Raw genomic sequence first — 72089 nt, forward strand, 5'->3', positions numbered from 1 at the left:
AGTATAGAGAGGCGTCCTTTTAGAATTGAGACGAGGAGGAATTTCTCTAGCCAGAGAGTGGTGAATCTGTGGAATTATTTGCCACAGGTGGTTGTAGAGGCCATGTCTTTATGTATATTTAAGGCAGAGGTTGATAGATTATTGATTGGTCATGGCATGATGGAATATGGGGGGAAGGCAGGAGATTGGGGCTGAGAGGAAAATTGGATTAGCCATGATGAAATGGTGGAGCAGACTGGATGGGTCAAATCACCTAATTCTGCTCCTTTATCTTATGGTCTTAGAGTTGCATAGGGGAAACTGTAACACTATTACAGCACCAGCAACCTGGGTTCAATTGCCTGCAAGGAGTTTGTACATTTATCCAATGAACGCATGGAATTCTTCCGGGTGATCTGGTTTCCTCCCACAGTCCAAAGATGTACGGGTTAAGTGATCACATTGAAGTAACCAGGTGCTGCAGGGTTGTAAGCCAAAACTGTCTGTTATAGTGCTGTTTCTTTAAATAAAAATAAAAATTAAAAACTATTTTTATTGCCGTTTTTTTTTGCTCCTTGATGTCCAAGGATTTCGTGCACCCTCCGTTAAGCTGAAGCCTTGAAATAATGGTACAATTGTTAGTTCTGGCAAATCATTTGCTGTATATCCAGGAACTGAGAAGTTCCACAAATACAAATCAGCATCCCCTTGCAATGAAACAGCATCAAAACCTGAGGATAAGGGGTGTTTTTACATGTTGAAGGTAGATACTTCTGCTTGCAAATACTGAGTCCTGCATGTAAGTTAAACACATGTCTTTGCCACATTATTGAAGCCCAGCACTGGCAGGATTGAGACAAAATAGTTTGGATTTTCATGCTTATTTTTGAAAACACTACATCACACCACAGATTTCTTTAACTTTAATAATAGGATGGTTTGTCATTGACACATCTGCAACAGAAGGAAAGAGTCAAACAAGAAATTTGAAGAATGTTTCTCTGCCTGATCTCGTATGCCAGTGGTAAATATAGTTCCCAATCAACCTTTAAGAACATAGGAACCTACAAAATAGGAGCAGGAGTAGGCCATCTGGCGCATCAAGCCTGCTCCATAATTCATTAAGATCATGGCTGATCCAACCATGGTTTCACCTCCACCTACCTGCCTTTTCCTCATAACCCTTAATTCCCCTACTATGCAAAAATCTATTCAACCTTGTGTTAAATATATTTACTGAGGTAGCCTCCACTGCTTCAGTGGGTAGAGAATTCCACAGATTCACCACCCTCTGGGAAATGCAGTTCCTTCTCATCTCCATCCTAAATTTACCCCCGGAACCTTAAGGCTATGTCCCATATTCTAGTCTCACCTACTAGTGGGAACAACTTTTCTGCCTCTATCTTAGCTATCCCATTCATAATTTTATGTTTCTATAAAAACTCCTCTCATTCTTCTGAATTTCAGCGAGTACAGTCCCAGGTGACTCAATTTCTCCTCATAGTCTAACCCCCTCATCACTGGAATCAACCTGGTGAACCTCTTCTGCACCACCTCCAAAGCCAGTATATCCTTCCTCAAGTAAAGAGACCAGAACTGCACGCAGTACTCCAGATGTGGCCTCACCAGTACCCCGTACAGTTGCAGCAAAACCTCCCTACTCTTAAATTCAATCCCTCTAGCAATTAAGGCCAACATCCCATTTGCCTTCTTGAAAGCTCGCTGCACTTGCAAACCAACCTTTTGTGATTCATGCACAAGCACTCCCAAGTCCCTCTGCACAGCAGCATGCTGCAATTTTTTACCATTTAATATAAATCTGCTCTTCCATTTTTCTTTTCCAAATGGATGACCCAGCATTTACCAACATTGTACTCCATCTGCCAGAGCCTTGCCCATTCATTTAATCTATCTATATCTCTCTGCAGACGCTCCATATCTTCTACACAATTTGCTTTTCCACTCAATTTAGTGTCATCAGCAAACTTAGATACACTACATACAGTCCCCTCTTCCAGATCGTTAACGTATATCGTGAACAGTTGCGGGTTCAGCACTGACCCCTGCGGCACACCGCTCACCTCTGATTGCCAACCAGAATAACACCCATGTATCCCAACTCTCTGCTTTCTATTAGTTAACCAATCTTCTAACCATGCTAATACATCACCCCCAACTCTATGCATCCTTATCTTATGGTTAAGTCTTTTATGTGGCACCTTATTGAACACCTTCTGGAAATCCCAAGTCAATAACATCCATCTATTCACTGCTCTTGTTATTGTTACATATCTCAAGGAGATCTGTTTTTTTTTGTGAGAATGATGTAATGGTCTTTTGGAGGTCACCTGATATAATTTTCCCACTGATGTGAGGTCACATGATGACATGTGCACCACGGGTATATAAGGGAAGACCTCAGATGATGCACTTAGCTTTTAGTTTTCAGTTTTCCAGCTAGAACGTTAATCTGTGGTCCGTTTCTGTTGCCTATTTGTTTTTTTATGACGCAGTTTCATTTTTAAAACGGAGTGTTACGTTCTGTTGCAAGGTACAATAGTGCTGGACTGGCAATTTTTGCTAGATGTGTTGATGTACCTTTTTCCAGCAGTACTGGAGAGAGAGGACTTTATCGAAGTACAGGACCTGAAGGATTAAGAGAAGTTGGTATCGTTCGACAGTTGAACAAAGGATCGACCTTATTGAGTCTTCGTTGAAGAAGGAGCGACCTGCATCGAAGATAACTCTTGCCAAAAGATCAAGGAAGTTCATGCGGGATTTGCTCTCTAGAAACTAAGGTCAGTTGTTTTAAACTGTTTATTTCCTGCATCGTGAATCCTTTGGACAGAACCAACAGGAAAGTCGTGACTATGAAGAAATCCTTCTCCAGAGAAGTCTCTCCCAATTGAATGTATACATCTGGTGGACTTTCGAATTTACCATTTTAAAAACTGTATTTAACTTTACTGCTTTAAGAACTGTTTTCGCATTTAACACTTTAAGAACCAGTGCCGAGTGACGATTTGTTGAACGGCTGCATAGCGGTTAACTTCCGGTTAAGGTTTTCGTTTGTGTTTTATTGTTTATCTGTGTTTAATAAATGTTTGGTTGTTTTTATATAACCTGTCTCGATTGATATTCATTGTTGCCGGTTATGTACCGTTATATCCTCAAAGAGGAGGAGAAGATGGCGGCGTGACGCAGTGCGCGCGGCCTCTCCAGTGAATGATATCTGTAATCTGTCAAGTAGGGGACCGTGCACAATTCTGATTTGATGGAGACAGACGTGAGAGTACGGAGGAACATCTGGAGAAACTCCTGAAATGCCCGCTTCACTGCTGCTACTACTGTGTGGTAACCGGGATCTCCGGAGCAGAAGGCCACGAATACTCGGCTTTGCTTGTTACGGCAGCCGGGGTGAGGTCGAAGGCACTCGGGAGGCTGTATCGGAGGGGCTGGTCGGAGGCTCGAAGTTTTCGGATGGACGGACTTGGTGTTGGCTGTGGTCAGCTGCTTCCAAGGCATCGGCAGCTGTCGGTGCCTGGAGGTTTATGGCAGGGAGTTTCTCCCTTTTGCCGCCTGCTATCGGGGACTCGGGAGTCGATCAGGACTTGAGACTTTTTTTTTACTGTGGCCATGGTCTGTTCTTTATCAAATTTTTTTTTATATAGATTATGAGAACACTCAGTCCTCTTTTATTGTCATTTAGAAATGCATACATGCATTAAGAAATGATACAATGTTTCTCCGGAGTGCTATCACAGAAAACAGGACAAACCAAAGACTAACACTGACAGAACCACATAATTATAACATATAGTTACATCAGTGCAAAGCAATACCATAATTTGATGAAGAACAAACCATGGGCACGGTAAAAAAAGTCTCAAAAGTCCCCGAGTCGATCGACTCCCAAGTCCCCGATAGCAGGCGGCAAAAGGGAGAAACTCCCTGCCATAAACCTCCAGGCACCGTCAACTTGCCGATGCCTTGGAAGCAGCCGACCACAGCCAACACTGAGTCCATCCGTCCGAAAACTTCGAGCTTCCGACCAGCCTCTCCGATACAGCCTCCTGAGCGCCATCCTCTGCCGAGCGCCTTCGACCTCGCCCCGGCCGCTGAAACAAGCAAAGCCGAGGATTTCGGGGCCTTCTGCTCCGGAGATTCCGGTTACCACATAGAAGCAGTGGCAGCGAAGCGGGCATTTCAGAAGTTTTTCAGGTGTTCCTCTGTACTCTCACGTCCGTCTCCATCAAATCAGAATTGTGCACGGTCCCCTACTTGACAGGTAACAGACGTCACCACTGAAGTGGCAGCGTGCACTGCCGTCACGCCACCATCTTTTCCTCCTCCAATTTTCGCTGCATAATTCCAAATTATGGTATCGTTTTGCACTGCTGTAACTATACATTATAATTATGTGGTCTGTCAGTGTTAGTCTTTGGTTTGTCCTGTTTTCTGTGATAGCACTCTGGAGCAACATTGTATCATTTCTTAATGCATGTATGCATTTCTAAATGACAATAAAAGAGGACTGAGTGTTCTCATAATCTAATCTAAAAAAGAACTCCAGTAAGTTTGTCAAACAGGACCTGCCTTTGCTGAATCCATGTTGCACCTGCCTGTTGGATCCATTTCTTTTCAGATGCCTCGCTATTTCTTCTTATATGATAGCTTCAAACATTTTCCCAACTACAGATATTAAACTAACTGGCCTATAATTACCTGCCTTTTGCCTACATCCTTCTTTGAACAGCGGTGCGACATTCGCGTTCTTCCAATCCGCTGGGACCCGCCCAGAGTCCAGGGAATTTTGGTAAATTATCACCAAAGCTTCTACTATAACTTCTGCCATTTCTTTCAGTACCCTGGGATGCATTCCATCAGGACAAGGGGACTATCTTTCGTCTCATCAGTTTGCTCAGCACTACTTCTTTTGTAATAGCTATTGTATTGAGGTCCTCACCTCCCATCGCATCAATATTATCTCTCTTCGGCATGTTAGTTGTGTCCTCCACTGTGCAGACTGACACAAAATAGTCATCCAAAGCCTTGGCCATTTCCTCATTACCCAATATCAATTCTCCCTTCTTGTCCTCCAAGAGAATTTAGCCACCCTTTTCCACTTTATATAATTATAAAAACGTTCACTATCTGTTTTTATATTTTGTACTAGTTTATTTTCATAATTTATCTCCCCTTTCTTTATTGCTCACTTCAAGGTTCTTTGCTGCTTTTCAAAATTTTCCCAATCTTCCAGTTTTCCACTACTCTTGGTGACATTGTACGCATGAGCTTTAGTTTGATTTCATCTTTTATTTCCTTAGTTATCCATGGCTGGCTCTCCCCACCCTTACTGTCCTTTCTTTTAACTGGAATATTCTTTTGTTGAGCACCATGAAAAATCTCTTTCAAAGTCTTCCACTGTTCCTCAACCATCCCACCATATAGCCTGTGTTGCCAGTCTACACTTGCCAAATCCTCCCTCATCCCATACTAGTCTCCATTGTTTAGGCGTAATACACTGGTTTTAGATTGAACTATTGCACCCTCCATTTGTATGAGAAACTCAATCATACTGTGATCACTTTTTCCTAACTACAAGATTGCTAATTTTACTTGTCTCATTGCACAGGACCAGATCCAAGATAGCATGTTCCCTTGTAGGTTCAGTAACATGCTGTTCAAGAAAGCCATCATGGATGCATTCTATGAAGTCCTCCTCAAGACTGCCTCCACCAACTTGATTCACCCAATCTGTGTGCAAGTTTAAGTCCCACACAATAACTGCTGTTCCATTCTTTCATGCCTCAGATGTTTAGATACATAGAAACATAGAAAACCTACAGTACAATACAAAGCTGTGCCGAACATGTGCTTACCTGAGAAGTTACCTAGGGTTACCCATAGCCCTCTATTTTTCTGAGCTCCATGTACCTGTCCAGGAGTCTCTTAAAAGACCCTATTGTATCCACCTCCATCACCGTCGCCAGCAGCACATTCCACACTCTCACCACTCTCTGCGTAAAAAACCTACTCCCAACATCTCCTCTGTACCTACTTCCAAGCACCTTAAAACTGTGCCCTCTCGTGCTAGCCATTTCAACCCTGGAAAAAGCCTCTGACTATCCACACAATCATTGCCTCTCGTCATCTTATACACCTCTATCAGGTCACCTCTCATCCAAGGAGAAAAAGACGAGTTCACTCAACCTATTCGCATAAGGCATGCTCCTAGAATCCAGGGAACATCCTTGTAAATCTCCTTTGCACCCTTTCTACAGTTTCCACATCCTTCCTGTAGTGAGGCAACCAGAACTGAACACAGTACTCCAAGTGGGGTCTGACCAGGGTCCTATATAGCTGCAACGTTATCTCTCGGCTCCTAAACTCAATCCCACGATTGATGAAAACCAATGCACCGTACACCTTCTTAATCACAGAGTCAACCTGCGCAGCAGTTTTGAGTGTCCTACAGAGACAGACCCCAAGATCCCTCTGATCCTCCACACTGCCAAGAGCCTTACCATTAATACTGTATTCTGCCATCATATTTGACCTACCAAAAGGAACCACCTCACACTTATCTGGGTTGAACTCCATCTGCCACTTCTCAGCCCAGTTTTGCATCCTATTAGTGTCCCACTGTAAGCTCTGACAGCCCTCCACGCTATCCACAACACCCCAAACCTTTGTGTCATCAGCAAATTTACTAACACATTCCTCCACTTCTTCATCCAGGTCATTTTTAAAAATCACGAAGAGTAGGGGTCCCAGAACAGATCCCTGAGGCACACCACTGGTCACCGACCTCCATGCAGAATATGACCCGTCTACAACCATTCTTTGCCTTCTGTGTGGCAAGCCAGTTCTGGATCCACAAAGCAATGTCCCCTTGGATCCCATGCCTCCTTACTTTCTCAATAAGCTTTGCATGGGGTACCTTATCAAATGCCTTGCTAAAATCCATCTGCACTACATCTACTGCTCTTCCTTTATCAATGCGTTTAGTCACATCCTCAAAAAATTCAATCAGGCTCGTAAGGCACATTTTGACAAAGCCATGCTGACTATCCCTAATCATATTATGCCTCTCCAAATGTTCATAAATCCTGCCTCTCAGGATCTTCTCCATCAACTTACCAACCACTGAATTAAGACTCACTGATCTATAATTTCCTGGGCTATCTCTGCTCCCTTTCTTCAATAAGGGAACAATATCCGCAACCCTCGAATCCTCCGGAACCTCTCACATCCCCATTGATGATGCAAAGATCATCACTAGAGGCTCAGCAATCTCCTCCCTCGCCTCCCACAATAGCCTGGGATACAGCTCGTCTGGTCCCTGTGACTTATCCAACCTGATGCTTTCCAAAACCTCCAGCACATCCTCTTCCTTAATGTCTACGTGCTCAAGCTTTTCAGTCCGCTGTAAGTCATCCCTACAATTGCCAAGATCCTTTTCCATAGTGAACACTGAAGCAAAGTATTCATTCAATACCTCTGCTATCTCCTCTGGTTTCATACACACTTTTCCACAGTCACACTTGATTGATCCTATTCTCTCATGTCTGATCTTCTTGCTCTACACATACTTGTAGAATGCCTTAGGGTTTTCCTTAATCCTGTCCTCCAAGGCCTTCTCATGGCCCCTTCTGGCTCTCCTAATTTTATTCTTAAACTCCTTCCTGCTAGCCTTATAATCTTCTAGATCTCTATCAATTCCAAGTTTTTTGAACCTTTCTATCTTTCTTGGTTTATTGCCTGTGCCACTGTAATGTTATTATTCGGTGCCCTATAGACAACTCCCACCAGTGATTTTTTTCCCTTTACTATTCCTGATCTCTACCCAGATGGATTCAGCATTCTGCTCCTTAGATCTTATATTGTCTCTTACTATCACCCTGTTCTCATCCTTAATTAAGAGCACTACTCCACCTCCCTTACCTTCCTGCCTATCCTTCCGTATTACCTGATACAAGACAAGACAAAGGAGCAGAAGTCAGCCATTCGGCCCATCAAGTCTACTCCGCCATTTTATCATGAGCTGATCCATTCTCCCATTTAGTCCCACTCCCCCGCCTTCTCACCATAACCTTTCATGCCCTGGCTACTCAGATACCTATCAATCTCTGCCTTAAATACACCCAATGACTTGGCCTCCACTGCCGCCCGTGGCAACAAATTCCATAGATTCACCACCTTCTGACTAAAAAAATTTCTTTGCATTTCTGTTCTGAATGGGCGCCCTTCAATCCTTAAGTCATGCCCTCTCGTACTAGACTCCCCCATCATGGCAAATAACTTTGCCACATCCACTCTGTCCATGCCTTTCAACATTCGAAATGTTTCTATGAGGTCTCCCCTCATTCTTCGAAACTCCAAGGAATCGAGTCCAAGAGCGGACAAACATTCCTCATATGTTAACCTTCTCATTCCCAGAATCATTCTAGTGAATCTTCTCTGTACCCTCTCCAACGTCAGCACATCCTTTCTTAAATAAGGACGCCAAAACTGCCCACAGTACTCCAAGTGAGGTCTCACCACTGCCTTATAGAGCCTCAACATCACATCCCTGCTCCTATACTCTATTCCTCTAGAAATGAATGCCAACATTGCATTTGCCTTCTTCACCACCAACTCAACCTGGAGGTTAACCTTAAGGGTATCCTGTACGAGGACTCCCAAGTCCCATTGCATCTCAGAACTTTGAATTCTCTCCCCATTTAAATAATATTCTGCCCCTTTATTTCTTCTGCCAAAATGCATAACCATACACTTTCCAACATTGTACTTCATTTGCCACTTCTTTGCCCATTCTTCCAATCTATCCAAGTCTCTCTGCAGACTCTGTTTCCTCAGCACTACCGGCCCCTCCACCTATCTTCATATCGTCAGCAAACTTAGCCACAAAGCCATCTATTCCATAATCCAAATCGTTGATGTACAATGTAAAAAGAAGCGGCCCCAACACGGACCCCTGTGGAACACTACTGGTCACCGGCAGCCAACCAGAATAGGATCCCTTTATTCCCACTCTCTGTTTCCTGCCAATCAGCCAACGCTCTATCCATGTATGTAACTTTCCCGTAATTCCATGGGCTCTTATCTTGTTAAGTAGCCTCATGTGTGGCACCTTGTCAAAGGCCTTCTGAAAATCCAAATATACAACATCCACTGCATCTCCCTTGTCTAGCCTACTTGTAATTTCCTCAAAAAATTGTAATAGGTTTGTCAGGCAGGATTTCCCTTTAAGGAATCCATGCTGAGTTCTGTCTATCTTGTCATATGCCTCCAGGTACTCTGTAACCTCATCCTTGACAATCAACTCCAACAACTTCCCAACCACCGATGTCAAGCTAACAGGTCTATAATTTCCTTTTTGCTTCCTTGCCCCCTTCTTAAATAGCGGAGTGACATTTGCAATCTTCCAGTCCTCTGGAACCATGCCAGAATCTATCAACTTTTGAAAGATCATCGCTAATGCCTCCGCAATCTCCACAGCTACTTCCTTCAGAACACGAGGGTGCATTCCATCTGGTCCGGGAGATTTATCTACCTTTAGACTATTCAGCTTCCTGAGTACTTTCTCTGTCGTAATTGTGACTGCTCACACTTCTCTTCCCTGCCACCCTTGAGCGTCCGGTATACTGCTGATGTCTTCCTCAGTGAAGACTGATGCAAAATACTCCTTCAGTTCCCCTGCCATCTCCTTATCTCCCATTACAATTTCTCCAGCATCATTTTCTATCGGTCCTATATCTACTCTCACCTGTCTTTTACTCTTTATATACTTGAAAAAGCTTTTAGTATCTTCTTTGATATTATTTGCTAGCTTCCTTTCATGGTTAATCTTTACCCTCTTAATGACCTTCTTAGTTTCCTTTTGTAAGCTTTTAAAAACTTCCCAATCCTCTGCCTTCCCACTAATTTTTGCTTCCTTGTATGCCCTCTCCTTTGCTTTAACTTTGGCTTTGACTTCTCGTATGCCACGGTTGCATCCATTTTCCATTCGAAAATTTCTTCTTTTTTGGAATATACCTGTCTTGCACCTTCCTCACTTCTCGCATAAACTCCAGCCACTGCTGCTCTGCCGTCCTTCCCGCCAGTGTCCCTTTCCAGTCAACTTTGGCCAGTTCCTCTCTCATACCACTATAATTTCCTTTACTCCACTGAAATACCGACTTCGGCTTCTCTTTTTCAAATTTCACAGTGAACTCAATCATGTTATGATCACTGCCTCCTAAGGGTTCCTTCACCTCAATATCTCTAATCACCTCCGGTTCATTACACAATACCCAATCCAGTACAGCCGATCCCCTAGTGGGCTCAGCAACAAGCTGTTCTAAAAAGCCATCTCGCAGACATTTTACAAATTCTCTCTCTTGAGATCCAGTGCCGACTTGATTTTCCCAACCCACTCGCATGTTAAAATACCCCGCAATTATCATAACACTGCCCTTCTGACGAGCCTTTTCTATTTCCTGTTGTAATTTGTAGTCCACATCACTGCAGCTGTTTGGAGGCCTATAAATAACTGCCATCAGGGTCCTTCTACCCCTGCGATTTCTTAGCTCAACCCATAAAGATTCTGCACCTTCCGATCCTACATCACCTCTTTCTAATGATTTAATATCATTTCTTACCAATAAAGCCACCCACCCCCTCTGCCTACCTGCCTATCCTTCTGATACACCGTGTATCCTTGGACGTTCAGCTCCCAGAGACATGCATCCTTTAGCCACGTCTCAGTGATGGCCACAATATCATACCTGCCAATCTGTAGCTGTATGACAAGGTCATCCACCTTATTCCTTATGCTGCATGCATTTAAGTATAACACCTTAAGACCAGTATTTGGTACTTTTCGCTTTGATTTCACTGCAACTTTATTGCACTGCAACTCATCCCAATGGGTACAGATTTGCTCCATCACCTGCCTGTCTTTCCTGACATCTTTACTGCTCACTATCTTAGATTTATTTCTGTTTTCTCCTTCCTCCGCTCTATCATTCTGGTTCCCATCCCCCTGCCAAATTAGTTTAAACCCTCCCTAACAGCTCTATTAAACCTTCCCGCCAGGATATTGGTCCCCTTCGGATTCAGGTGTAACCTGTCCATTTTGAACAGGTCATACTTCCCCCAGAAGAGATCCCAATGATCCAAGAATCTGAAGCCCTGCCCCCTGCACCAGTCTCTCAGCCACGCAGTCATCTGCCTGATACTACTATTCTTGCCCTCGCTAGCACGTAGCACAGGTAGCAATCCTGAGATTACTACTCTGGAGGTCCTGCTTCTCAGCTTCCTTCCTAACTCCCAGAAATCTCTCTTCAGGATCTCCTCCCTTGTCCTATCTATGTCATTGGTACCAACATGTACCAAGACAACTGGCTGCTCGACCTCCCCCTTCAGAATATAGAATATTCTGGACCCGATCCAAGACATCCCGTACCCTGACACCTGGGAGGCAACACACCATGCAGGTATCTCTATCACGCTCACAGATTCTCCTGTCCGTTCACCTGACTATGGAATCCCCTATGACTACCGCATTCCTCTTCTCCCTCCTTTCCTCCTGCACAACAGCGCCAGGCTCGATGCCAGAGACCCGGTCACCGTGGGCATCCCCTGTCAGGTCATCCCCCTCAACAGCATCCAGAACAAGATATCTGTTGCTGAGGGGGACAGCCACAGGTGTGCTCTCCACTATCCGGGCATTTTCCTTCCCTCTCTTGACAGTGACCCAGTTTTCTGACCCCTGTAGCCTAGGGATGACTACCTCCCTGTAGCTCCTGTCTATCACCTCTTCACTTTCCCTGATAAGCAGTAGGTCATCAAGCTGCAGCTCCAGATCCCTAACACGGTCTCTGAGGAACTGCAACTCGGTGCACCTGGCGCAGATGTGGCCATCAGGGAGGCTGGAGGTCTCCCAGGATTCCCACATCTGACACCCTGAACAAAGCACTAACCCTGCAGGCATGCTATCTAATTCTACAGGAATGAAACAGGAAAAAATAAGTCTACTGACCCACTTACCTTGACAAACACACAAACTTTTTAAACCGTTAGCTCGTACCATTAGCTGTCTGAGCCCTGCTGTTCCTGTCTGTTCAGGCCGATTTGCCGGGGGGGGGGGGCAGGAAAGAGTTGGCGCTTCACTCCCGCCTCTTCCCGTTTACCGCCGTAGCCCATTGAAGCCAAAGCCCTACACTCTGCTCCCACTCACTCCACCCTGAATATACTTGGATATTTACAAACGTTTGTAATTCCCCATCCTCTCCACCCTGCAACCATGTTTCTGTAATGGCCACTAAATGTTTGCAAGAACATGACAAAGTTTCTACATTCAACACACACAAGATGCTGGAAGAACCCAGCAGGCCAGGAAAAGAGTAAGCAGTCAATGCTTTACACTGAGACCCTTCATGAGCCTTTTCCATAGATGCTGCCTGATTGCTGAGTTCCTGTGACATTTTGTATGTGTTGCTTTGGGTTTCCAGCATCTGCAGATTTTCTCAAGTTTGTAAAGTTTCTACATTGCTCATTTGATCTTCACTCTTGATTTTCCTCCCATCCCTATCGTAGGAGTCCTGACTTTATCCTAATCTCTTGTGAAGGGCGGGAGGCGAAGATAGCGGCGCGACGCAGCTTGCGCGGCCACTCCAGTGAATGATATCTGTTATCTGTCGAGTAGGGTGCCGTGCACAATCCTGATTTGATGGAGACAGACGTGAGAGCACGGAGGAACATCTGTGAAACTTCTGAAATGCCTGTTTCGCTGCCGCTACTACTGTGGGATCCAGAATCTCGGGAGGGGAAGGCCCTGAGTCCTTGGCTTTGCTTGTTGCTTGGCGGCCTGGGCGGGGTTGAAGCGCTCGGCAGAGATGGTGCTCGGTGTCAGAGAGCTGGTCGAAGGCTCGAAGTTTTCGGACGGACTCAGACTCAGCTGCGGTCGAGTGCTTCCAATGCATCGGCAAGTTTGCGGCGCTTGGAGGTCATGGCAGGAGAGTTTCTCCCTTCTACCGTCTGCGTGAGATGATGGGGCTATCGGGATTTGAGACTTTTTTTTACCATGCCCATGGTCTGCTCTTTATCCAATTACGGTATTGCTTTGCACTGTTGTAACTATGTGTTATAATTATGTGGTTTTGTCAGTTTTAGTCTTGGTTTGTCCTGTGTTTCTGTGATATCATACTGGAGGAACATTGTATCATTTTTTAATGCATGTATGCATTTCTAAATGACAATAAACGAGGACTGAGTGCCCTCATAATCTAATCTAATCTAATCTAAACTATCACTATATTGGGTCACTTATACCACTTCTTATCTCCTCAATGACAAGTTTAATTATTTTATTATTTATTTATACACTGCAGATTAGGGCCTTCTGGCCTTTCGAGCCACGCAGCCCAGCAACCTATGAGAACACCAATTTAACCCTAGCCTAATCAGGGGACAATTTACAATGACCAATTAACCTACCTACTACATCTTTGGATTATAGGAAGAAACCGGAGCGCCTGAAGAAAACAGCACATTCCATGGGGAGGACGTACAGAGACTACTTACAGAAAACGCTGGAATTATTCTGACGCACGCACCAAGTTGTCATAGCATTGTGCTAACTGCTATGCTATTACGGCACCAAAAGAAACAGAGTATAGTGCATTGTGCTGTTGACATTGTAACTGTTAGTTTATATTCTTCATTGCTTGGTCTGTTAATTGACTGACAAATGGTTTCAGTAATGTGAAAAAATATGGGAAGAGATGGAGCAAGTTAGAGGTTGAAAGCAACAAGGAAGTGAGCTTCAGAAAAGGTGAAATGAAACTAAGGTAGCAAATTCAGCTGAACTAGTCTTTAGCTTGAGAAGTTGGACGTAGCCATATCTACAGAGTAGCTCATTAATAAAAGGTGAATTAAAACCAAGAAGAATGGGATTGAATAACAAGCACATGTAGCCTTGCAAAAATGTCAAAGCGGTGGGGGTTGGGGTTAAACTGGATGTGAGATGGTCCTGACAAAGTGGTAGAAGCAGCCAAATTAAATGGGAAGAATCAGGCTTACATCACATTTTTGGTGGATAACTAAAGATTTTTTCTGAAAGTTAAAGAAAATATGAGAAGATTGGGGATCTTCTCGGTACTACCAACTCAAAATTTTAGTTACAACTTCTTCCCTTCTGCTATCAGATTTCTGAACAGTCTATGAACACTACCTAGCCTTTTGCATTATTTATTTAATAACTTAAAAAATGTTTTTAACTGATTGGAATATTTTTATGCTTTACACTGTACTGCTGCCACAAAATGACGAATTTCACAACATACAGTATGTTAGTGATAATAAAACTGATTCTAATTCTAAGCTGTGGCAATGCTTTAGTGCTGAAAAGCCTCTAGCTCAAGGGTTCCCAAGCTGGGGTCCACATAGCTCAGACCAGCAAACAATCAGCAGATCAGGAGTTTGAGAGGAGGGAGTTTCACTCAGTTCCACTCACAGAGTATAAAAGGCAGCAATTCACAGCAGTTTGTTGCAGCTCTGACCAGCGATGAAACTAATTAGAAAGAATAAATTAAAGTAGGGCGGGGCAAGTGAAGCAGCCATAATAGGAGTGGACAGAGTTATTACAGCAGTGATTTTGAAGCTTTAGCTCTTCGAGACTTCAGCAAAGAGAAGTCTCAGTCAGAGAAGGCAAAAAAGAAAACCTCGAGGTAGAGTTCCCCCCCCCCCCATTCTTTACATCAGTTAGGACAGGAGAGATGCCAGGTAGGATAGTTGAATGATGCTCTTTGGGATGTGGGTGGACAGGGAGACCTCCAGTGTCCCTGATGACTACAACTATGAGAAGTGCATCCAGCTATAACTTCGAACAATCCGCGTTAAGGAGTTGAAGCTGGAACTGGATGAACTCTGGATCATTAGGGAGGCTGAAGGGGTGATAGATGGGACATATAGAGAGGTAGTTACACCCAAGGTGCAGGACACAGGAAACTGGGTGTAAGTCAGCAAGGGGAAAGGGGTCAAGGAGCCAGAGCAGAGTACCCCTGTGGCTATTCCCCTCAACAACAGGTATATCACTTTGTCAGGGAGGGGGTGGCCTAACAGAGGAAAGTCACAGTGGTCAGGTCTCCGTCACTGAGGCTTCCTCTGTGACTCAAAGGGGTGGGGGAAGAAGAGGCACGCTGTGGTGATAGGGGATTCAGTAGTTCGGGGAACAGACAGGAAGTTCTGTGGGCAAGAACAAGGTTACCGGATGGTATGTTGCCTCCCAGGTGCCAGGGTTTGGGATATCTCGGATCGAGTCTTCAGCATTCTTAAGAGGGAGGGTGAACAGCCAGAGGTCGTGGCCCATGTAGGTAACAATGACATCGATAGGATGAGTGATGAGGTTCTGCATAGGGAGTTCAAGGAGTTAGGTGCTAAGTTAAAGGGCAGGACCTCTAGGTTGTGATCTCAGGACTGCTACCTGTACCACATGCAAGTGAGGAAAGAACTAGGAGATTAATATAGTTTAATATGTGGCTAAAGTGTTGGTGTAGGAGGGAGGGCATAAGGTTTTTGGGCCATTGGGCTCTCTTCAAGGGAAGGTGGAACCTGTACAGAAGGGATGGTTTGCATCTGAACTGGAGGGGGATGAATATCATAGCAAACTAGAGTTGCAGGGAATGGGAACCAGAATGCCACAACAGTTGGTGGAGAGATTGTGGAGGCAGATATTGGTAAGACCTCAGACAAAATCAGGAATCAAAAGGTTGAGCATGGTGCAACTGGCATCCTGAGCTGCATATATTTCAGAATCAGAATCAGGTTTATTATCACTAGCATTTGTCATGAAATTTGTTAACTTAGCAGCAGCAGTTCATTGCAATACATGATAATATAGAAAAAAATAAACCAGTTACAGCAAGTATATTCATATGTATATTAAATAGATTAAAAATAGTGCAAAAACAGAAACAATGCATATAAAAAACGTGAGGTAGTGTTCTGAGTTCAGTGTTCATTTAAGAATCAAATGGCAAAGGGGAAGAAGCTGTTCCTTAGTCGCTGAGTGTGTGCCTTCAGGCTTCTGTACCTCCTTCCTGACAGTAACATGAGAAGAGGACATGCCCTGGGTGATGGGGGTCCTTAATAATGGACGTTGCCTTTCTGAGGCACTGCTACTTGAAAATGTCTTGGGTACTATGGAGGCTAGTACTCAAGATGGAGCTGACTAATTTTCAACTTTCTCTAGCCTCTTTTGGTCCTGTGCAGTAGTGCCCCTACCCTCACAGCAGACAATGATGCAGCCTGTCAGAGTGCATGGTACATCTGTAGAGGCTTTTGAATGTTTTAGGTGACATACCAAATCTCTTCAAACTCCTAATGAAATATAGCTGATATCTTGCCATCTTTATAGCTTCATCGATATATTGGGACCAGGTTAGATCCTCAGATATCTTGACACCCGGGAACTTGAAATAGCTCACTCTCTCCACTTCAATTTCAATGCAAGAAGTATCATAGGATAGGTGGATGAGCTCAGGACATGGATCAACACATAGAATTATGACATTGTAGCCATTTGTGAGACTTGGTTGTGGGAGGGGCAAGACTGGCAGCTCAAAATTCCAGGGTTTCACTGTTTTAGATGTGACAGGGTAGGAGAGATTAAAGGAGGAGGGATGGCATTACTAGTCAGAGAAAATGTCACAGCACTGATCCATCAGAACAGACTGGAGAACTTATCTAGTGAGGCGTCATGGGCAGAACTGAGAAAGAAGAATGCTAATTGGGCTACATCACAGATCACTCAAAAGTCCAAGGGATTTCGATGAACAAATTTGTAAAGAGATCGCAGAGTGTTATAGTAGGTGATTTTAACTTTGCACATATTGACTGGGAAGCCTATACTGTAAAAGGACTAGATGGGATAGAGTTTGTCAAATGTGTGCAGGAAAGTTTCCTTCATCAGTACATAGAAGTCCCAATGAGAGAGTGTGAGATACTGGATCTGCTGTTGGGGAGTGAGACAGGGCAGGTGACAGAAGTTCGTGTAGGAGAACACTTTGCACCTAGTGACCACAATGCCATTAGTTTCAAAGGAAATATAGGTCTGGTCCGTGGGTTGAGATTCTAAATCTTGTTGGTATGAGAAATGATCTGGCAAGTGTGGATTAGGACAGGCTGTTTTCCGGCAAACGTGTACTTGGTAAGTAGGAGGCCTTTAAAAGTGAAATTTTGAGAGTACAAAGCTTGAATGTGCCTGTCAGAATAAAGGGTAAAGTTAACAGGGTAGGAAACCTTGGTTTTCAAGAGAAATTGAGACCCTGGTTAAGAGAAAAATGTAAGTGCATGACAGGCATAGGCATGTAGGAACAAATGAGGTGCTTATGGAGCACAAGAAATGCAAGGGAACACTGAAGAAAGAAATCAGGAAGGCTAAAAGAAGCATGAGGTTGCCCGAGCAGACAAGGTGAAGGAGAATCCTGAGGGATTCTACAGGTATGTTCAGAGCAAAAGGATTGCAAGGGACAAAATTTATCCTCTAAAATACCAGAATGGTAATTCATGTGTGGAGCCAAAATAGATGGGACAGATCTTAAATGAATTTATTGCATCTGTATTTACTCAGGAGACAGAGACAGAGTCTATAGAAGTGAGGCAAAGTGGCATCAACTTCATGGACTGTGTGCAGATTACAGAGGAGGAAGTGTTTGTTGTCCTGAGGTAAATCAGGGTGGATATATCTCCAGGGCCTTTCAAGGTGTTTCCTCGGACCCTAGGGGAGGCAAGTGCAGAAATTGCTGGGGCCCTAGCAAAGATATTTAAATCATTCTTAGCAACAGGAGAGGAATCAGAAGATTGGAGGATAGCGAATGTTGTTCCACTGCTTAAGAAAAGCTCTAAACATAAACCAGGAAATTATAGGCCGGTGAGTTTGACATTACTAGTGAGAAAGTTCTTGGAAGGTATTCTAAGGGACCAGATATACAAGTATTTGGATAGACATGGACTGATTAGGGATAGTCAGCATGGCTTCGTATGTGGTAGATCATGTCTAACCAATCATATTTAGTTTTTTGAGAAGGTTATCAGGAAAGTGGATAGTCATAGTCATAGTCATACTTCATTGATCCCGCGGGAAATTGGATGAAAGCAATGCAATGGATGTTGTCTACATGGATTTTAGAAAGGCCTTTGAAAAGGATCCATATGGGAGCTTGGTCAAGAAGGTTCAGTCACTCAGCATTCAAGATGAGGTAGTAAATTGGATTAGACATTGGCTTTATGAGAGAAGCCAGAGAGTGGTAGTAGATGGTTGCCTCTCTGACTGGAGGCCTGGTGGTATGCTGCAGGGATCGGTGCTGGGTCTTTTGTTGTTTGTCATCTATATCATTGATCTGGATGATAATGTGGTTAAATGGATCAGCTAACTTGCAGATGATACCAAGACTGGTGGTATAGTGGATACTGAGGAAGGCTATTATGGCTTGCAAAGGGATCTGCATCAGCTGGAAACATGGACCTGAGTTATAAGGAAAGATTTTAATAGGGTAGGACTGTATTCCTTGGAACATGGAAGATTGAGAGGAGATTTGATAGAAGGAAATAAAATTATGGGGGGTGTAGATAGGGTAAAAGCAAGCAGGCTTTTTCCACCAAAACTGGGTGGGACTACAACCAGAGGTCATGGGTTAAGGGTGAAAGGTGAAAAGTTGAAGGGGAACATGAGGGGAAAGTTCACGACTTAGAGAGTTATAATGTGTGGAATGAGCTGCCAGCACAAGTGGTCAATGCAAGCTTGATTTCAACGTTTAAGAGAAGTTTGGATAGGTACATCGATGGTAGGGGTATGGAGGGCTATGATCCCTGTGTAGGTCAATGGAAGTAGGCAGTTTAAATGGTTCAGCATGGACTAGATGGGGTGAAGGGCCTGTTTCTGTGCTGTACTTCTCTATGATTGTATTACCCTTTGCATAATGGTATTGGTCCATGGTATAAAAAAGGTTGAGAACCCCTGCTCAAGTGACATAATGACTATTAAGAACCAACAGTAAAAGTTCCATTACGAAATACTGATATAGTTGGTTTCCGGTAGAAATGTTGACATAAAATAATTAAAACTTATGACAACAGATAATGAAGTTAGTGGTCAAGAAGTACAGTATGCAGCATATTCAAAAATTTGGTTAATAATAGATGGGTAGTAAAACATTTATTTCATAAATATTCACAAGAATATGGGATTTGCTTATAAAGGCTACTGAAGTTAAGTAAAATACAGTAGTTACTTGAAATGGAGGTAAAACCTTACATAAAAATAATAATTTCAAAGGAAACAGCAAGAAGAAATGAAATTGGAATTAAACATTAAAGCTACAACTGCATAGTAAAAATATAGAGATCAGATCAAAGTATTAAGTATATAAATGCTCACTGATAAATCCTAGAGAATTTTGAAATAATATTAAATTACCTTTGGTTGTTCTGTATGTACTTCAGAATAGTTTGGTACATAGTTTATTTTTGTTCCATCACGTCCTTTGTGCTGTTTCTGCTTTTGTTCTGGTCGCGATATAGGTGGAGGGAATACCTCTATTTTTTTGCCATCTCCTCCTCCATCTTCATCTGGACGCAAAACAGAAACATTCCAATTCCCTTGTTCAGGTAAATACTTTATTCCTTCATACTCCTTCATTAGCTGTCCTATTTTGGTAAGAAGGTTTGTACAAGCAGCTTCTAATTCAGGTTTCAAACAATCTATATTAATTATTCTTATTAGATGAGCAAAAAAACTTTGTATATCCTTGTTGGGTTCTACAGCTTGTACTGCTTCATTAAATTTAGCCTCAAACATATCATCAACAACTGTTTTGATTTTAGAATTGTTTGATGAAGAAGTCTTAACTGATTCCTTGATTGTTTTCTTGGGGTGCACTGGGGGAAATAAATCTTTATTACTTTCATGTATGTCTATGTATGGGTAGGTGGTTGTCTGTTGTTCAGAACTGGTGTCTTCATTTTGCTGTTGGGTGTAATTACCCTCTTTGTATTTCCTATATGCTTCTTTGAATAGATTGACAATTTCAACTTGAGAGAGTTTTTTGGTGGTCTCTATTAAAGGAGTTGGACTGAAACTTATATCAACATTTTTCTGCACAGCATTATCCAGGAACTCACCTAGAGGCTTGTGCCAAGATTCAGTTGAAATATTTACAATTTCATTGTCACCAGGATGAACTAGCTCAATCTGTTGAAGAGTCCTACTGAAACGTTGTGGAATGGGTGCTTGCCTTAGAAGAGATTTTTGTTCAGCTTTTTCAGAGCTTTTGGAAGCATTACTTCGCACTTCAAAGATTTCTTCAGGCTGTAATTTTATTACTTTAGGAGAATTGGTTAATTCATATACAATAATATTCTCTTGTGAAACAGTCACCGTGGCTTTTGCTTCTGGCTCTGCAGGGGTTGAAGTATCCAGTTCCACAACATCTGGGTAAACTGATTCGAATTCATATATGATTTCGGGTTGTTCTGTAGTTGTTTCTGGAATTATTACAACTGTACTTGATTTCACTTCCTTACTGTTATTTGCTTGCTGTTCTGATGCAAGTTCCTTTTTAACTCTTTTTATCACTTTGTGTTTTTTGAAATTAAAATCTTTATCCTGGGTATTAAATTTAGAACCTGTTTCCACAGGAAGAGCATGGTTATAAGAATCACTTAGAGCAAAGCATAACTGATGTAATGGATTTTTTTCAGAAGCAATATTACCCAGAGGAATATGACTTCTACGTTTTCTTCCACCAATGTTCAATTGAAGATCATCTGCTCTGCTATATTGTGGGCTAAGTCTTACATCACTTTCGAAGGACGGTCTTTGTCTAATTCTACTTGAATGAGGCACACTCTTTGCTTTTGTAACAGCCTGGTGTGGATCTAAATGATTTCCAACATACATGTTCTTTTCATTTTCTTCAATTTGATGAAGCAAACCTAATTTGGAAGATCTTGCGAATGAATTTGTATGGGGCAAATTTGCACTGGTATCAGTGTTTTGATTTAGGAATGATTCCAATACTACTGGGTTCTTTAAGGATATCTGAGATCTTAGCACAGTCCCATTAATCATCAGAATAGTTTCACTTGCATCTGAAATACAAATAAAATTGAATTCTGAATGAACAACAATTCTCATTATTTTCTGTTCTATTTTAAAAATGTCGCTCCATTGTACTCACTTTATTTACAATTATTTTCCCCTTTCACATATCTTTTCATTCATTTTGCAACCCAAAATCTACTGATCTTGAATTCTCGCAACAACTGTGTATACAGAATCTTTTGGAGTAGTGCTGTTTAAATTTTCTGAACTCTGGAAAAACAAATTTCTCTTTATTCTAGTCTTAAATGGTTTGTCCCTTTGTTTTAAAACAACAGAACCTACTTCTTAAATCTTCTAGTAGGGCAAACAGCTTTTCAGTATCTAATATGTCAAACCTTCAGTGAATTTCATACTTTGCCTTTCATTCTTTCTTCCAGACACTAAAAATAAGGCATCCGTTAGTCTTGCATGGATCTGCGCCTGGAAAGTCTTCACTCTCCAGGGCACAGGCCTGGGCAAGGTTGTATGGAAGACCAGCAGTTGCCCGTGCTGCAAGTCTCTGCTCTCCACAACACCGATGTTGTCCAAGGGAAGGGCATTAGGACCCATACAGCTTGGCACCGGTGTCGTCGCAGAGCGATGTGTGATTAAGTGCCTTGCTCAAGGACATAACACGTTCCCTCGGCTGAGGCTCGAACTCACGACCTTCAGGTAGCTAGTCCAACGCCTTAACCACTTGGCCACATGCCCACACTCCAGACACTAGGGAAAATACTAATTCTACACTTTCACCTTGGATGACAACTACAGAAATCAGTGTACTAAGGCAAGAAGAAATAACTACACAATACACTCAGTGTGACAAACATGAGAAAATCTGCAGATGCTGGAAATCCAAAGCAATACACACAAATTGATGGAGAAACTCAGCAGGTCAGGAAGCGTCTATGGAAAAGAGTAAACAGTTGACGTTTCAAGCTAAGACCCTTCTTCAAGACTGAAAGGAGGGGGGAGAAGTCAGACTAAGAAGGTGGGAGGAGGCAGGAAGAAGTACAAGGTGGCAGGTGATAGGTGAAACCATGAGAGGGGGAGGGGGTGAAGTAAAGAGCTGGAAAGTTGATTGGTGAAAGAGATAAAGGGCTGGAGTAGGGGGAATTTGATAGTAGAAGATCATGGAAGAAAGGGAGGAGCACCAGAGGGAGGTGATGAGCAGGTAAGGCTTGAGAAATCAATGTTCCTGCCATCAGCCTGGAGGCTACTCAGACAGAAATTATGGTATTGCTCCTCCAACCTGAGTGTGGCCTCATCCTGACAGTAGAGAAAGCCATGGACTGACATGTCGGAATGAGAATGGGAAGTAGGATTGAAATGAGAGGCCACCAGGAAATCCTGTTTTTAGGGGCAGGTGGAGCGAAGATTCTCAAAAAAACGGTCTCCCAATCTATGTCGGGTCTCACTGATTTACTGGGAGTACCAGATACAGTAGATGACCCAAACAGACTTGCAGGTGAAGTGTCATCTCACCTGGAAGGACTGTTTGGGGCCCTGAATGGTAGTGAAGTAGAAGGTGTAGGGGCAGGTGTAGCACTTGTTCCGTTTGCAAGGATAAGTGCCAGGAGGGAGATCAATGGGGAGGGATGAGTGGACAAGGGAGTTGTGTAGGGAGCGATTCCTGAGGAAAGCAGAAAGTGGAGGGACAGGAAAGATGTGCTTAATGGTGGGATCCTGTTAAGAGATGGCAGAAGTCATGTAGAATTATGTGCTGGACGCAGAGGCTAGTTGGGTGGTAGGTGAGGACAAGAGGAACCCTATCACTGGTGTGGCAGCGGGAGGATGGGGTGAGGGCAGATGTACGCAAAATGGAAGAGATGTGGGTGAGAGCAGCGTTGATGGTGGAGGAAGGGAAGTCCCTTTCTTTGAAGAAAGAAGACATCTCATTAGTTTTGGAATGAAAAGCCTCCTCCTGAGAGCAGATGCGGGAGAGACGGAGGAACTAGGAGAAGGGGATGGCATTCTTACAAGTTAGGGTGAGACGAGGTATAGTCCAGATAGCAATGAGAATCCGTGGGTTTATGGAGACAGAAAGATCAAGAAAGGGCACAATTGAAATAGACCAAGTAAATTTAAGGGAAGCGTGGAAGTTGGAGGCAAAATTGATTAAATCAACGAGCTCGTCATGGGTGCAGGAAACAGCCCCAATGTAGTTGTCGGTGTAGCGTAGGATGAGTTGGTATGTAGTGATGCCGGTGTAGACTTGAAACATGGACTATTCCATGTAGCCCATGGCTACACCTCAGTTTGAAGTAAGTGGAAAGAGCCAAAGGAGAAATTATTGAGTGTGAGGGGACAGCACCGTTAGATGGAGGAGAGTGGTGGTGGAGGGGAACTGGTTGGGTCTGTTGTCCAGAAAAAAGCAGAGACGCCCTCCTGGTGGGGGATAGAAGCATATAGAGTCTGTATATCCACAGCAAAAATAAGATGATTTAGAGCCAGGGAACTTGAAGTCATTGAAAAGATCAAGAGCATGTGAAGTGTCACGGATTTAGGTAGGAAGGAACTGAACTGGGGGGGAGAAAGCAGAGTTGAGGTATGCAGATATAAGTTCGGTGGGGCAGGAACAAACAGAAACAATGGATCTATATGTACAGGCAGGTGTGTGGATCTTGGTTAGGAGGCAGAAATGGGAGGTGCAGAGTATGGGAACTATGAGGTTGGTAGCAGTGGATGGGAGATCACCAGAGTTAATACAGTCAATGAGGGTGTGGGAGACAATGGCCTGGTGCTCCTTAGTGGGGTCCTGTTCGAGGGGTAAGTAAGAGGAGGTGCCTGACAGTTGTCGTCTGGCCTCAGCAAAGTAGAGGTCAGTCCGCCAGACTTCTACAGCACCCCCTTGCGGGTTTAATGGTGAGGTGAAGATTAGTGCGGAGAGAGTGGAGAGCAGTGCGTTCAGAGGAAGTGAGGTTGGAATTGGAGAAAGAAGTGTTAAAGTTGAGACTGTTGATGTCTCGTTGGCAGTTGCCTTGCCACTCAGTGCAATCTCCATAAAATCCTATATAATTGCAATGTTCCTTCCATTCCCTTGCAACAACTTCTAACAGGCAACTTAGCTTTTTAATTGCTTGCTATGCCAACCAAGTTTTACTAACAAATGACATGAAAACACTTTCAGATGGCCTTTTCTATGCATTTGACCCTAAGTTATGTGACCTGATTGATATGCATTCATTTAAATTTTTTTATATATATAAAATTTGATCCAGTTTCATATGTGTTATTGTAATTTATTCACTGACATTTTTTGTTGGTCAAGAAGGCAGTTCACCACCACCTTCTTAAGGCCAGCTAGAGATGGGCAATTAAATGCTAGTTCAGCCTGTAAAGCCAACATCCTCTTCGTGAGACACACATCAAAGTTGCTGGTGAACACAGCAGGCCAGGCAGCATCTCTAGGAAGAGGTACAGTCGACGTTTCAGGCCGAGACCCTTCATCTCCGTTAGTCCTGACGAAGGGTCTCGGCCTGAAACGTCGACTGTACCTCTTCCTAGAGATGCTGCCTGGCCTGCTGCGTTCACCAGCAACTTTGATGTGTGTTGCTTGAATTTCCAGCATCTGCAGAATTCCTCGTGTTTGCATCCTCTTCATGAGTATTAAAATACTGATATTAATAACAATACAGAAACACATTGTAAATGAGGAATACATAGTACCAGAAACAAAACTGAAAGGTAGTTTTAGCCTAATTTACACTCCTCCTACTCTCTACTTTGCTTGAACCATGTGCAGCCTTAGCCTTTTCTCTCATGCTACTCAAAATACTTCTCTTACCACAGCAAAACACAGAACTTACTTGTATGACTTGCAACCAACATCATTTGTTCAAAGACATTATAACAGGAAGAAACCTGTACTGCTATTTAAATAAAAAAATAATTATCTATAAGTTTAATGATGATTAACTTGTAAAGAATTAGGTTATAGCAAAGTGCTCTTTAGCTGGCTGGTGTGTAGTGGTCTCAGGACCGGACTCCAAGGCCATTGGCCTGGGTTCAAATCCAGCCAGCTCCTTGCACGCTTTCCATCCGTATTGGGTTGAGTGTTGAGCTAGCAACTCAGCCTCGTAAAAAAAAAGACAAATGCTACGGAAACAAAAAAAAAATGCTGCCCGATGCGCCACACAGCATGAAATGAAACTGCAGCAGAGTACTTTTTAATCTTTTCAGAACCTCAAGTACGGAAATGTAGTGAGCTCAGTCAATCACTTGCTCCCAACTATGTGGGTTGGGCAGCAATCCTCCTTGGTTTTCAGAATAGGGAGTATGAAAGGAACCATTGAGGAAGAGAGCCTACTGTAGATCAGAGCCACAAAAAATTTCCAAGAGTAGTGCTCCCAAGCCCACTTCAGTAACAGCAAAGCTTGTCACAGGGGTCATGGTAGCATAGTGGTTAGCGGGACACTATTACAGTTCGGGGCGTCGGGGTTCAGAGTTCAATTTCAACGTCATCTGTAAGGAGTCTGTATGTCCACCACATGGAATGCATTAGTTTTCTCCATGTTCTCCTGTTATCTCCCAAGGTCTAAAGACATACTGATTGGTAGGTTAAGTGGTCATTGTAAATTGTCCTGTGATTGGGTTAGGATTAAATCTGGGATTGTTGGGTGGTGCTGCTCAAGAGCTGGAAGGTCCTGTTCTGTGCTGTATCTCTAAATAAATAAACGTCACATGTTGAAGCCACAAATGTAAGTGCACATAGCCATCAATTTCTATATCTCCAGCTCTTTCAAGTATAGTGTGGGGAACATTAGTAATATTTAATAAAGCACCCTTTTACAAGTTTTAAATCATTAGGGAGTTGTTCTCCCCAAAACTTGACAACATTGTGGCTCAGAAGTAGTACTAATTCCACCTTTAATAAAGGATATACAAGTATTCCATTGGAAGGCCAACAATGTTGCCTCTAATTTATAATGACCAGTGTGCAGAAAAATCTCGTGCTGTGCAATTTTTTGCCCAGTGACAACATGTATGCACTGAATTTTATATATAGAGGTATTCATTTTAACAACTAGCAAAACGCTGTCAATAAGAACTTTGATCTCCTCCGGGTTTGATCATTTTCGCTCTTGTTCATCTGCACTCTCACAAGACACACAGAGCAGGCCTGTAGTGGGCAATGAAGGATCTTCTCACCGGAGATTTTGAACACTGTCTGTATGTGATTGGCTTGCTAAATTATGCTTTAAATAGTCAAGTTTCCAAATATCACTGCACTTCTTTCCACTTGCAAATTCTCCAGCAACTTTTGCATCGTGACAATACACACAGGTAACACCAGTTTCTGTATTGTACATAAAATATTTCTTGTAGCTGCATGTTCCTGACCTCGAGCTTTCAGTGTAGCAGTTTCTACTGTTTCATTAAGCCATTCCATTTTAAATGAACGAGCAGTTCTTTTGTGCTTCACACCCTTTGCTTCTTTGGAATTTGACATAGTGAATCAATAATTTCTTCAATAAAAACAGTAGACAGTGACTATAAAAAGTATTCGCCCCTCCTTGGAAGTGATGGTGTGGGAGACCCTGCTATTTTTCCCCATTTTTCTTTACAAAACTGCTCAAGCTCTGTCAGATTTCATGGGGATTGTGACTGAACAGCTCTTTTCAAGTCTAGAAACAAATTCTCAATTGGATTGAGGTCCGGACTCTGACTTGGCCACTCCAGGACATTAACTTAGTTGCTTTTTAAGCCATTCCTATTAGCTTTGGCTTTATGCTTGAGGTCTCTGCCTTGCTGGAAAAAAAAACTTCTCCCAAGTCACAGTTCTTTTGTAGACTGCATCAGGACTTTCCTCTCGGATTTCCCTGTATTTTGCTGCATTCATTTTACCCACTACCTTCACAAGCCTTCCAGTGCCTGCTGCAGTGAAGCATCCCCATAGCATGATGCAGCCACCACCATGCTTCACAGTAGGGATGGTGTGTTTTTAATGATGTGCAGTGTTTGGCTTACACTTAACATAGTCTGATGGCCAAAAAGCTCAATTTTGGTTTCGTCAGACTATATAACCTTCTTCCAGCTGACTTCAGAGTCTTTTATCACATGCCTTCTGGCAAACACTAGCTGAGATTTCATGTGAGTTATTTTTCAATAGTGGCTTTCTCTTAGCCTCTCTCCTATAAAGCTGCAACTGGTGAAGCACCCAGGTAACAGGTGTACATGCAGTCTCTCCCATCTCAGGCACTGAACCCTGTAACTCCTCTAGAGTTGTCATAGGCCTCACTAGTCCCCTTCTTTCGCAGAGTTGCCTGGAGTGTTCTTTGGTCTTCATGGTGTAGTTTTTGCCTGGATACTGACTCATCAGCAGTTGGATCTTCCAGGTACAGGTGTATTTTTACTACAATCAATTGAAACACCTTGACTGCACACAGGTTTCCGAAAAACAGATCTCCATTTAACTAGTCACATGAATTCTAAAACCAATTGGCTGTACCAGTGATGATTTGGTGTGTCATATTACAGGGGGGTGAATACTTATGCAATCAATTATTTTGTGTTTTATATTTATAATTAATTTAGATCACTTTGTAGAGATCTGTCTTCCCTTTGACAAGAAAGAGTCTTTTTCTGTTGATCTGTGTCAAAAAAAGCCAAATTAAATCCACTGTGATTCAATGTTGTAAATCTTAAGACATGCAAATTTCCAAGGGGGCGGGGTGAATACTTTTTATAGACACTGTAAATAAGCCAGTTCTAAAATCACCAAATCATTGCAAACTCCACATTATCAACACTGTCTGCATCAGAAAACAGAAAAGGAAATGTGATTGGGTACGATCATGAAATATACTTAACATATCAATGAGGTAGAGGGTGATAACCTTTTGTGAGCAGTTTATATTTCCTTTCTCGCTAGTAGTAAAAGATGTGTGCTTGCGTACATGTGCACACCTTAGAGGGTACATTGAAGGCCACACGAGAGTGATGTCTAAGGCATTTTTAGGTTAGGTGAAAGAATAGGAAGAAAATATTATTATTACCCTATTGTAAAGAATAGAAAGTGTCAAAAGGCAGTAAGTCATCCCTAAACTAAATCTGCGACAGAAATAAATATGGGTGACAATATGCTAATATACAGGAAAACAGTTAAAGGATATAAGTTGATGAATTGTGAATAAATGTCACATATAATGTGAAAACATAATAGGAAGTTAACAGTGACACACACGAAATGCTGGAGGAACTCAGCAGGTCAGGGAGCATCTATGGAAAAAAGTGCAGTCGACGTTTCGGGCTGAGACCCTTCATCAGGACCCTTCCTACTGAAGAGTCTCGGCCCGAATTGTTGACTGTACTTTTCTGCACAGATGCTACCTGGCCTGCTGAGTTGCTCCAGCATTTTGTGTGTGTTGCTTGGATTTCCAGCATCTGCAGGTTTTTCTCTTGTTTGTGATAGGAAGGTAATTGAACCTTTTGATTAATGAAAAGAGCAATATATTGATTGCTTGCTTCGTGCAATTTAAACATTTTTTTGTTTTTAAGAACCACCTCTATAAATAATAATTTTTGCTGAAACTCATATTTTTCTGGATACAAATAACAAGCCAGAATTTTGCATGAAGAGCAACGGGGTTCTTTGTCAACTGAAAATTAGCAGGAAACAACTTCACTATCAATTTCAGATAGTTGGAGAATTTTATTTTAAAAGTACAGTAAAACTCCATTAATTTGCTTTTCCATTGTTCACAAATCCCACTGGTTTGAACATAGAAGATTACAGCAGAGTACAGGCTCTTCAGCTCACAATGTTGCCCCGAACTTTTAACCTACTCCAAGATCAATCTAACCCTTCCCTTCAACATAACCCTCCATTTTTCTTTCATTCATATGCCTAAGAGTTTTTAAAATGTCCCTAATATATCTACCTCTACCACACCCCCTGGCAGCATGTTCCATGCATCCACCACTCTGTGTAAAAAACTACAGTACCTCTAACATCCGCTCTATACTCCTGTCCAATCACCTTGTCCTCTTGTATTAGCTTTTGTCACCCTTGGAAAAGGTACTGGGTGTCCATTGTATCTATGCCTCTTATTATCTTATACACCTCTGTCAAGTTGCCGCTTATTCTCCTTCACTCCAAAGAGAAAACGTTAACTTGCTCACCTTTCCTCACAAGTCATGCTCTCTAACCCAGGCAGCATCCTGGTAAATCACGCTGCATCTTCTCTAAAGTTTCCACATTCTTCCTATAATGATGTAACCAGAACTAAACACAATATTCCAAGTGTGGTGTAACCAGAGTTTTATAGAGCTGTAGAACTACCTCGCGACACCTGAACTCAGTCCCCTGACTCATGAAGGCCAACTTCATTGGTATCTGGCTCAGCAGTAGCTGCTTTCCTCCTTTAATTCACTGCAGCCTTGTTTCCTGCACTCCCTTTGAAAAATCCAGGGCCCAGTTTCCCAAACTTGCTTTAAAATTAACAGATTCATTGGGAAATGTATTAAGACGATTGTATATCATCTTAAAAAGAACAACGAACTTGAGGTCTATTGGAGAATTCAAAAGAGTTACATCTAAGAGTCCGGATAATCTGGCATCAAAGTCCCAAGGATGTTGGATTATCAAGGCTTCCTTAGATATAAATCACATAACAATTGTTCAGTTATTTCTTTATTTTCATTTTTTAATGTTAGCGATACAGTAGGAGTAGGCCCTTCCAGCCCTTTGAGCCACACCACCCCAGCAATCCTAACCTAATCACAGAACAATTTTCAATGGCCAATTAAGCTACCCGGTAAGTCTTTGGACTTTGGCAGGAAATCAGAGCGCCTGGGGAAAACTCATGCATTCCACACGGAGGATATACAGAGGACACTGGAATTGAACTCTAAGCTCTAAAGTGCCCAGAACTGTAATAGCATTGCGTTAACTACCAAGCTACCATGGTGTCCAGTTGATAGTATAAATGCAGTATGATTCAAATGGTGCTTGCATATTCAGATTCAGATCCACTTACTGATCACACATACCTGATCAAACACACAGTGAAATGCATCATTTGTGTTAACAACCAACACAACCTAAGGATATGCTGGGGGCAGCTCGCAAGTGTTGCCACACATTCTGCATCAACATAGCATGGCCAAAATGCTCAGCAGAACAACACAAGCAACAACAAAACAAAAAACAGCAACAGTGAGACAAACACGAGGAATTCTGCAGATGCTGAGACAAACTGATTCTCCACCCACCAACCCACCCACATAGAGAAGACAGGCCTCCAGTGCCAGGACAGGCTTCCCCCGCCCCCCCCAACCCCTCAACCCTGGGCAGTCCTTGGGGCCGGACTCTCAGACACAAACATTGGGCCTCCACCCCCACTCCCTGGCCCGGACTTGCAGACATCGGGCCTCTGACTTCTGGACATGCCGACGCAGGGGGCTTTGACCATCAGGTCTTGACTTCCAGACTTGCCGATTTTGGTCTTTGACCTCCAGTATCAACCCCACATTGCTGATCATGAGACTTTGAACTCTGATCCTCGACTTCTGGACTCGCATGGACCTGTGACCCCAGGACTTACTGACCTTTGAGGGTCACCAGCCTCTTCCTTGGGGCCTGTTGACCACAGGGATCACTAGTCTTTGTCCTCCGTGCCTAACTACCTGACTTCTGGGGATTCCTGGTCTTCAACCACAGAGCACTCCAACAAGGACTCCAACCACTGTCTCTTGCCCCTGACCTCTACCTCACATTCATCCTTGTTCCTAAACCCTAACCTGATCCCTAACTCCCAGCACTGTCTCCTAAAACCATACTATGAACCTAAAAAACAATTAAGTCTAAGCCATGGCCTCAACAGATACCATGGCTTGGTGCCATCTTGACCCAAATACTCCCTAACACAGACTCCACCTGTTTATGAATACAATTGCATTTTCTGTGTATAGGTAGACACAACCTACCACATGAGGTGTCATTAGCACATCGATTTGGGCAATCTAACTTCACAGTCTTGAAGAGAATTTCAACAGTTCGGGCAACGTAGCAAAGGCAGCACCTCACTCCATCTGGCAAATCACTATAAAAGTAATGAAATATCATAGGGTGGTAATCAAATAATGGCAAAGTAATGTAAATTATGTACCCTTGCAGAGAATGGAAAAACACTCACAGTTGTACAATGTTTGGAACTGCCATAAAAGCTGGGTACATCATTTGAACCGAGAGCTTGGTTCCACTTAAGTCACTGAAAATGAAGTTGATTAAGAAGGTAAGATTACATGATTATTAAGTAAAAAAAAATACATTAAAATATTTCAGCTGTAACTATGATTTACTTTTCAAATACTACTCTATAACTTAATTAGCACAGGTCAGATGATCAAATAAATGTTCATCCTCTGTGTATTATTCATCTATCCCATGAAAATACAGTAAAGATTGTGAATTCAAGCACAGGTATCCACCCAGTTATATTGGACTAACGTGCCAGGATACCATCGCACATTCAGGTACCTAGAACTGAACTAGAATTAAGGATCACTCTTGCAATAAGCAGGAACCATTCAGGGTCAAGATGACAATAAACATCTTCACCCAGAGGAATCTTTGCGAGTCACTACGTAAGAGAGCAGTAAAGGCTCAGTTGTTGAGTGTATCCAAGAGAGAGGTCAATATTTTAGATGTTAAGAGAATCAAGGAATAAGGGGTTAGCACAGGAAAGTGTAGTTGAGATAAAAGATCAGCAAACCCACTTCCAGGACATATTATCTTAAATTTAAATCATGCTTCATAGTCTCCTTGCACTGGGCCTCCACACATGTTGACCTATTTTAGATGTGTCAATTTTCGTCGGAGCTTTTGGGAATTGAAAGTTATTAATCATCCAATAGGTGCAATTCTGAGGCTGCAGTAGGCAGCCTTACAGTGCTAGGCCTTCAGGGCCATTTGTAGATTGCTGTGTCTCAGCATCAGCCAGGGCCACCGGGATAACATGTGGGGCGAATAAAACAGTAAGGGTGCAAGGGAACAGAGAAAGGCATTGAACCTGAGGTTACTCACAGCTTCTCACTTTGCCTTGCATCTCCACAGAAGCAAAGCAGTGGTGCTCCAAAAATCACTCATAGAGGGGAGAAATTTAGAGCAGTGGTGCTCTAAAAATCACTCACAGAGGCATGAAACAGCGCACCCTAATGTCTTCACCATCGTTTTGGGGGAACTTTAACCAGGCCAGTGTGATAAAAATCACTAAGCAACTACCATCAACAGATCACTTGCAATACCAGAGGAAACAACACACTGGACCATTGTTACACCACCATCAAGAATGTCTACTGTGCTATTCCACACCCTCACTTCGGGAAGTCTGATCACCTGGCTGTACTTCTACTCCCTGAGTATAGGCAGAGACTGAAGACTGCAGCACCAGTAGTGAGGACCAAGAAGGTATGGACAAGGGAAGCACAGGAGCGACTACAGGACTGCTTTGAATTGGTGGACTGGACTGTATTCAGGGATTCATTTTTGAATCTGGTTTGAGTATGCTGCAGTTGTTACTGACTTCATTAAAACCTGTATGGATGAGTGTGTGCCTACAAAGATTTACTGTACACTTCCAAACCAAAAGCTGTGGATGAACCAGGAGGTACGTCGTCTGCTGAAGGCTAGATCTGTGGCATTCAAGTCTGGCAACCCAGGCCTGTACCAGAAAACCAGGTTTGATTTGCAGAGGGCCAATTTAAGGGCGAAGAGACAATTTCAAACGAAGTTGGAGGCGACATCGGATGTACGACAACTCTGGCAAGGTTTGCAAGACATTACATCCTACAAAGTGAAACCCAATAGTCTGAATGGCAGCAATGCTTCACTACCAGATGCACTCAACACCTTCTCCGCCTGCTCTGAAAGGGAGAACACAACTACAGCTGTGAAGATCCCTGCTGCACCTGATGACCCTGTGATCTCTGTCCAGAGGCCGATGTTAGGCTGTCTTTAAAGGGGGTGTACCCTTGGCAAGGCGGAAGGTCCCGATGGAGTACATGGTAAGGCTCTGAAAACCTGTGCCAACCAACTAGCGGGAGTATTCAAGGACATTTTCAACCTCTCACTGCTACGGGCGGAAGTTCCCACTTGCTTCAAAAAGGCAACAATTATACCAGTGCCTAAGAAGAATAATGTGAGCTGGCTTAATGACCATTGCCCGGTAGCACTCACGTCTACAGTGATGAAATGCTTTGAGAGGTTGGTCATGACTAGACTGAACTCCTGCCTCAGCAAGGAGCTGGACCCATTGTAATTTGCCTATTGCCACAATAAGTCAATGGCAGATGCGATCTCAAAGGCTCTTCACACGGCTTTAGACCACCTGGACAACACAAACACCTATGTCAGGATGCTGTTTATCGTCTATAGCTCAGCATTTAATACCATCATTCCCACAATCCTGATTGAGAAGTTGCAGAATCTGGGCCTCTGTACCTCCCTCTGCAATAGGATACTCGACTTCCAAACCAGAAGACCACAATCTGTGTGGATTGGTGATAACATCTCCTCCTCGCTGACAATCAACACTGGTGCCCTCAGGGGTGTGTGCTTAGCCCACTGCTCTACTCTCTATACCCATGACTGTGTGGCTAGGCATAGCTCAATACCATCTATAAATTTGCTAATGATACAACCATTGTTGGTAGAATCTCAGATGGAGACAAGAGGACGTACAAGAGCGACATATGCCAACTAGTGGAGTGGTGTCACAGCAACAACAACCTTGCACTCAACGTCAGTAAGACTAAAGAGCTGGTTGTGGATTTCAGGAAGGGTAAGATGAAGGAACACATACCAATCCTCATAGAGGGATCAGAAGTGGAGAGAATGAGCAGTTTCAAGTTCCTGGGTGTCAAGATCTCTGAGGATCTAACCAGGTCCAAACATATCGATGCAGCTATAAAGAAGGCAAGACAGTGACTATACCTCATGAGGAGTTTGAAGGGATTTGGTATGTCAACAAGTACACTCAAAAACTTCTGTAGATGTACTGTGGAGAGCATTCTGACAGGCTGCATCACTGTCCGGTATGGATGGGGGGTGGAGGTGGAGGCTACTGCACAAGACCGAAAGAAGCTGCAGAAGGTTGTAAATCTAGTCAGCTCCATCTTGGGTACTAGCCTACAAAGTACCCAGGACATCTTCAGGGAGCCCTGTCTCAGAAAGGCAGCGTCCATTATTAAGGACCTCCAGCACCCAGGACATGCTCTTTTCTCACTGTTACCATCAGGTAGGAGGTACAGAAGCCTGAAGGCACATGCTCAGCGATTCGGGAACAGCTTCTTCCCCTCTGTTATCTGATTCCTAAATGGACATTGAACCCTTGAACACTACTTCACTTTTTTAATATATATTATTTCTGTTTTTGCACGATATTCAATCTATTCAATATATGTATACTATAATTGTTTGATGTAGTTATTTATTACTATTTTATTATTTTTTTTCTTCTATATTATGTATTGCATTGAACTGCTGCTGCTATGTTAACAAATTTCATGTCACATGCTGGTGATAATAAACCTGATTCTGATTCTGAAATTGTGGAAATACTACAAACTGCAGCCGCAACACTAATGATGGGCTAGCAGAGTTTTCACCAGGGGCTCCAGTTCTAATCATTGAACTGACCAATTGCTCCATGGACAACTGCAAAATCTCATAACTGGCACAAGCTAAAGCTGGAATCTTTTATGTGGAATTATGTACAAGCTCTTTGGCAAGTAGCTCAGAGCTATTAACAGGGAATATGTGGAAGTACTCTTTGAATGCCCACTGCAAATTCTGGTCTTCATTTAGCTTTTTGGACTATTCATTTGCTCATGATCCAATGCACCAGAGCTTAGTGATTCCCCAGTACAGATGCTGCTATCCTCCCCATTCATCTATGAATATAGTGCTTGCATCTGAGCTGGTGCTTGCTAGAGCAGAATCAAATGATACAGTGCTATACTTCTGTAAATTCCTCAACCTCAGTTGGCTCTGCTCTTTATTGCTCTGAAAATGAATAGATGACAAGGACTCAGGTTTCAATGTGAAGAATTATCTGACACAGATGAGTAGTCATTGCAGGCAACTATACATTGGTTTGGAGCATGAAATTTTAAGGGGTAGGGTGAAAGAAAAACAAGTAACCACCCTTCTCGAGCCTTACCACTAATGACGCCCTCTTTGTGACCCACTTCACAGTACCCTTACTTTGTTCCTAGATTAAGTTAAGTACTTCAATTAATGCAGCATTTTTTCCTGTCCTTTATTTCTTCTACTACCCTTGTCCACATCCCTGTAAAGGAGTATGTCAGTGGATGGCTAGAAAGATAGTTTGTAGGTGATAATTGTGCTGATGCATGACGGTTAGCAGGGTTGTCAGGAGGTAAAGGCAGTCATGGAGAACAGTAGGAAGTGCAGAATATGGCATTACTAATATGAGATGGATTGTAGCTTACTGCTGTGAATGAAGGAGAGAACTGATTCTCAGAGAAAAACTTGCAATTTCATTTAGTGAAGTTTTAGGAAGGCAGTTGTGTAAGATCAGAGCCAGAAATGCTATCTTAGCAAATCTGCTTGTGTGTGTGGTCACTGATCTCAGTAATGACATTTGCCACTGCATTAATAACCTTGTCCATTAATAGCTTAAGCAGGAACAGGACTAGGCCACATAAACTCTCAAACATACTCTGCTATTCAATGAATTCATAGCTCATCTAATCGTGGGTTAAGCATCACTGTCCTGCTGTTCCCCATGACCAATAATTCCCATATAGAACAAAAATTTGCCTTCTTATCATGGAATACCTTTAATGATTCTGCCTACTCAGCAGTCTGATACAGAAAGCTCCTGAGCCACAAACAGCTGAGAGAAGAACTTCTTCTTTTGCATGTGAAATGGATGTCCCTTTATTCTGAAACCATGCCCTATATCCTCTTAGCATCAAACTTAACAATCCCCTTCAGAACCTTATTTGTCTCACCAGGATCATCTCTCATTGTTCTAATCACCTTGAATATCAGGCCAATCTGCTTAACCTTTCCTTTGAATCCTTGACCTGAAACATTAACTGGTTTCTCTTTTCACAGATGTTGTTTGACTGCTGAATTCTTCCAGCATTTTCTATTCTTTGTTTCATTTAAATCAGCTTAAAATCACTCTGTGAAAGGAGAAGTATCTTCATGAAGTGCAATGAATCTCAGTGTCAAGCGACGCAGACACAACAGAATATAAAAGCCTTGCATTCGTTAGGCCACAACACCCCCATTCCACTACCCTCTACCTGTCTGAGCCAATGCTACCTGCTTTAAATTGAGTTAATACTGCTTTGGTTTGTTAAATCACACAATTACAGTATCTGTTCTATTGCACCTCATGCTATTTGTAGGGAAAATTTACACAATCCACTGTCACCCATTTCCTTTCAATTTCATGGGATATACACTCAGTGTTCACTTTATTAGATACAGGATTGGAACCTGGTGTGATCTGTTATTGCTGTAGCCCATCCACTTCAAGGTTCAATGTGTTGTGTGGTCAGAGATGCTCTTCAGCACACCACTGTTGCAACAAGATTCAAGATTCAAGATTCAAAAAAACTTTATTGTCATTCTAACCGTACATCAGCTCTGCAGGGCAGAATGAGACAGCGTTTCCCAGGAGCAGTGCAATCATAACATAACAAATGCAACACTAAATAATAAACATAACAATAAATAGTAAAACACAACAGCCACATATCAGTTAAAATCAGTTATAAGTGCCCAGTGCAAGTTAAAAGTGTCCAAAGCAGAGTCAGGTAGAGCAGCTATTTAGCAGTCTGACTGCCTGTGGGAGGAAGCTGTTTAGTAGCCTTGTGGTTTTAGTTTTGATGCTCCTGTAACGTTTGCCTGATGGCAGAAGAACAGACAGTTCATGGAGAGGGTGTGAGGGGTCTTTAATGACAAGTGTTTTTTTTAAATTACTGTTGCTTCCTACCAGCCTGAACAAGTTCGGCCATTCTTCTCTGATCTGTCTCATTTACAAGGCATTTTTGCCCACAGAACTTCTGCTCACTAGATGTTTTTTATGTTTTCACACCACTTTCTGTAAACCCTAGACTATCCTGTGTGAAAATCCCATGAGATCAGCAGCTTCTGAGAAACGCAAACCACCCTAAATGGAACCAACAATCATTCCATGTTCAAAGCCACTTAGATCACATCTCTTCCCCATTCTGATGTTTGCTTTGAATAACTACTGAACCTCTTGCCCATGTCTGTATTCTTTTTATGCATTGAGTTATTGCCACATGATTGGATGATTAGATATCTGCATTAACAAGCAGGTGTAAAGGTGTAACTAATAAAGTGGCCACTGAGTGTATTTCTAACCTCATTTTGAAAAGTTTACCCACTTCTTTCTAAAAGTTACCATATATTCCCTTTCTCATCACCTCTGTTCTAGTACTCTGAGCTATACTCTGCCCATCCTATTGGGTAATGAAATGCTTAATTCTAGTTATTAACTAACTCCCTAATGGAAGTGGACTGTTGCTGTAATATTAGGTATTACAGGACAGCCCATTGACACAATCAACTCATCAACATGTTAAAAAGTAATAGAAATTTCCTCAAAAATTACAAAATTAAGCCTGCTTAAAATAATACAGATTCGAAGCAAGGCATTCCATTCTTTTTGGCATGGCTCTGCAAACCTGCCTACAGGAACTTCAATTAGGTGAAAAGTATAAATGACATTTTCCAAGAAAATTTCTCCACTGAAGTGTAATAGATTGTTCTGGTTATCTTGTTACATGCACACACTAGTCCTCATCAAGAGGTGAGCAGTGGAAAGATTGGGTAGTTTCAAGTTCCTGGGCATCAACATCTCAGAGGATCTATAGCCCAATGCATTGAGATGCAATCATAAAAGTGGCATTCCAGCTGCCATACGTCATTAGGAGTATGAGCAGATTTGGTACAAGATCATACAATATAAGAGCAGAAGTAGGTCATTCGGCCCATCAAGTCTGCTCCACCATTCGATCATGGGCTGATCCAATTCTTCCAGTCATTCCCACTCCCCTGCCTTCTCCCCATACCCTTTGATGCCCTGGCTAATCAAGAACTTATCTATCTCTGCCTTAAATACACCCGATGTCTTGGCCTCTACAGCCACTCATGGCAACAAATTCCACAGATTTACCACCCTCTGACTAAAGTAATTTCTCTGCATCTCAGTTCTAAAAGGACGTCCTTCAATTCTGAAGTCGTGCCCCCTTGTCCTAGAATCTCCTACCATGGGAAATAACTTTGCCATATCTAATCTGCTCAGGCCTTTTAACATTCCGAATGTTTCTATGAGACCCCTCCTCATTCTCCTGAACTCCAGAGAATAAAGCCCAAGAGCTGCCAGACGTTCCTCGTACAATAATCCTTCATTCCTGGAATCACTCTCGTGAATCCTCTCCAATGTCAGTATATCCTTTCTAAAGTAAGGAGCCCAAAACTGCACACAATACTCCAAGTGTGGTCTCACGAGTGCCTTATAGAGCCTCAACATCACATCCCTGCCCTTATTTTCTATACCTCCAGAAATGAGTGACAACATTGCATTCGTCCTCTTCACAAATGACTCAACCTGGAGGTTAACCTTTAGGGTATCTTGCACAAGGACTCCCAAGTCCCTTTGCATCTCTGCATTTTGAATTGTCTCCCCATCTAAATAATAGTCTGCCTGTTTATTTCTTCCACCAAAGTGCATGACCATACACTTTCCAACATTGTATTTCATTTGCCACTTCTTTGCCCATTCCCCTAAACTATCTAAGTCTCTCTGCAGGCTCCCTGTTTCCTCAACACTACCCGCTCCTCCACCTATTTTTGTACCATCGACAAATTTAGACACAAATCCATTAATACCGTAGTCCAAATCATTGACATACATCGTAAAAAGCAGCAGTCCCAACACCGACCCCTGTGGAACTCCACTGGTAACCGGCAGCCAGCCAGAATAGGATCCCTTTATTCCCACTCTCTGTTTTCTGCCCGCCAGTCAATGCTCCACCCACGCTAGTAACTTCCCTGTAATTCCATGGGCTCTTGTCTTGTTAAGCAGCCTCATGTGCGGCACCTTGTCAAACGCCTTCTGAAAATCCAAGTACATCACGTCTACTGCATCTCCTTTGTCTACCCTGCTTGTAATTTCCTCAAAGAATTGAAGTAGGTTTGTCTTTCTGCTGCCTCCCACCTTTCTTAAATAGCAGAGTAACATTTGCAATTTGCCAGTCATCCGGTACAATGCCAGAATCTATCGATTCTTGAAAGATCATCGTTAATGTCTCCACAATCTCTCCAGCTACTTCCTTCAGAACCCGAGGGTGCACTCCATCAGGTCTAGGAGATTTATCTACCCTCAGACCATTAAGCTTCCTGAGCACCTTTTCAGTCGTAATTTTCACTGCATCTACTTCACTTCCCTGACACTCTTGAATGTTCGGTATACTGCAGACATCTTCCACTGTGATGTAAATTACACATTCAGTTCCTCTGCCATCTAGATAATTCTATTATCCAAATCACTGACAGACAATGTGAAAAGCAGTGGTCCCAATACTGACCCCTGAGGAACACCACTAGTCACTGGCAGCCAACCAGAAAAGGCCCCTTTTATTCCCATTCACTGCCTCCTACCTGTTAGCTATTCCTCTATCCATGCCAGTATCTTTCCTGTAACTCCATAGGGTTTTATATCTTCAATGTCCGGTATACTGCGGACGTCTTCCACTGTGAAGATTGATGCAAAATACGCACTCAGTTCCTCTGCCATCTCTGCATCTCTCATTACAATATCTCCAGTGTCATTTTGTATTGGTCCTATATCTACCCTTGACTCTCTTTTACCCTTTATATACTTAAAAAAGCTTTTAGTATCTTCTTTGATATTAGTCACCAGCTTCCTCTCATAATTCATCTTTTCCTTCTTAACAACCTTAGTTTCCTTCTGCAAGTTTTTAAAAGCTTCCCAATCCTCTTATCTTCCCACTAGCTTTGGCTTCCTTGTGTGCCCTCTCTTTTGCTTTTACTTTGGCTCTGATTTCACTTGTCAGCCACGGTTGTGTCCTTCTTCCATTCGAAAATTTCTTCTTCTTTGGAATATATCAGTCTTGCATTTCCCACATTTTTCTCAGAAACTCCGGCCATTGCTGCTCTGCAGTCCTTCTTGCTAGTGTCTCTTTCCAGTCAACTTTGGCCTGTTCCCCTCTCATGCCACTGTCATTTCCTTTATTCCACTGAAATACTGACACATTGGAATTTAGTTTCTCCTTCTCAAATTTCAAGGTGAACTCGATCATATTGTGATCACTGTTCCCTATGGGTTCCTTAACCTTAAGCTCTCTTATCACCCCTGGATCATTACACAACACTCAATCCAGCACAGCCAATCCCCTAGTGGGCAACAACAAGCCATCCCTTAGACATTCTACAAATTCTCTTTCTTCAGGTCCAGTACTGACCTGGCTTTCCCAATCCACTTTCATGTTAAAATCTCTAACGATTATCATGACATTACCTTTCTGGCACACCTTTCCTATCTCCTGCTGTAATTTGTAATCCACATCCCGGCTGCTATTTGGAGGCCTGTATACAACTGCCATTAGGGTCCTTTTACCCTTGTCATTTCTTAACTCAACCCATAGAGACTCTACACCTTCCAATCCTATGTCATCTCTTTCTACTAATTTAATATTATTTCTTATACACAGGGCCACACCACCCCCTCTGCCTACTAACCTATCTTTACAATACACTGTATTTCCTTGGACATTCAGCTCCCAATGGGAGCCAGAGCCATCCTTTAGCCAAATTTCAGAGATGGCCACAACGTCATATTTGCTAATCTTTAGCTGAATTTAAAGATCGTCCATTTTATTCCTTATGCTGCGTGCATTCAAATACAACACTCTCAGTCCAGTATTTGTTGCTTTCTGTTTCAACTGCACCACGCCTCTATTGCCCTGTAACTCATGCCATTGGCTTTGATTAAGCCTCATCTCCTGCCTCTTCTTTCTATAATCTCTGTTGCATGCTACCTTTGATTTATTTCTGTTTTCCCCTTTCTCAGCCCTATCACTCCGGTTCACATACCCCTGCCAAATTAGTTTAAACCCTCCCTAACACCTCTATTAAATGTGCTGCTAGAATATTGGACCCCTTTGGGTTCAGATATAACCCATCCTTTTTCTCCTCCCTTTTTCTACCTATGCCATTGGTACCAATGTGTACCAAGACTTCTGGCTGTTCACCTCCTTCCTTCAGAATACTCTGCACCCGATTTGAGACATCCCGTACCCTGGCACCTGGGAGGCTACATACCATGCAGGTATCTCTATCAGGCTGACAGAACCTCCTGTCTGTCCCCCTCTGGAATCCCCTATAACTACCACATTCCTCATCTTCTTCTCTCCCTTCTGCACCACGGAACCAGGCTCAGTTCCAGATGCCTGATCGCCATGGTTATCCTCTGTCAGGTCACTCCCCTCAACAGCATCCAAAACAAGATAACGATTACTGAGGGGGATGGCCACAGGGGTGCTCTCTACTATTTGAGCCCTTCCCTTCCCTTCCCTGACAGTCACCCACTTATCTAACTCCTGCAGCCTTGGGCTGACTAACTCCCTGTAGCTCCTCTCTATCTCCTGTTTACTCTCCCTAATAAGCTGTAGGTCATCGAGCCACAGCTCCAGATCCCTAACACACTCTCTCAGGAGCTACATCACATCTCAGTGCACCTGGCGCAGGTGTGGCCATCTGGGAGACTGAAAGATTCCTAGGATTCCCACATCCGACATCCAGAGCAGAATACTAACCCTACCAAAGTGCTCACTATTCCTCAAAAAAAAAATGCAAAGAAAAACCAAAAACAAAGTCCACTTACCTCGCCGAAGCCCGCTTTCACTGAAGCCTAAATGAGCAAAAGCCTGTCGCTTCTACACTTGCCACTGGCTTACTCCCGACAATGTCGCTAAGACTCTAGCAAATTTCTAGAATGTCACCAAGACTCTAGCAGATTTCTACACGTGTACTGTGGCGAGGATTCTGATTGCTTGCATCGAAACCTGATATGGAGGTTCCAATGCACAGCATCAAAGAGCAGTTGCAGAGGGTTGTTAAGTCAGCCAGCTCCATCATGGGCACCAGCCTCCCAACCATTGAGGACATCTTCAGAAGGCAATGCCTCAAAAAGGCAGCATTCATCATCCAGGACATACCCTCTTCTCATGACTACCATTAGGGAGGAGGTACAGGAGCCTGAGAACGCATACTTAACATTTTAGGAACAGCTTCTCCTTCACCATCAGATCTCTGAATGATCCTTGAACCCATGTACACGACGTACTTCACTATTTTGCTCTTTTTGCACTAGTTATTTTATATATATTTTTTATTGTAACATTGCAATTTTAATTATTATACTGTACTGCTGTCACAAAACAAATTTCACAACATATGTCAGTGATAATAAACCCAATTACGATATATTCTTTCTACTTCATCTCTGTTTACTCACAGGTACTGCATTGAAGGTAATTTATCAAATGCATCATTCTCTATTACTTCCAATGGGTTTGAGTTCAAGTTCCTGTTAAACAAAAGAAAAATGCAAGAAAAGCTTCCAAATAATTCAAAAACTGTAAAAGATAAAGATAAATAGTTTCTTTGTCACTAATACAGTAATTTTATATGTGTAAATGCTGATTATTTCATTCAGGATGGTGACTATTGCTGGAGAAATTGTTGGAATATTTATGTTACACTTACAATTCCCTAAAGAAACGTAATCCATGCCAAGATTTGAATGTTCCATCAAGTAGTGCTGTTAACTTATTGTCAGAAAGATCACTGTACAATAACCAGAAAATAAATTAACTTTAATTTATTGAATATTTGAAAAACCTGCTGATACAAGTTAGCTATTTTATTTTTAAATATAATAAAACCACAAAACAAGCTGTCCTTTTACACCTCATTTAAATTCAATCCATGTGAATTAATTTTATGAAAGGTTCTTTTCTCTTCTGGTTGTTTTGATTCAATATTAATTTGTACCATTTCATCTTTGTTCTGAGTAACTATATAAAAAAAACATTTTAAATTTCTGACATTTAACTTTATCCAGGTGGAAACTGCGGCAAAATCAAGTAGGTAAACCTAGTTTTCTATTAACATCAGTGCTATACTGCTGTCTCTTTTACAGCTGGGTCATTTTCTGCCCTATTCAGGTGATGAACTCAATTATATGGCTTTCTGTCGCACTCACCTCAATAATAAGCAAATGCTTTGAGAGGCTGGTCAAGGACTACATCTGCAGCTTGCTACCACCCACACTGGACCCCCTACAATTTGCCTACTGACACAACCGATCGACAGATGACACAATAGCCACAGCTCTACACACCATCCTCACACACCTGGAGAAGAAGGATGCTTATGTGAGAATGCTGTTCTTGGACTACATTCAGCATTCAACACCAAAATTCCCTCCAGGCTCGACAAGAAGGTCAGAGACCTCGGTCTTCACCCTGCCTTGTGTAGCTGGATCCTGGACTTCCTGTCAGGTTGCCGGTAGGTGGTAAGAATGGGCTCTCTCACCTCTGCCCTTCTGACCCTCAAGGCTGTGTACTAAGCCCCCTCCTTTACTCTCTGTATACCCATGACTGTGTCGCCACCCACAGCTCCAATCTGCTAATTAAATTTGCTGACAATACTACATTGATTGGCCTAATCTCAAATAATAATCAGGCAGCATACAGAGAAGAAGTTATCACCCTGACACAGTGGTGTCAAGAAAACAACCTCTCCACCAATGTCGTAAAAACAAAGGAGTAGGTTGTGGACTACGGGAGGAATGGAGACGGGCTAATTCCTATTGACATCAATGGATCTGGGGTTGAGAGGGTGAACAGCTTTAAGTTCCTCAGCATAAACATCATCGAGGATCTCATGTGGTCTGTACACACTGGCCGCGTGGTGAAAAAGGCACAACAGCATCTCTTTCAGCTCAGACGGTTGAAGAAGTTTGGTGTGGACCCCCAAATCCTAAGGACTTTCTACAGGAGCACAATTGAGAGCATCCTGACTGGCTGTATCACTGCCTGATTTGGGAACTGTACTTCCCTCAATCGCAGGACCCTGCAGAGAGCGGTGCGGACAGCCCAGCACATCTGCAGATACGAACTTCCCACTATTCAGGACATTTACAAACACAGATGTGTTATAAGGGCCCATAGGATCATTGGGGACTTGAGACACCCGAACCACAAACTGTTCCAGTTGCTACCATCCGGGAAACAGTACCGCAACATAAAAACCAGAACCAACAGGCTCTGGGACAGCTTCTTCCACCAGGCCATCAGACTGATTAATTCATGCTAACACAACTGTATTTCTATGTTAAATTGTTGTACATAATATTTAATTACTATAAATTGTACATTGCATATTTAGACGGAGTCAATTCAATTCCAATTCAATATGCAAAGGTTCAACCCAGGTTTCTATTTTAGGGTAAAACTTTACACGCCACAATCAGTTTCAAGATGAAAGAGCCAAAGAGGCTCTAAAAAATTATTTTGCCTTATTCTTGTAGAATAAGGAAAAGGGGGAATATTCTACTAATTGTCGCTGGACCAATTGCTTCCTGGCTTTCTGGTATTGGATCAGTTTAAATCTAGCAAACAACATGTTTCGACATCTGTAGAGCATTCATTGTACTTTAGTGAGGCTGAGCTCTCTAAATGATTTGGTCCCTTTTGCGCTGTGTGCAACAGCTATGTTTTATATCTTACTTAGCGATATAGCACAGAACTGGCCCTTCTGGCCCGTCAAGCTGCACTGCCCAGCATTCCCCGATTTAACCCTAACCTAGTCACAGGACAATTTACAATGACCAATTAACCTACCTGGTACGTTTTTACCAGTGGGAGGAAACAGGAGCACCTGGAGAAAGCCCACACATTATTTGTGGAGGACATAAAGAGACTGCTTACAGAGGATACTGGGATTGAATTCTGAACTCCGACAACCCAAACAGTAATAGCATCACGCTACCGTGGTGTCCCAAATGTGACTGGCATTTTCAACTGGAGACAACTTAAAGTAAAGACAACCCTAGATTGATAACAATGGAAAACTCTGTAAGGAGGAAACACCTCCAGCTGACGTTAAGACTTTCTACTGAGGCACAGTAGAAGGTATTTTATTCAACCTCTAAATTTTAACATCCTTGGTCTGGATGTCAAGACCATGTCAAGCAGGTGAAAATGATAACTGAAAATCAAAAAAAAACTGCAAATGTTGAAAATCTAAAGTAAAAACAGAAGTTCCGGAAATACTCATTAGGTTGGGCCACACCTGTGGGAAGACAAATGAAATTAACATTTGAGGTCAACGATCATGATATAGGGTCTTCAACCTCAAACAATGACTCTGTTTCTCCTCCACGGATGCAGCCTGAGCTGCTGAGTATTCTCTGCATTTTCTGTTTTCACATTAGCAATGATATCTCTAATTTTAACAACTACGTCACTCAAGTGTATTCTGCAAATTATATTTTGCAAATAATTACAAGTATTCTATAAAGACATGATTGGATCAATAGAATCAATATTTCATTGCATTCAGTCAGTAAAAGGCAAATCAACAAAATTATTTGAAGAAAAAATTGCCCTAATTAACATACAAAGCAGCAATGGAACAGTATACTTAAATCATAATGAATACATCACAATTTCTAATTCTATATTTGATTATTAGGCTTTCCAAATTAATATTAGAACTCACAGAATCTCCAGGAAAGGTAGTGCTTGAAATGTAAACCCTGCAATTTTTGAGATGACATTTCCAGAAAGAATCCTATGTTGAAATGACAAAAACATTCATTACTGTCCCTTAAAATCTGAAAGTGCTCCATTGATGAACGTTATATAATTCTCTGAGATGTTATTATGTTCTCTCCAAGAAATGTTGTCTCCTTTTTATACTGTGGTGTGCAGGAAGAAGTGGTGTGCTATGGTGTACTAAAAGTAATTGGTAATTGGTTTATTATCATCACAAGTATCAAGGTACATTGAAAAGCTTTTGTTTTCATGCCACCAGACAAATCATTCCATATAATGCGTACATCATGTTAATGAAAAAGGAAAACAGAATGTAGAATATAGTCACACACATAAAAAATGCTGGTGAATGCAGCAGGCCGGGCAGCATCTATAGGAAGAGGTACAGTCGATGTTTTTTAGGCCGGGACCCTTCGTCCTGGCGAAGGGTCTCGGCCCGAAACGTCGACTGTACCTCTTCCTATAGATGCTGCCTGGCCTGCTGCATTCACCGGCATTTTTATGTGTGTTGCTTGAATTTCCAGCATCTGCTAATTTCCTCGTGTTTGCGTTTTTAAATGTAGAATATAGTGTTCAGTGCAGGTCGGCAAATAAAGTGTAAGAGTCTTGATGCGGTAGATTGAGAGATCGATAGTGCATGAGGCCCATTGAAGAGTTTTAAAATAGTGGGATAGATGCTGCCTTTCAGCCTTGTGTTACACGCACTCAAGTTTCTGTATTATCTGCCTGATTGGGGGGGAGGGGAGAGAATGACTCAAATGGGAGGAGTCCTTGATTATTACGGCTAGATTTGGGAACAGCTTCTTTCCAACAGTGATAAGACTGCTGAAGGGATCCTGACCCGGATCTGGGCCGTACCCTCCAAATATCTGGGCCTGCCTCTCGGTTTTTTTGCACTACCTTACTTTCCCTTTTCTATTTTCTATATATGATTTATAATTTAAATTTTTAATATTTACTATCGATTTGTACTCCAGGGAGCGCGAAGCGCAGAATCAAATATCGCTATGATGATTGTACGCTCTAGTATCAATTGTTTGGCTGCAATAAAGTATAAGTATTTTGGCTTCTTCCCGAGGCAGCACAAAATGTAGACAGTCAATGGTGGGAAGGGTGAAATTGCATGATGGACTAGACCGTGTTCACAACTCTGCGGTTTCTTGTGGTCTCAAGCAGAGCAGTTGCCATACCAAGCTGTCATGCATCCAGAAAGGATGATTTCTATGGTGCATTTATAAAAGTAATCACTGGATAAATGGTAAATGAAGTCTGTGAAATTAAACAGCATTGTGTAAAAGAAGATTGCTTAATGAACATATGGAATAAGAGGAATTTCTGAATGAGACTGCAGCTTATTCAACACCCAGTCTCAGTATAAATCCAGCACATATGATATTCTGATGATGTTTTAACATAAAATAATGAGACTAACATGACTTGTTATAAAAATATTGACTTGAATTTGTATTACATACCTTTGAATATTTTAAGAATAACTTATGTTTAGAAATAACAAAAATTCAAAGTGTTTTTCAGTTCCAGACCCCTCCAGAAGAATTCATAATACACTACAGTATGACATTAAAAACAGACAACTGTACTTACAATTTCTTTAGTAAGATGAGCCCTTCAAATGAATCCTTCTGTAGCTTTTCAAGTTGATTTCCATGTAGGTCTCTACAACAGTTCGCTCAATAGTTAGAATATTAATTTTTATTGGAATTTCAGCTTTTGAGAAAGATGATTTTAAAAATACAATTGGCTAATTTTGTGGCTGTCATATGAAGAAGTGCATTCATGGATATCTCTACGTCCTAATTTTTAGCCACAACAAAACATTAATTTTTCTACATGGAGATCCTGAAGATAATAAGGTAGAGGAAAAACTCTGTCCACTCACATGTCATCACTAAAATAAGAACGTAGAACATAGAACATAGAAAACTTACAGCACAATACAGGCCCCTCGGCCCAAAAAACTGTGCCAAACATGTCCTTACCTTAGAAATTACCTAGGGTTACCCATAGCCCTCTATTTTTCTGAGCTCCATATACTTGTCCAGGAGTCTCTTAAAAGACCCTATCGTATCCACCTCCACCACCGTCGCCGGCAGCCCATTCCACGCACTCACCACTTTCTGCGTAAAAAACTTACCCCTGACATCTCTTCTGTACCTACTTCCAAGCACCTTAAAACTGTGCCCTCTGATGCTAGCCATTTCAACCCTGGGAAAAAGCCTTTGACTATCCACACGATCAATGCCTCTCATCATCTTCTACATCTCTATCAGGTCACCTCTCATCCTCCATTGCTCCAAGGAAAAAAGGCCGAGTTCACTCAACCTATTCTTATAAGGCATGCTCCCCAATCCAGGCAACAACCTTGTAAATCCCTTCTGCACCCTTTCAGACTGGGAGACCGCTTTGCTGAATACCTACGCTCTGTCCGCCAGAGAAAGCAGGATCTCCCAGTGGCCACACATTTTAATTCCACATCCCATTCCCATTCTGACATGTCTATCCACGGCCTCCTCTACTGTAAAGATGAAGCCACACTCAGGTTGGAGGAACAACACCTTATATTCCGTCTGGGTACCCTCCAACCTGATGGCATGAACATCGACTTCTCTAACTTCCACTAATGCCCCACCTCCCCCTCATACCCCATCTGTTATTTATTTTTATACACACATTCTTTCTCTCACTCTCCTTTTTCTCCCTCTGTCCCTCTGACTATACCCCTTGCCCATCCTCTGGGTCCCCCCCCCCGTCTTTCTTCCCGGACCTCCTGTCCCATGATCCTCTCGTATCCCCTTTGCCAATCACCTGTCCAGCTCTTGGCTCCATCCCTCCCCCTCCTGTCTTCTCCTATCATTTTGGATCTCCCCCTCCCCCTCCCACTTTCAAATCTCTTATTAGCTCTTCCTTCAGTTAGTCCTGACGAAGGGTCTCGGCCCGAAACATCGACTGCACCTCTTCCTAGAGATGCTGCCTGGCCTGCTGCGTTCACCAGCAACTTTGATGTGTGTTGCTTGAATTTCCAGCATCTGCAGAATTCCTGTTGTCTGCACCCTTTCTATGGTTTGTATATCCTTCCTGTAGTGAGGCGACCAGAACTGAGCACATTACTCCAACTGGGGTCTGACCAGTATCCTATATAGCTGCAACATTACCTCTCGGCTCCTAAACTCAATCCCACGATTGATGAAGGCCAATGCACCGTATGCCTTCTTAACCACAGAGTCAACCTGCACAGCAGCCTTGAGTGTCCTATGGACTCGGACCCCAAGATCCCTCTGATCCTCCACACTGCCAAGAGTCTTACCATTAATGAAGGCAAATGCACCGTATGCCTTGTTAACCACATTTTTGCATTACATTTATACCTAACATAGTACAAGACTACATCTCTGCACATTTCCACCATATATTCCTGGCTACACATTTTCAATGCAATCTTTCAACATAAACATCAATGGTAATGCTGATAATACTTAAGTTTGAATCTCTCAATTCCTGAGTCTGTTTTGCAAAAGAACAGTTCCTAATCTACATGTTATCCAAATTACTAGTAGTCTTGCTAATTAATTGTAAAGGAAAATACAAAGAGTTAAATACAGTATTTGAAAAAGACCCCTGATTGCCCCTGCATGCCATGGCTAAATTATACTCCATCCTCTGAAACTGTTTCAGTTGCAGATGCTAATTTGGAGGAAAATCTTGACTGTGGTTGTTAATGCTCCATGCATGTTGAATCATTGGTCACTGCTTGCACTCACCACCACATCTTCAGTTCCAAGGGAACCAAAATATACAGAGGTTCTTACAACTGGTAATATATGCCCTCAGACAGGTGTGCATGAAAAATCAAAAATGTCCTCCCCCTCTCTAGCTTTTACTTTCTGTGTTCAGTTCCACGTCTTATTAATTAGGCATTTGTGAAATATATTGATGACATATTAACTCTAAACACAAAAAGTAGTAAAAGTATACATTTTTTTCTCAATGTTTTTCTCAAAAACTTATAAAAATTGACTTGCTAAAAACCAGACGCTCGCATATAAAGATATATTAAAAGCTTACAAGTTTTCTGTCCATCTGTAGGGTAACCAATTGCTTTTTTGGATGGTAGTGATGGCATTTTCACCTAAATCCCTTTAAATAAATAAATAGGACAAATAAATCATACAATTATTATCACTGAAGTACTTATTGAAACTACTGTAGGATACATGTTTATGTTCCTACTGATGCCAGCAGTAAAGAGGGTGCAATAGTTCAATTGAAAACCAGTGTATTATGCCTAAACAATGGAGACTACAATGGGATGAGAGAGGATTTGGCTAGTGGAGACTGGGAACGCAGGCTATATGGTGGGACAGTTGAGGAACAGTGGAAGACTTTCAAAGAGATTTTTCATGGTGCTCAACGAAAGTATATTCCGGTTGAAAGCAGGGACCGCAAGGGTGGACAGAGCCAGCCTTGGATAGCTAAGGAAATAAAAGAAAGCATCAAACTAAAAGATCGTGCATACAAAGTCGCCAAAAGTAGTGGGAAGCTGCAAGATTTGGAAGACTTTAAAAAGCAACAGAGAACCACAAAACAAGCAATAACGAAAGGGGAGATAAATTATGAAAATAAACTAGCACAAAATATAAAAATGGTTAGTAAAAGATTTTATAATTATATAAAGTGGAAAAGGGTGGCTAAAGTGAATGTAGGTCCCTTGGAGGTCGAGAAGGGGGAATTGACTTTGGGTAATGAGGAAATGGCAGAGGATTTCATTGACAATTTTGTGCTGTTCTTCATGGTGGAGGACACATCTAACATGCCAAAGAGAGATGTTATGGTTGCGATGGGAAGTGTGGACCTTGATACAATAGCTATCACTAAAGAGGTAGTGCTGAGCAAACTTGTGGGCCTGAAGGTAGATAAGTGGTCCTGGTACTGAATAAATGGCAGAAGTTATAGTAGAAGCTTTGCTGATGATTCACCAAAATTCTCTGGACTCTGGGCAGGTCCCAGAGGATTGGAAGACAGCGAATGTCATGCCACTGTTCAAAAAAGGATGTATGCAAAAGGCAGTTAACTATAGGCCAGTTAGTTTAACATCTGTAGTTGGGAAAATGCTTGAAGCTATCATTAAAGAAGAAATAGTGAGGCATCTGCAAAGAAATGGATCCATCAGGCAGACGCAGCATGGATTCAGCAAAGGCAGGTCCTGTTTGACAAACTCAGCGGAGTTCTTTGAGGATATCACAAGCACAGTGGCTAGAGGGGAACAGATGGATGTTATTTACTTGGATTTCCAAAAGATGTTCGATAAGGTGCCGCATAAAATACTTATCCATAAGATAAGGATGCATAGAGTTGGGCGTGATGTATTAGAATGAATAGAGGATTGGTTCACTAATAGAAAGCAGAAAATTGGGATACTGGGTATTACTCTGGTTGGCAATCAGTGGTGAGCGGTGTGCCACAGGGGTCAGTACTGGACCTGTATCTATTCACGATATACATTAACGATCTGGAAGAGGAAACTGAGTGTAGTGTATCTCAGTTCGCTGATGCCAATAAATTGAGTGGAAAAGCAAATTGTCCAGAAGATACGGAGAGTCTGCAGAGAGATATAGATCGGTTAAGAGAGAGGGCAAGGCTCTGGCAGATGGAGTACAATGTTGGTAAATGTGAGGTCATCCACTTTGAAAGGAAAAATGGAAGAGCAGATTATTATTTAAATGGTAAAACAATTGCAGCATGCTGCTGTGCAGAGGGACTTGGGAGTGCTTGTGCATGAATCACAAAAGGTTGGTTTGCAGGTGCAGCAGGCTATCAAGAAGGCAAATGGGATGTTGGTCTTAATTACTCGAGGGATTGAATTTAAGAGCAGGGAGGTTATAGGCAACTATACCTATTGTGTACAGTTCTGGTCACCGAATTATAGGAAAGATGTTAATAAAATTGAGAGAGTACAGAGGAGGTTTACTAGAATGTTGCCTGGGTTTCATCTCCTAAGTTACAGAGAAAGGTTGAACAAGTTAGGTCTTTATTCTTTGGAGCGTAGAAGGTTGAGAGGTGACTTGATAGAGGTGTTTAAAATTATGAGGGGGACTGATAGACTTGACGTGGATAGGCTTTTTCCATTGAGAGTGGGGGAGATCCAAACAAGAGGATATGAGTTTAGAGTTAAAGGGCAAAAGTTCAGGGGTAACATGAGGGGAAACTTCTTTACTCAGAGAGTGGTGGCTGTGTGGAACGAGCTTCCAGCAGAAGTGGTTGAGGCAGGTTCGATGTTGTCGTTTAAAGTTAAATTGGATAGATATATGGACAGGAAGGGAATGGAGGGTTATGGACCGAGTGCAGGTCGGTGGGACTAGGTGACAGTAGGACTTTGGCACATACTAGAAGGGCCGAGATGGCCTGTTTCTGTGCTGTAGTTGTTATACGGTTATATATAGGGTAATGGGGAGGCCACATCTGGAGTACTGTGTGCAGTTCTGGTCTCCTTACTCGAGGAAGGACATGCTGGTTTTGGAGGCAGTGCAGAGGAGGTTCACCAGGTTGATTCAAGAGATGAGGAGGTAGACTATGAGGAGAGATTGGGTTGCCTGGGACTGTACTCAATGGAATTCAGAAGAATGAGAGGAGACCTTATAGAAACATATAAAATTATGAAAGGGATAGATAAGATAGAGGCAGGAAAGTTGTTTCCACTGATAAGTGGGACTAGAACTAGGGGACATAGCCTCAAGATTCAGGAGAGTAGATTTAAGATGGAGATGAGCAGGGACTGCATTTCCCAGAGGGTGGTGAATCTGTGGAATTCTCTGCCCAATGAAGCAGCGGAGGCTATCTCAGTAAATATATTTAAGACAAGGTTAGATAGATTTTTCCATAGTAGGGGAATTAAGGGTTATGGGGAAAAGGCAGGTAGGTGGAGATGAGTCCAAGGTCAGATCAGCCATGATCTTATTGAATGGCAGAGCAGGCTCGATGGGCTGGATGGCCTACTCCTGCTCCTATTTCTTATGTTCTTAAATTCTTAAGGATGTCTTGGTATCAACAAAATTCTTATCAATAGTCTATCCTGTTTTATTCAAAATTTAGCACCACACATATATCTGAATTTGTCTCTCTAGTTAATATTTCTGGTGCTCTTTTAAAGTTCAGTAGAGCTCCATTCCAAGCTCCTTTAAAATGGCACTGTTTCCCATACTCCCTTCAAATTCACCAACATCTGGTTCCCTACATTCTCTCTAAACTCACCTAGTTCACCAAAAAATTACTGTACTACTGTACAACATTAAAAAGGTGAATTAAAAGTAGATTGGGTTATTAATTATTAAGAAGTGATTGGGTGGCATGGTAGTGCCAACACTTTACACAAGGCATCTGGAAGATTGGGGATCGATTCCCACTGCTTTCTGTAAGTAGTGTGTATATTCTCCCTGTGACCACATGGGTTTCCTGGGTGCTCTGGTTTCCTCCCACATTTCAAAGTGGTGCGGTTAGAGTTAGTAAGTTGTGGACATGCTATGATGGTGCCAAAAGCATGGCAACACTTGTGGGTTGGCCCAGAACAGTCTTCACTGAATTGATTTGACACAAACTGACAAATTTCACTGTATGTTTCACTGCACGTGACAAAAAACTAATCCTCATCTCTTAACAGGTGTAATACCTTATAGTCCCAGAAAACCTGTGAGTCCTGCACACTTAAGTCGCAAGAGCATCAGATTATAAGAATTTTACAATAAATCACAATTTGTTTAAAGCATCTGGTTTAAGGCTCACTTTGGAGTTATGTGATGCAAGAAACGAAAAACATGTAGTGCTTCAATTGCAAGCCAATGATCATCACCATGGATATGAGCTGTGTCGTATGATGTGGGTGATCATGGGGTCTTTCCATGACCATGATTGTTCTTGGCAAATTTTTCTATGGAAGTGGGGGGTTTGCCATTGCTCTCTTCTGGACAACGTCTTTACAAGACAGGTGACTCCAGCCATTATCAATACTCTTCAGAGACTGTCTGCCTGGTGTCAGTGGTCACATCACTAGTACTTGTGATATGCACCAGCTGCCCAAATGACCATCCACCACCTGCTCCCCTGGCTTCACCTGACCCTGATCAGGGGAGCTAAGCAGGTGCTACACCTTGCCCAAGGGTGACCTGCAGGCTAGTAGAAGGAAGGAGCACTTTACACCTCCTTTGGTAGAGATGTATCTCCATGCATCATCCAATGCCAATGATAGAAGTTTCAAAAATAGTGTCTGAGATGCAGGGAAATGTTATCCTTGTAAAAGTGTTTTCCTGTGATAGGTAGTGGCCAGAAGCAGCATAGAGAACAAGATCTTCAAATGAATTAGTTTACCATTCTGACCTAATGCCATGCCATTTTATTGTTCCACTCCAGCTACATCTTTACACAGCTGAACATAATGTTAAATTGATTGAATGACACTGCCACCCACCTTCTCCACTGTTTTTTGAGGGAAAAATAAGACCTTACGACCATAGAATATTAGACTATTTGAGCCATCGAATCTGCTCTGCCATTTCATCATGGCTGATACATTTTCCCTCCCAGCACCAATCTCCTGCCTTCTCCCCCTATCCCTTCATGGCCTGACTAATCAAGAATCCAACAACCTCTGCCTTAAATATACCCAAAGACTTGACCCTCCACAGTCGCCTGTGGCAACGAATTCCACAGATTCACCACTCTCTGGCTAAAGAAATTTCTTCTCATCTCCATTCCAAATGGATATCCCTTTATTGAGATTGTGCCCTCTGGTTCTTGGCACCCCCAACAATGGCAGTATCCTCTCCACATCCACTCTATCGAGGCCTTTCAACATTCGATAGGTTTCTAAATTCCAGTGTGTATCAGCCCAGAGCCTCATGTATGGCACCTTGTCAAAGGCCTTCTGAAAATCCAAATACACAACATCCATCAATTCTCCTTTGACTATCCTGCTTGCTATTTCTTCAAAGAAATCCAACAGATTTGTCAGGCAAGATTTTCCATTAAGGAAATCATGCTGACTACAGCCTATTTTATCATGTGCCTACAAGTACTCTGAAATCACATCCTCAGCAATGGACTCCAGCATCTTCCCAGCCACTGAGGTCAGACTAACAGGCCTATAATTTTCTTTGTTCTGCCTCTCTCCCTTCTTGAAGAGTGGAGTGACATCCCAATTTTCTAGTCCTCTGGAACCATGCCAGAATCAATTGATTCTTGAAAGAAAATTACTAATGCCTCCACAATCTCTTCAGCCACCTCATTCAGAATCCTGGAGTGCAGTAGACCATATGGTCCAGGAGCTTTATCTACCTTCAGATCTTTCTGTTTGATGGAAAACACTGCCTCAAGTTGGTCCGTTGTTTCCTTGTTCCCATTACCTGTCTCCAGTGCCATTTCCAGCAGTCCGAGGCTACTCTTGCCTCTGTTGTACTCTTAATGTGTCTGTAGTACCTTTTGGTATCCTCTTTGATAATATTGGCTAGGGTACCTTCTTACTCCATCTTTTCATTCTTAATGACTGCTTTAGTTGCCTTCTGTTGGTTTTTAAAACCATCCCAATCCTCTAACTTCCTACTAATTATTGCTCTATTATATCAAAATTCCAAGTTCAATGTAAAATTATATCCCTTCTCTTTGGCTTTTGTGTAGGCTTTGACTTCCCTTATCAGCCACAGTAGCATCATCCTGTCTTTAGAATACTTCATCTTTGGATGCAGCTGTCCTGCACCTCCTGAATTGCTCCCAGAAACTCCAACCATTGTCATTCTGCCGTTATCTCTGAGAGTGTCACCTTCCATTCAATTATGCCTATCTCCTCTCTCATGCTTCTGTAATTCTGTTCATCCAATGCAATACTGATACATCTAGCTTTAGTTTCTCCCTCTCAAATTGCAGGGTGAATTTGGTAATTTATGATCACTGACTCTTAAGGGTCCCTTGACTCTAAGGGGTGGTAAAAGAAAGGGGGGAGAGAAAAGAAGGCAAGAGAAAGTGGGGTGAGAGAAAGGGGGTGAGAGAAAGGGGGTGAGAGAAAAGGGGTGAGAGAAAAGGGGAGTGTTGAGAGAAAAGGGGGATGTGAGAATGGGGGGTAAAAGAAAGAAGTGGTGAGAGAAAAGGGGGCTGAGAGATAGCGGAATTGAGTGAAATCTGTGACAGAAGGTGAGAGAAGTGGGGGTGGGAGAAGGAAGGGTAAAAGAAGGGGGGTGAGAAGGGGTGGTGAGGGGGGTTGTGAAGGGGGGTGAAAGAGGGGTGGGTGAAAGAGGGGGGTGAAAGGGGTGAGAGAAGTGGGATGGGAGAAAGAAGGGTGAGACGAGGGGGTGAAGGGAGGGGGGGTGAGGGAAGTGGCATTGAGTGAAACGGGTGAGAGTAAAGGGATTGAGAGAATGGGGAGGGAGAAAGAGGGTGAGAGAAGGAAGGGTGAAAGAGTGGGGGTGAGGGGGTGAGAAGGGGGGTGAGAGAAGAAGAGGTGGGAGGCGGTCATGGGAGAGAGCAGCATTGAGTGAAAGGGATGAGAAAAAAGGGCTGAGAGAAGAAGTGAGAGAAATGGGTGGGTAAAGGGGGGTGAGAAAAGGGGGGGGGTTAGAGAAAAAGGCATTGAGAAGAGGGAAGGGGATAGAAAGTGGGTGAGAGAAAGGATGTGTAAGAAAGGAAGGGGGGAGAGAGAAGGGGGGGGAGAGAGAAGGAGGGGGGGGAGAGAGAAGGAGGGGGGAGAGAAGGGGGGGAGAGAAGGAGGGGGGAGAGAGAAGGAGGGGGGGAGAGAGAAGGAGGGGGGAGAGAGAAGGAGGGGGGGAGAGAGAAGGAGGGGGGGAGAGAGAAGGAGGGGGGAGAGAAGGGGGAGGGAGAGAGAAGGAGGGGGGAGAGAGAAGGAGGGGGGAGAGAGAAGGGGGGGGGAGAGAGAAGGGGGGGGAGAGAGAAGGGGGGGAGAGAAGGGGGGGAGAGAGAAGGAGAGGGGGAGAGAGAAGGAGAGGGGGAGAGAGAAGGAGGGGGGGAGAGAGAAGGAGGGGGGGAGAGAGAAGGAGGGGGGGGAGAGAGAAGGAGGGGGGGAGAGAGAAGGAGGGGGGGAGAGAGAAGGAGGGGGGGAGAGAGAAGGAGGGGGGGAGAGAGAAGGAGGGGGGGAGAGAGAAGGAGGGGGGGAGAGAGAAGGAGGGGGGGGAGAGAGAAGGGGGGAGAGAGAAGGGGGGAGAGAGAAGGGGGGAGAGAGAAGGGGGGGAGAGAGAAGGGGGGGAGAGAGAGGGGGGGAGAGAGGGGGGGAGAGAGAAGGGGGGGAGAGAGGGGGGAGAGAGAAGGGGGGAGAGAGAAGGGGGGAGAGAGAAGGGGGGAGAGAGAAGGGGGGGAGAGGAGAAGGGGGGGAGAGAGAAGGGGGGGAGAGAGAAGGGGGGAGAGAGAAGGGGGGAGAGAGAAGGGGGGAGAGAGAAGGGGGGGAGAGAGAAGGAGGGGAGAGAGAAGGAGGGGGGAGAGAGAAGGAGGGGGGGGAGAGAGAAGGTGGAGGGGGGGGGAGAGAGAAGGAGGGGGGGGAGAGAAGGAGGGGGGGGAGGAGAGAGAGGAGGGGGGGGAGAGAGAAGGAGGGGGGGGGAGAGAGAAGGAGGGGGGGGGAGAGAGAAGGAGGGGGGGGAGAGAGAAGGAGGGGGGGGGGAGAGAGAAGGAGGGGGGGGAGAGAGAAGGAGGGGGGGAAGAGAGAGGAGGGGGGGGAGAGAGAAGGAGGGGGGGGAGAGAACTAGGACATGCTCTCTTCTCATTCCTACCAACCAGGAGGCGGTCTAGGAGCCTGAAGGCACACACTCAACGAATCAGGAATACCTTCTAACCCACCACCATCAGATTTCTGAGTGGACAATGAAACCATAAATACTACTGCATTTATAAGACATATCTATCTATCTCGATTTCACTTTCACTGTTTCTATCCCACATTTCCCTCTATTTCCATCTCACAATATCTTTCTACCTCTCTGTCTACTCTGTACCTTAAACACTTGACCAAAAGCTGTGTTGATACATTGAAGGTGGTGGTGAAATTCACCATTGATAGAACCCTGATTTTCTTTATTATAATATCAGGATTCATATCCTTAATTCAGCTAATATTCAGGATAATACATAAACAGAGGATATTTGCAACCTAAAACACTACGCATTGCAGATCAGACAGAGGTTAAAGACTAAAACACCATTGAAAGAGCAGGTAGAATTCATGCTTCTTCTACTCTCCATTTTCATTTACCTTCCTTGATGGTCTATAAACACAACTTCACTATTCCTTTTCTTTTGTTCTGTGAATTTTTGTAATTTATAGATTCCTGTGTACTTGCATGGTACTGCTGTCACAAAATAACAACTTTCATGTCATATGTCAGTGATTATGAATCTGATTCTGGTTATGTTGTGTAAATGTCAGCTCTGGCCCAGTGGATAATACCGTCATCTTGGATTTCAACTATGCTGACAACTTAAGTAAGAGAAAAATTAAAATAGACCAGTACTTCAGTGTACTATCTAATTCTGCATTGTTGCAAGTACAGTATTATCTTTCAACTGAGCTTTTAAACTGGAAACCCACTGCCTGGGTACCTGTAAAGAATTCCCTGCTATTGTTTTAATTAACAGTTGGGGAGGTTTACTGTGTTTCCCTGATCAATACTAATCTCTCAAGTACCATCACAAAAACATCAAGTACCATTACAGAGGCAGCAAGGTAGTGTAGTGGTCAGCACAGTGCTTTACAGTGCCAGTGACCACGGTTCAATTCCCACCACTGTCTGGAAGGAGTTTGTATGTTCACAACATATGCTAATAATATTAAACCCTATTCTGATAGGGAGGGAGGGAGGGAGGGAGAGAGGGAGAGAGGTAAAGAAAGATAGTGCGAGAGGGAAATAAATGATGAGATATAAACTGAGAGAGAAAGAAATTGAGATAGAGACAAGGGAGGTGGGGGAGAGAGAGAGAGAGAGACATGACACTCCAATTGCATAAATAACAAATGTTCAATGTCACCATTGTCTTTTCTTGCTTTGATACTTACAGAGAATTGAAAATATATGATGACCCTCTAATGAAAGGGACATTATCCAGCTGATGCCACTTCCCAGTTCCAATACAGGATAAAAGCCAAGGTGTACAGCTGCACAGAACTGGGCAGGAAGCATTTTGTGACTTACTGTCCACTGTGCTGGTCTGCAGTCGACCAATATAAAAGTGTCCAAACAGGAGTAGTATCACAATGACATAGCCTTCTGCCATATCTTAATACCCAAACTGGTGACTGCACTCCTTGGCTACCCAGTGCCCTGTATCCAGAAATTTGATTTCATGGATGAAGATGGAAGATACTTGGAACTTGATCTTAAATAACGTGCTGGGCACACCACCTAGAAAAGAAATCCAGAATCTTAAAGGCACCGGTTGAATGAGGCTTGGAAAGTTGCACCTGATGAGAAATTGACTGGAACGTGCAGAGACACTGAAGGGAAGCCTTGGAGCCGAGGAAGTGGGAGGGCCCGAGAGCTGGTGAACAGTGTCTGGGAAGCTCGACTTCTCCTTCACTCCTGCGTTGTTGGCTCACGTCGAGGCCTGGCAGCGGGATTTGAACCCCGTTGGCCTCGACACCATTTCTGTCTCAGGCACTGCCTGCCCCGATTGATTTCTAGCTGGTCTATAAATTTACCAAATAACGGTTGCTAAGCAGATCGATCCTTCCCATTCTGACGCCCCCGCCTGGCTCTCCGCGTCACACGCTGCGACTTGTGGCCATTCCGCCGTGGCTCGGGTTGGAGCAGCGTCTCCGGGAGGTGGTACCAGAACAGACCTGCCCTGCCCTGCCCTGTGGAGGAAGTTGGCAGGTTAGGATCAGGCATACATTACTCACTCCTTCGCGATGAGGCAGCTATCGGTCCATGGGGGAGGCGCGCTTTTTCTCAATACTACTCATGGGGGTGTTTCTGCCGGTAACGCTGTCTTTGGATGACACCAACATTTTCTGACTTGGAGACATAAAAATTTACCACCCAGCTAAAGATGACACCAAGTGGTAGAAAATGATAAAGAACACAAAAAGCACCAATGGAAAAGTGAAAGTAATCAATGTTAAAACTGAATTATAGAACTCAAAGACAACAGTAATTTCTTGCAATCAAATTAAGTAAATGGTAAACAAGAGAACAACTAAAACCAGTTAAGGATCCAGCATAAGATTAATACAGGATTCCTCAAAGGTTAACTTGTAAGGTGAGTCAGTAGTCAGGAAGGCATTTGCAATGATAGCATTCATTTTGAAAGGACTAAAATATAAAAGCAATGATTCAATACTGAGGCTTTATAAGGCATTGGTCAGACCAAACTTGGGAATATTGTGTGCAGTTTTGAGCCCCTTATCTGAGAAAGGGTGTGTTGGCATTGGATAGGGTTCAAACGAGGTTCCTGAGAATGATCCCAAGAATGAAAGGATCAGTGCATGAGGAACATTTGATGGCTCTGGACCTGTAGTCACTGGAATTTACAAGAGCGGGTGGGGGTGGGAAGGATCTCATTGAAACCTATCAAATATTGAAAGGCAAAGAGTGGATGTGGAGAGGGTGGTGAAGAGGAGGGCACAGCCTCAGAATAGAGAGACATCCATTTAGAACAGAGATGAAGAGGAATTTCTTTAGCCAGAGGGTGGTGAATCTGTCAAATTCACTACCACGGACAGCTGTGGAGGCCAAGTAATTGGGTATATTTAAAGTGAAGGTTGATAGATTCTTGATTAGTGAGGGAGACAAAGATAATAGGGAGAAACAGGAAACTAGGATTGAGAGGGATAATAAATCAGCGACGATGGAATGGTGGAGTGCATCTTTGGAACCAGCTCTATTTCTATCTTTGATATCTCTCTTTTTTTCCTTTTCAGGGTTCTTTTGAAGACCCTGACCTGGAGTTACACGTTGATTTTGGTTCCTTGCGGAAATGGGACCCGCTCTCAGGGCCTCATGACCGGCTGCTTTTCGATATGCCAAGGACGTGGCCTGGAAGACCAGCGCACCTTCACGATGTCAGATTTTTGTGGCTCTGGAGGCAGGCAGATTCAAAGCTGGTGTGTCGTGGGAGTACACAGAAGATTGGAAACAGCGAGCTGGCTGCTGGCTATGTGCCCAGGTACCTGAGCTCTTTGGGCACAGAGCTCAGAAAAAGTGACGCAACAGACTTTTAACACTATAAATCAGCAAGTTGTTTTGTTATGTCTCACCTCTCACTGTGAAACAGAGACATCTCTTTTTCCCTTATTAGGGAGCGGGAGGAGGACTGTGGTATGTCAAATACCGGGTGAACGAGTAGTCTTTGGGGTACTGCAAGTCTCTGTCTTTATTGATGCTTTGCTGCACACTTGGGTGCTCGGTGGGGGGTGCCGATGCTTTTTTTGCTGGTGGTGGTGGGGGGGGTCATTACTTTGCTGCTGCTTACATGTGGGGGGGCAGCTGGGGGTTGGCTTTGGGGTTCTAACATTTAATTGTCATTCATTCTTTGGGGCACTCCTCTGTTTTCATAGATGTTTGCAAAGAGAAAGGATTTCAGGATGTATATAGTATACATTTCTCTGACATTAAATGTACTTATTGAACCTACCTATTGAAGACTCCCAAAAGGTTAATTTACAGGTTGAGTTTGCGGTAAAGAAGGCAAATGGAATGTTAGCATTTATTTCAAGGGAAATAGAATACAAAAGCAATGAAATAATGCTGAGCCTTTATAAGACACTAGTCAGGTCACACTTGGAGTATTGTCAACAGTTTGGGCCCCCTATCTCAGAAAGGATATGTTGTCACTGGAGAGAATCCAGAGGAGGTTCATGAGGATGATTCTGGGAATGAAGCGGTTAACATATGAGGACTGTTTGGCGGCTTTGGGTCTGTACTCACTAGAATTTCAAAGAATGTGGCTCTCATTGAAACCTACCAAATGTTGAAAGGACTAGATAGGGCAGATGTGGAGAGGATATTTCCTATAGTGGGTGGTATGCAGCACCAGAGGGCACAGCCTCAATATTGAAGGGCAACCTTTTAGAACAGGTTGGGAGGAATTTTTTTAGCCAGAGAGTGGTGAATCTGTGGAATGCTCTACCACAGACTGCAGTGGAGGCCAAGTCCAAGGGTACATTTCAGGCAGAAGTTGATAGTTTCCTGATCAGTTAGGGTATCAAAGGATATGGTGAGAAGGCAGGTGTATGGAGTTGAGTGGGATCCGGGATCAGCCATGATAGAATGGCGGAGCAGACTCAATGGGCTGAATGGCCAAATTCTGCTCCCATTTCTTATGGTGAAAGGTGAAATGTTTAAGCAGAACATGAGGGGAAACTTCTTCACTCAGATGATGATGAGAGTGTGGAACAAACTGCCAGAGGAAGTGATGCACGAGAGTTCAATTTCAACAGTTAAGAGAAATTTGGATAGGTACATGGATGGGAGGGGTATGTCCAGGTGCAGTTTGATTGGACTAGGCAGTTTAATGGTTTGGTATGGACAAGTTGGGCCAAAGGGCCTGTTTCTGTGCTGAGCTTTTTATGACTCTATAACCTCTGTAACTATCAATTGCTGGTGCTTTGATCCCACACTTGGTTATCTGTTATCTTGATCTCAACAGCAGTCACTCTCACCTTGCTTCAAGGAGCAATGAGGAGTTGAGTGGTGCAATGAAAACCAAACCACATCTAAGTGAGCAGGTTAAAGCCAAAAAATGTGTTTTGATAGATTGTAGCTTAATAGGGCAGTAAATAGTCAATTTGAACTTGGCCTTTTTCAAGGCAATATTTACCTTATTATTGTTACAATAAATGAAACAACATAACTCAAGAATCAATGAGTTCAAGATGTAATCTTCAGTAACACAGTTGAATGCCATTTGATCTCACAGCCTTTGCTTTATCCAGCACTCAGCTGTTTCCTTTTATCAGGTTGAATAAATAGAATTGATCACAGACTGCCTCCTACATTGAGCACCACTGGAAGAAGCTGAAATGGATCATGAACTACCTGATGACAGCTGCAATGTAAAGATGATGTTTGGTCCATTGATCTTGATCAGTCAGAGTTGAGAAGTTATGATGCAGTTATATAAAATATGGGTGAGTCTGCACTTGGTGTATTAGATACAGTTGTGGTCATACTATTATAGGAAAAATGCATTAAACTAGAAAGAGAAAAGATTTGCCAGGTTGTTGCCTGGATACAGGGCTCTGAGTTACAAGGAGATGTTACATAGACTTAGATTTTATCCCCTGGAATGTAGGAGATAGAGATATACAAGTTCATAAGGGGCATAGATAAGGTAAATGTACATAGTCTCCCCCCCCCCGAAGGGTAGGAGGGTGTGCTAAAAGCAAGATGTCATTGGTGAGATGTGTAAAAAAGGGACACCAGAGGAAGCTTTTTCATACAAAGGATCGTGCACATTTGGAATGAGCTGCCAGAAATAGCGTTTTTGAGGACATTTTAGCAACATGAAAATCACACCTGCACCTCATGTTGGAGCAAATTCTTTATTTTAATCCTAAACAACTGACATTTTTAGACACATTTACAGCACCATGACGCTAATTCAGACTGATTTAAAAAAATAAATACACAATTAACACAAACTCAGAATGTAGTTTCATAATTACACTCGGCACTACGAACAATCAAGAGATATGGAAGCCTGCAGCTTAAAAAAGGCTTTAGCCTGAACTGTGCCAAGAACTTGGTCCATGTCCATGCTCTCCCTGCTGCTGGGAACCTGGCAGGAGGTCTTGGCACTGCTGCACCACGAACCTGGAATGAATCACCCCAGCCTGGTGTGAAGGGAGTGTTTGTGCCTAGGGCAAGTAATATGGCAACTTAGCCCCTAGCTGTAGGGTTCAGAACCAGTACAGCTAGTGTGGGTCATTGTTGGTCATTGATGGACTGCTCCCTGTACTGAAAGGCTGCCAGGATCCCATGGCCGCTCCCACCATCTATTGCAAACAATAGCAGCTACACTGATTGGCTACACAGTTCTTCCCAGCCTAGATATTTCACCAAGAATACAAACATGTAATAAGAAAACTATAGGATCTGAATGCTGTCATAAATCTGCAGCTGCCAACCAGCAATGGCTTGCACACAACTGTACTGGTCAGGGTGCAGTCCTGAGCCCCATTTCAGAATCAGAATTAAGTTTAATATCACTGATGTATGTTGTGACATTTGTCATTATGCAGCAGCAGTACGTTGCAGTACATAATATAAACTAGATCACAGTAAGTAGTGCAAAAAAAAAGTAATGAGGTAGTGTTTATGGGTTCATTTATCCATTCAGAAATCTGAAGGCAGAGGGAAAGAAGCTGTTCCTGAATCTTGGACCCAAATAAGATATGAATTACCTTCGGCCTCAAGCACCTCCGCCAGACCAGGCCAGGGGTGTTTCATCTCAGGTTTGCGATGCAACGGTGCCAAGTCTTTAGGCCAGCTACCAGCACCAGGGTACAGCCCAGAGCCTCACATTCAGCAGTAAAAGCACTATTCAGTCCACCCAACTAAAACCAGCCCTCACAGGAATTCTGTCCACTCTGGATGACTCTTTGCCATAGAGCTGGAATAGAAAACCAGGATTAAACACCATGAGTTCAGCTCCAGCACTGTCTGTAATGAGTCTGTACATCCTCCCTGTGGAATGCATGAGTTTTCTCCAGGTGCTCTGGTTTCCTTTCATTGTCCAAAGATGTATTGGTTAGGTTAATTGGTAAACTGTTCCATGATTAGGTTAGGGTTAATCGGGTTTGATGGGGGGTTGCTGGGGTAGCATGGCTCAAAGGGCCTACTCTGCACTGTATTGTTAAATAAATCACTTTATACACAAAACTATAACTATCCATTTTAGCACTCTTGTTCCTGGAACATATCAAGCACTAAGAGACCAGTGTGATGGAAATAGAAACTTCAGTACCGAGCACACATAGTAAGACAACTACAGCAAACCAATTGTATTTGTATTCCATTTCTTTTTCCAACATTGTGACCAAAATGCTAAGAATTTCACCTTACTGGGGGGAGATGCATCTCCACCAGAGAAGGTGTAAGGTGCTCCTTTCATCCTTGGGCAAAGTATAGTACCTGCACAGCCCCCCTGATCAGGGTCATGAGAAGCCATGGGAGCAGGTGGTGGATGTCACAAGTCATGACACAAGGCAGACAATTTCTGAAGAGTATTAATAATGGCTGGGGTCAACCATCTTGTAAAGATGCAAAGACACCGCCCAGAAGGCGGCAATGGCAAACCACTTCCGTAGAAAAATTTGCCAACAATCATGGTCATGGATAGACCGTGATCATTCACGTCATACCACGTAGCACTTGATGATGATGATGATGACGACTAGTCATCAGGCAAGCACTAAATTTGTTTTGATAAATACAAGAATGTTATTTCCAAATATGCAAAGACATAGGAGCAGAATTAGGCCATTCAGCCCATCAAGTCTGCTCCATCATTCCATCATGGCTGATCCTGGATCCCGCTCAACCCATACACCTGCCTTCTCGTCATGTCTTTTGATGCCCTGACCGATCAGGAAAGTATCAACTTCCACCTTAAGTATACCCACAAATTTAGGCTCCACCGTAGTCTGTGGCAGAGCATTCTACAGATTTACTATTCTCTGGCTAAAAAAATCCCCCTTACCTCCATTCAAAAAGGTTGCCCCTCAATTTTGAGGCTGTGCCCTCTAGTTCTGGATACCCCCACCATAGGAAACATCCTCTCCACATCCACCCTATGTAGTCCTTCCAACATTTGGTAGGTTTCAATGAGATCCCCTGCCTTCTTTTAAATTCCATTGAGTACAGGCCCAAAGCTGCAAAACGCTCCTCATATGTTAATCCCTTCATTCCCAGAATCATCCTCATGAACCTCCTCTGGACTCTCTCCAATGACAACACATCCTTTCTGAGATACGGGGGCCCAAAACTGTCAACTGTACTCCAAGGGTGGCCTGACTAGTGTCTTATAAAGCCTCAGCATCATCTCCTTGCTTTGATGTTCTATTCCCCTTGAAATAAATGCCACAAACTCGACCTATAAATTAACCTTTGGGGAAACTTGCACAAGGACTCCTAAGTCCTTCTCCCCATTTAGATAATAGTCTGCACTATTGCTCTTTTTACCAAAATGCATTCTCATATATTTCCCAACACTGTATTCTATCTGCTACCTTTTTGCCCATTCTTCCAATTTGTCTAAGTCCTGCTGCAATTGCACTGCTTCCTCGGCGCTACCTACCCCTCAACCCATCTTTGTATTATCCGCAAACTTTGCCAAAGCCATCTATTCCATTATCTAAATCATTGACAAACAATGTGAAAAGTAACGGTCCCAATACTGACCCTTAAGGAACACCGCTAGTCACTGGCAGCCAAACAGAAAAGACCCCCTTTATTCCCACATGCTGCCTCCTGCCTGCCAGCCATTCCTCTATCCATGCCAGTATCTTTCCTTTAATGCCATAGGATTTTATCTTGTCAAGCAGTCTCGCATGTGGCACCTTAAAGGCCTTCTGAAAATTTGAGTAAAATGACATCCACTACCTCTCCTTTGTCCATGCTGCTTGTTACTTCCTCAAAGAACTCTAACAGATTTGTCAGCCAAGATTTCCCTTCACAGAAACCATGATGACTTTGACTTATTTTATCATTCGTCTCCAAGTACCCTGAAACCTCATCCTTAACAGTAGACTCCAACACTTCCCCAACTAGAGGTTAGACTAACTGGCCTATAATTTCCTTTCTTTTGCCTTCCCCCCTTCTTAAAGAGTGGAGTGACATTTGCAATCTTCCAGACTCCTAGAACCATGCCACACTCAAAAGATTCTTGAAAGATCATGACCAATGCATCCATTATCTCTTCAGCAACCTCTCTCGGGACACTGGGATGTAGTACATCTGGTCTAGGTGACTTATCCATCTTAAGACTTTTGAGTCTGCCTAGTACTTTTTCCTTTATAATAGCAATGTCAGTCACTCCTGCTCCGTGACACTCACAGACCATTGGCACTCTGCTAGTATCTTCCACAGTGAAGACAGATGCAAAATACTCTTAAGTCCATCTGCCATTTCTTGGTCCCTCATTACTACCTCACCAACATCATTTCCCAGTGGTCCAATATCAACACTCACTTCCCTTTTACTCTTGATACAACTGGAAAAAAACTTTTAGAATCCTGCTTTATATTATTGGCTAGTTTGTGCTCATATTTCATCTTTTCCTTTCTTATAGCTTTTATTAGTTGCCTTTTGTTGGATTTTAAAAGCTTCCCAATCATCCAATTTCCCACTCACTTTTGCTACCTTATATGCCCTTTCCTTGGCTTTTATGCGGTCCTTAACTTTCCTTGTTAGCCAGGGTTGCCAACCGGCTATTTGAGAACTACTTCTGTGGGACATATCTATCCTGTGCCTTATCAGCTATTCTCAGAAACTTCAGCTATCTCTGCTCTGCCATCATCCCACCAGTATCCTCCTCCAATCTATCTGGCCAAGCTCTTCTCTCGAGCCTCTGTAATTCCTTTTATTCCATTGTGATACTGATACATGTGACTTATGCTTCTTTCTCTCAAAATGAAGTACGAATTCAATCATATTATGATCACTGCCTCCTAAGGGTTCCTTTACATTAAGCTCCCCAATAAGATCTAGGTTATTACACAACACCCAATCCAAGATAGCCTTTCCTGAGTAAGCTCAAGCACAAGCTGCTCTAAAAAGCCATCTCATAGGCACTCAACAAATGCAATCTGACACCAACCTGATCTTCCCAATCCCCTTGCATACTGAAGTCCCCCATTATAATTGTGTCATTACCCTTACTTACATGCCTTTTCCAGCTCCCTTTGCAATCACAACCCCACATCTTGGCCACGATTTGGAAGTCTATATATGATTCCCATAATTTCTTTATCCTAGCAGTTTCTTAATTCCACCCACAAAGATTCAATATTCTCTGACCCATGTCACTTCATTCTAGAGATGCAATTCCATTTTTTACCAACAGAGCCACAACACCACCTATGCCTTCCTGCCTGTCCTTTTGATACAAAGTATATCATTTGATGTTAAGCTCCCAACTATGGTCTACTTCAGCCATGACTTAGATGTCCACAACGTTATACCAACCCACCCATCACTAATTGCCCACCTCATTCCGAATGCTACTTGCATTTAAACACAGCACCTTCAGTCCAGCATTCTTCACCCTTTTGAATTTTGCCTCTGTGGTACAATTGAACTCTCTGCTCTGTCTACATTTGTACCCAATCATTCCTTCCTTACACTCATGTTACATCCATCATAGAAACAGAAAACCTACAGCACAATACAGGCCCTTCGGCCCACAATGCTGTGCTGAATGTGTCCTTACTTTAGAAATTACCTAGGGTTACCCATAGCCCTCTATTTTTCTAAGCTCCACATACCTATCCAGGAGTCTCTTAAAAGACCCTACTGTATCCGCCTACTGTCGCTGGCAGCCCATTCCACGCACTCGCCACTCTCTGTGTAAAAAAAAACTTACCCCTGACATCTCCTCTGTACCTACTTCCAAGCACCTTAAAACTCTGCCCTCTCATGATAGCCATTTCAGCCCTGGGAAGAAGCCTCTGACTATCCACATGATCAATGCCTCTCATCATCTTATACACCTCAATCACGTCACCTCTCATCCTCCATTGCTCCAAGGAGAAAAGGCCGTGTTCATTTAACCTATTCTTATAAGGCATGCTTCCCAATTCAGGCAACATCCTTGTAAATCTCCTTTGCACCCTTTCTATGGTTTCCATATCCTTCCTGTAGTGAGGTGACCAGAACTAAACACAGTACTCCAAGTGGGGTCTGACCAGGGCCCTATATAGCTGCAACATTACCTCTTGGCTCCTAAACTCAATCCCACAATTGATGAAGGCCAATACACCGTATGCCTTCTTAACCACAAAGTCAACCTGCGCAGCAGCTTTGAGTGTCCTATGGACTCGGACCCCAAGATCCCTCTGATCCTCCACACTGCCAAGAGTCTTACCATTAATACTATATTCTGCCATCATATTTGACCTACCAAAATGAACCACCTCACACTTTTCTGGGTTGAACTCCATCTGCCACTTCTCAGCCCAATTTTGCATCCTATCAATATCCCGTTGTAACCTCTGACAGCCCTCCACACTATCCACCACACCTCCAACCTTTGTGTCATCAGCAAATTTACTAACCCATCCCTCCACTTCCTCATCCAGGTCATTTATAAAAATCATGAAGAGAAGGGGTCCCAGAACAGATCCCTGAGGCACACCACTGGTGACCAACCCCCATGCAGAACATGACCCGTATACAACCATTCTTTGCCTTCTGTGGGCAAGCCAGTTCTGGATCCACAAAGCAATGTCCCCTTGGATCCCATGCCTCCTTACTGTCTCAATAAGCCTTGCATGGGGTACCTTATCAAATACCTTGCTGAAATCCATATACACTACATCTACTGCTCTATACGTGTTTAGTCATATCCTCAAAAAATTCAATCAGGCTCGTAAGGCACAACCTGCCTTTGACAAAGCTATGCTGACTATTCCTAATCATATTATGCCTCTCCAACTGTTCATAAATCCTGCCTCTCAGGATCTACTCCACCAACTTACCAACAACTGTAATGGCCATCTACTTGTACTCCTGCTGGCTTATCCTCAGCTCTATCATACTGGTTCCCATCCCCCTGCCATATTAGTTTAAACCAGTGGTCCCCAACCACCAGGCCGCAAAGCATATGCTACTGGGCTGCGAGGAAACGATATGATTCGGCGATATGAAACGATACCAGTCAACTGCACCTTTCCTCATTCCCTGTCATGCCCACTGTTGGAACTTGAACACATGCCAGGTCATTACCCACGCGTCATCCATGTCAGCGCGGGAAGAAGATCAATTCCTCGAGCTTGCAAATGACAGTAGGCTGGAAAGTATTTTGACGTAACATCTCTGCCAGGATTCTGGATCAAAGTCAAGGCTGAATATCCTGAGATAGCCACGAAAGCACTGAAAACATTGCTTCCATTTCCAACATCATATCTCTGTGAAGCGGGCTTTTCTGCAATGAATGCAACGAAAACTAAATTGTGGAATAGACTGGACACAAGGAACCCCCTTCGAGTATCGCAGTCTCCCATCACCCCTCGATGGGACCATCTTGTTGCATGGCAACAGGCCCAGAGCTCCCACTGATTCAGCGATATTGGTGTGTTGCAATGATTTTATATGTTCATACGAGGAAAATATGCGCTGTGTGTTTAATATTAAATTCATTAGATAAACCCTTTTAGAAACGAAATTCAGTGTATTAGCCACTTATAAGTGACTTAGTTGACTTTTCACCTATATTCCGGTCGTGATTAACAACCCCTCACACTGGTTGGTCGGTCCGCAAGAATATTGTCAATGTTAAACCGGTCCGTGGTGCAAAAAAGGTTGGGGACCCCTGGTTTAAACCACTCCCAACAGCTCTAGTAAACCTGCCCACAAGGATATTGGTCCCCCTCAGATTCAAGTGCAATCCGTCCCTTTTGTACAGGTCCTACCTGCCCCAAAAGAGGTCCCAATTATCTAGAAAACTGAATCCCTGCCCCCTGCTCCAATTCTTCAGCCACACATTTATCTGCCACCTCATTCTATTCCTATACTCATTGTCTTGTGGCACAGGCAGCAATCCCTTCATCACTACCTGAGGTTCTGCTTCTCAGCTTCCTTCCTTACTCCCTGTATTCTTTTTTTCAGGACCTCCTCCCTTTTTCTACCCATTTCATTGGTTCCAATATATACCATGACTTGTGGTTGCTCACCCTCCCTTTTCAGGATATTGGGGATGCGTTCAGAAACATCGCAGACCCTGGCACCTGGGAGGCAAACTACCATCTGGGTTTCCTTCTCGTGTCCACAGAATTGTCTATCTGACCCCCCCGGCTACAGAGTCCCCTATCACCGCTGCCATCCTCTTCCTTTCACTACCCTTCTGAGCCACAGGGCCAGACTCCGTGCCAGAGGCGCAGCCTCTATTGCTTCCCCCAGGTAGGTCATCTCCTCTTCCCGCCCCCCCCCCGACCCCCAAACAGTAATCCAGTACTCAAACAGGAGTACTTATCGTTGAGGGGGACAGCCATAGGGGTACTCTCCACTATCTGACATTCTCCTTTCTCTCTATATAGTTGTTGCGTGTAAATACATTGCCACGGTCCAGCACAAATTATTTTCCCTTAATCAATTGTGAAACATTAATTGCGGTGTATTTTCCTCTTTTAAACAAATACACTCAATACCACAGTTCCAAAGGCAAGTTGTCAGATCAAGTAGAGTGAATTACTGTTTCTTGTTTTTAAAAGCAACTCAGTATTTTGGATCATATTTTTGTTAACTTGACATAAAATACAAGCAAGATAGATTCCGTAGAGGCACTGGAATAGACATGTTCAAAGAATTTAGCAGCTCCTCATGTTCCAATTCCTTCAATAGAATGTGTGTTGAAACTAAGATCTGGAAGGATTTCTTCCTGACCCTCGTATTCAAATTGACTCCATGAAATGTCATTTACCTGTGAAGAGAAACACTTCCAATTGTTTTATTCCAAGTTTTCTGCAAAGCAATAACCTTTGAGAAATTATGAAGTGTACTGGGTTCAAATGTAATTGGTTCTAAGTATCAATATATTTTCTCATAAAAGATATAGAAATAGGAAAGGCCATTCTATCCTTCAGGTTTTCTCTGCTATTCAACATGCTCATAGTTGAACCAGCTGAAACTCTATTTCCTCTTCTATCTCCATCTTTTTCATTCCATAGTCTTTCAATAAACATAAAACTTATTGAACTTCATTTTAAGTACAGTTTGAGCCTCCAGGGTAGAGAATGCCAAATATTCACCTTTTTGTAAAGAAATATTCCCCACTTTTTTGGCTTAAATGGCTTATCTGTTATTCCAAGACAGTGATCCCACAATTCTAAACTCCTTTTAAAAAAAAACTTTCCTATTTCTACCCTCTTGAGCTGTTCACATATGTT

At 43.0% G+C, this 72089-nt stretch overlaps 2 protein-coding genes across 2 annotated transcripts in view; both read right to left on the reverse strand.

The window, feature by feature from the left end:
* Positions 1–19264: 19264 nt before the first annotated feature.
* On the reverse strand, positions 19265–59825 carry LOC140191423 (leucine-rich repeat-containing protein 37A-like). The gene is made up of 9 exons (XM_072248837.1): positions 59685–59825; positions 50072–50143; positions 47594–47665; positions 45933–46004; positions 42912–42992; positions 42661–42732; positions 31249–31323; positions 31040–31155; positions 19265–21117 (listed from the first exon to the last, which is right to left on the reverse strand). The coding sequence occupies exons 6-9, from the start codon at positions 42669–42671 to the stop codon at positions 19436–19438; spliced, it is 1884 nt and encodes a 627-aa protein (XP_072104938.1). The 5' UTR covers positions 42672–42732; positions 42912–42992; positions 45933–46004; positions 47594–47665; positions 50072–50143; positions 59685–59825; the 3' UTR covers positions 19265–19435.
* An 11358-nt stretch (positions 59826–71183) lies between these two features.
* rdm1 (RAD52 motif containing 1) overlaps positions 71184–72089 on the reverse strand; it is a 10848-nt gene continuing 9942 nt past the window's right edge. The window contains exon 7 of the mRNA XM_072249057.1: positions 71184–71623. Within this exon, the coding sequence (XP_072105158.1) occupies positions 71522–71623 (102 nt within the window). The 3' untranslated portion in view covers positions 71184–71521. The remainder of the gene's footprint in view (positions 71624–72089) is intronic.

This window comes from Mobula birostris, chromosome X, assembly GCF_030028105.1.
Source record: "Mobula birostris isolate sMobBir1 chromosome X, sMobBir1.hap1, whole genome shotgun sequence".
NCBI lineage: Eukaryota > Metazoa > Chordata > Chondrichthyes > Myliobatiformes > Myliobatidae > Mobula > Mobula birostris.

What these genes read in the sequence shown, in the direction of transcription:
- LOC140191423 (XM_072248837.1), bottom strand. An exon ending in GTTCCAAACATTGTACAACT is followed by an intron (nt 31,156 to 31,248) that starts GTGAGTGTTTTT and finishes TTACTTTTATAG; the next exon opens with TGATTTGCCAGATGGAGTGA. An exon ending in TGCTAATGACACCTCATGTG is followed by an intron (nt 21,118 to 31,039) that starts GTAGGTTGTGTC and finishes TTTGTATTTCAG; the next exon opens with ATGCAAGTGAAACTATTCTG.